The 55,401-nt window shown below is 41.6% G+C and overlaps 3 protein-coding genes across 4 annotated transcripts; 2 read left to right on the forward strand and 1 right to left on the reverse strand.

The window, feature by feature from the left end:
• Nucleotides 1–12,364: 12,364 nt before the first annotated feature.
• LOC122009724 (transcription factor MYB86-like) lies at nt 12,365–13,761 on the reverse strand. Its single transcript, XM_042566005.1, has 3 exons — nt 13,519–13,761; nt 13,293–13,422; nt 12,365–13,193 (listed from the first exon to the last, which is right to left on the reverse strand). The coding sequence occupies exons 1-3, from the start codon at nt 13,649–13,651 to the stop codon at nt 12,530–12,532; spliced, it is 927 nt and encodes a 308-aa protein (XP_042421939.1). The 5' UTR covers nt 13,652–13,761; the 3' UTR covers nt 12,365–12,529.
• Nucleotides 13,762–18,517: 4,756 nt separating this feature from the next.
• On the forward strand, nt 18,518–19,263 carry LOC122009733 (ubiquitin-40S ribosomal protein S27a-like). The gene has a single exon (XM_042566015.1). It carries the CDS (start codon nt 18,574–18,576, stop codon nt 19,045–19,047), a length of 474 nt encoding a protein of 157 aa, XP_042421949.1. The 5' UTR covers nt 18,518–18,573; the 3' UTR covers nt 19,048–19,263.
• A 3,799-nt stretch (nt 19,264–23,062) lies between these two features.
• LOC122031639 (nitrogen regulatory protein P-II homolog) lies at nt 23,063–27,022 on the forward strand. 2 transcript variants are annotated; one of them, XM_042590733.1, is made up of 9 exons: nt 23,063–23,381; nt 23,455–23,503; nt 23,639–23,666; nt 23,793–23,880; nt 25,107–25,174; nt 25,481–25,550; nt 26,009–26,044; nt 26,234–26,351; nt 26,787–27,022. In XM_042590733.1, the coding sequence occupies exons 1-8, from the start codon at nt 23,159–23,161 to the stop codon at nt 26,305–26,307; spliced, it is 636 nt and encodes a 211-aa protein (XP_042446667.1). In that variant the 5' UTR covers nt 23,063–23,158; the 3' UTR covers nt 26,308–26,351; nt 26,787–27,022. The 2 variants fall into 2 exon arrangements, with proteins under 2 accessions (XP_042446667.1, XP_042446675.1); XM_042590741.1 differs by having other exon boundaries at nt 23,458–23,503.
• Nucleotides 27,023–55,401: the final 28,379 nt, after the last annotated feature.

A 55,401-nucleotide genomic window follows, 5' to 3' on the forward strand; every position in this document is an offset into this window, starting at 1 on the left:
AAGGTTTCCAAACCTAACATCCAGTCAACCATGACTTGTTGGGACTTCTTCATGCCTAGCACCGGTCAACTTTGACCTGCTAGGACTTCTTCACTAAGTGTCCGGTCAATCCTTTAACTCACTTGGACTTTTCTCCTCGTACCAAGAGTCTGGTCAACCTTGACCCACTTGGACTTACCATCTTGTGCCAGGTGTCTGGTCCTCCATGACCTACTTGGACTTCTTTCCACCAGATGTCCGGTCACCCTTGACCCATCTAGATTTCCTTATGCCAAGTATCCAGCCACTCCTTTGACCTACTTAGACTTCCCAACACCAGGTGTCCGGTTAACCTTGATCCACCTGGATTTACACATGCTTGGCTTCACTTACTAGGTCTTTGAATCTGCCTAACTTTACTCACTAGGACTTTTCCATCTGCCTGGCTTCACTCACCAAGACTTTCACCTAGCTTTACTCACTAGGATTTTCCCACTGTCCAACTTCACTCACTGGGACTTTCACTTGTCTAGCTTCACTCACTAGGTCTTTCACCTGCCTAACTTCCAGTTGGGACTTTCCCAATCAAGTATTTGGTCAAACATTCGACCTACTTGACTATTCTTCACATCTAACTGGTCAAACCTTGACTAGAGGGGAATTCCACCAGCAATCTCCTCAAATGGGTGATTGCTCCTGCAATCTTTATATATTGTCAAACATTGAAACTCAAGAATTGAGACTCAAACTTGATCCAACTCAAGCTTAGTCAACCTAGTCAACCTTGACCCAGAGGATATTGCACTAACACTTATCGCCCCTATTTAGAGTCAAGTAATCTTCACTAGTCTTGAACCAACTTATCAGATCCTTATCTCCCCCGTTCGGGGTCGAGCGGTTTTCACTTGTCTTGGACCAGTTTATTGGATCTCTTATCTCCCTCATTCAGGGTCGAGCAGTCTTCACTGGTCTTAGACCAGCTTATCAGATTCTTTATCTCCCCCGTTTGGAGTCAAGAAGCCTTCACTGGTCTTGAACTAACTTATCAGATTCCTTATCTCCCCCATTCGAGGTCGAGTGGTCTTCACTAGTCTCGAACCAACTTATCAAATCTCTTATCTCTCCCATTCGGGGTTGAGCAGTTTTCATTGGTCTCGGACCAATTTATCGAATCCCTTATCTCCCCCGTTCGTGGTCAAACAGTTACCATTGGTCTCGGACCAGCTTATTGATTTATCTATCTCCCCCGTTCGGGGTCGAGCTTTCTCTACGGGTCTCGGACAAGAGTATCTCCACGGGTTTCTGACTAGAGTATCTCATGGGGTCTACGCCCCTTCGCTCATGACTTTCACTTTCATGTGCCTTTGATTTCACAGCTATTCTCCCGTTCAGTTCTCAAGCTCTACACCCCCTTGGCTCATGACTTTCGCTTTCGTATGCCTTCGATTTCACAAGTTATGCTCACGTTCAGATCTTGGGCTCTACGAGATCGACATTATACGATGAACCAAGCGATCTGACTTTGTACTCGGGAGCGATTCACCCTTTTCTATAGACTATCTAGTCGGTCAGACTCATGCCCCCTTCAACTTGACTCGAAGAGGAGGCTTGTGATGCAGATATAGCTTAGGGACCCAAGAGTAATTAAGGAAGAAAAGAGGGCATTTTGGTCTTTTCACGTGTTGAGGGTTTGGACTTTTATAGGAGCACTGTTCACAGAGGGAGAGGGGGCTTTATGTTTTTTTCTCTCCGCCGCCAAGGTCACACGCAAAGGGGGGCTGGCTTGGTGTTTTTCCAGCATCGCCCCCAGGGCTTCGACAGGGTTCTTCCGCAGCCGCCACCACAGCCATGCCCACGCATGTTCTACTCAGGTCATCTTGATCGTCGCCCTCCCTCTCCCTGTGGAGCCTCTTCGGCATCTTCAACCTCAACAATGACGGGAAGATCACCTAGCTCGAGCGAGAGGAATGCCTCCACCGCCTCATTCTCGATCCGCCCTCCATCGAAGAGGTCGCTCATCTAGTCACTGACATGGACCACAACGGTGATGACAGCATCAACCTCGACGAGTTCATCGTGCTCGAGGCTGCCGGTGACCTCCACCTCGATGATGGCAGATCCAAACTCAGCGACGCATTTGTCGTCTTTCACTCTGACGACGACGGGAAGATCTTAGGCAGAGGAGTTGCACGGCGTGCTATGGTCGCTCTGGGGCGATAGGCACCCAAGCTTCACAGTCCCCCTCGCCAGCAGGTGGCCCGCGCTGCATCCCCCCTCGCCGCAGCCCCCCTCGCCGACAGCTTCCACATGTCGGCAACCGACGGGTCGGCAGTCCACACGCCAACTCTGCCTCAATTCTGGATCAGTGTAGCTGCTGTGTTCGGGCCTTCACGCCAATATAGTGTTCCAGCTTGCAAGATGCTACCTTGTTCCAGCCTTTGAGTCGTTATTGTGTTTCGACCTTCATGTCGTTATTGTATTCTGGACTGTGTGTCGTAGTTATATTCTGGCTTGCTTGCAGCTGCTGTATTTCGTCTACGTGTGACCATCCGGATCCATGCCGCCTTCGTCTTCGTGACGTCGCCTCTAGACCCATCTCCCCAGCTGACTCACATGCATCTACTCTTCCAAATCATGACGACCCGATCAACATCATGACTAGCTCATCGATATACTAGAGGGTGCCCCCTGGGCCAGAGTATGTCATCGTACTCATTCTTTATTTATCTCATTATTCTACCATTTTTTCGGTATCTTATATATTCATGGGATCTGCCTCGAGCATCGGGGTGTCAGGGGGGGATTCCGGGCCTTGCCTGCAGGTAGCATTCACCATGGGACTTCCGACAACTTGGTCAACATAAAGGACAACTCACCCTCCGGGGCATGGTGACTTGGTCAGTATTCTAGCCACATCATCACTGGTAGTTCCGTGTTCTCAGATTCCCGATAGGATCAGGTCTATTTTGGATCCTTAAACTGAGACCTTGACTAGTTCCTGTTCCAGGGAGGACATGAGCTAATTATTATTTATTATTATTATGCTAAACACTTGTCTTACAGGTTATTATTTGGTTTATTGGACTAACACATTTTGCAGGACGAGAATAGCACAAAAAGTCTTAGGTGAACAATACCCGAGGCGCCTTCAAGCATTGGAAGGTGCCTTGGTACTATTCATGGAAGGCACCTTTCGTAGGATAAAATTCTGACCTCTTCGTCGATAAGGATCAGCTTTTTTCGAGATGAAGTTTTACACGCTGGAGGCGCCTTCAACCCCATAGAAGGCGCCTTCCACAACCTTTATAAGAGAATCTCGACCAAGCTTCGATATACAACTTATACACAAGCTTTTACGCATCCAATTGAGGTTCTAACTGCTCCGGCTTCCTGCAGTGACTCTGCTACAATGTTGCTACTCCAGTCTACTATTGAGAAGCTGCCTAAACACTGAGTTTGAGCCGGCCATTTTTGAAAAAGTGTTTGGTAACCTTAAATTTCTATACTTGATTATTGCAAAAGGATAAGTGTAGTATGTTGCACTTACTCCAACTTTCTTTGTACCTGATTTCCTCTTTCGATGGTTCCGGAAGAGGTATTTTAGTGGATTACCCATTAATAGGTCCGCAGGACCTGGGTCTTGGAGTAAGAGTCGCCAAAGGCTCAAAACCAAGTAAAACCGACCTTGTCTATTTCTGTCTTCTTACTTGTTTTTAATTTTTATATTTTTTCCACTGCATTTACTTTGATCTCAAAACAAAAAATTAAAGTTTTTCAAAATCACGTGATTAATCCCCCCTCATGTGCGACTCGATCCAACAAGTGATATCAGAGCAAGGTTATGCTATGAATTAGTGCAACCACCAATCAAGCTAGGGGAGTTGTTTTATGTTTTGGATTTTAATTTTTTGTATTCTATTTGAATTAGTAAAAGTTTACCTCTTCAAATAATTTTTTCTTATTCGATTTTTATTCGAAGTTGGTGCAACACCACTCGAGTTCCTCGATATTCTTTTTTTACTTGAATTCTGCTAACCCAAGACCAAGTCTTGATACATCCCTCTAGTTCTCTATTTCAATGATAAATGGCTCAAAATAAAGGTTACAACACTGTTCGTCCACCACTATTCAACGGGGGTGATTTCCCATATTGGAAGAAGCAGATGAAAGTCTACCTGAAGACTGATTTTGACCAGTGGTTCAGCATCACCAAAGGATATAAGGCGCCAGTCGACCACAACATCAAAATTCCAATCGACCTAAAAAAATTAGAATCCAGAGATGAAGAAAAAAGCCCAGATCGACTTCAAGGCCCTCAACATAATCAGTGTGGACTAGCGAAGGAGTAACTAAACCACGTCGACCCACATGAAAATGCAAAGGAACTATGTGACAAGCTCATAGAACTGCACGAAGAAACTAATGACGCAAAGGTAAAAAAAAGGAACTTATTCTTAAAATAAATTATTTAATATCAAAATGCAGGAAGGAGAATCCGCTAGTCAGTTGCATGTGAGAATAAAAGACATCCTCAATGGACTTTACACAATCGACCATCAGATGAATAACCGAGATCTGATAAGATAAGCTCTAAATGCACTCTCTCGAAATGCATTGTGGGCATCCATCGTGGATGCCTACAAAATCTCGAGAAATCTATCCAAATTAAAATTAAATGAACTCTTTTGTAAATTAGAGTTGCACGAACAAACTAATGCTAAACTCGAGAAAGGTATTGCTCTTGCTGCAGGAACACCAAAAGAAAAATACAGATCTAAACCAGAACCTGAAGATGAGTCTGATCCAGACTCAGATGATGAAAAATACCTGGTAAACCTAGTAAGAAATATTTTGACCAAGAGAAAGAAGAACTTCACTAAAAAGGACCTTCAAAAGATTAAGTCCACTTCCAATTGCAACAACAACAGGACAAATGTCACATGCTTTGGATGCAACAAGAAGTGACATTACAAGAACAACTGCCCAAATCTCAAGAAGAAGAAAGCCCTCAAGGCAACTTGGGATGAATCGTCCGCAGAGGAATCGGACAACGACGAACCAAAACACACCAACTATCTCGCGCTGATGACATACGAACCAGAATAGGAAAGTGAATCGAAAGATAGGCCTAAACCCAAATTGAGCCATGAGTCCGCACTTGTTTCCGAAGGTTTCAATGAGGTACAATTTATTTTAAATAAAAAGTTTTTTTTAATAATTGTATGTTTACACAGGAAATTAACTATATCTGAAGATCATATAAACGAACTACGAAAAGAAGATAAAACACTTAATGAACAACTAAAATCAATTCAGCAACTGAGCTGATTCATGCTAAAATCCCAACTCAAGTCGCAAAACTTAAGGAGGGTGATTCCAGATTGAAAAGCGACATACTTAAACTAAAACAACTACTAGAAAAATTCACAACTAGATCTAAGTATCTTGATATGATATTTAGATCACAAAAAGGTATGTACAATAAGTCTAGACTCGGATACAAGTCTAGCACAACTAACAAAATCTTTATATCTTTAGTCAATCAATATAAAAATCAAACCAAAACCTATGTTCCAAAAGTGTGTCTAACCACGCAAGTAAGAATCAATCAATATTACGTACCTAAAAATAGAATACATTATCTAAAACCATATAAATCAACCTTAATCTAAAAAATTAAACCCTTTAAGCTAAATTCAGTAAAGTCAACTAAAGTAATAACTAACCCTAAATTAAATAAAAACATAATTAGCTCAAACTATAAATAAGTCTATTATAACTATAAAGCAAATCGACACAAACCCAAAGCCCAAAACCTAAAACTCAAGTCCAATAATTTAAGGGAAGCTCCAAACTAGTTGACACCTCCAAAATAAATAACTTGTCTAGGTGGATAATTAGGACTAGTCTAAAAAGAGACAAAAGTTTAACTTGATAAAGGGTACTGGTGAAATTTTGGATGACAATATGTTAGAGAAACTCTACCTATGCATGTTTAAGAAGATATGACTTCGACCTGCTGCATTTGGCTTAGTAGAACTAACTGAAGGTATCCCTTACAAATCCTAACTAGTTAGACTAGAGTTTTATATTAAGTTCAGTGGATAGGACTATTTAGAAAATTTTGAAGGCGTTGTAATTCTAATGATGTCCAAGTGACTCACCATAATTTAGAAGTTTATCCAAAGAATACTTGTTTGTTAAATTCAAAGCTAAACTTGAATCTAACACAAAGTTAAACCAAACCCTAAATCTAACTTAACTTATCTCACAAAATTATTCGATTCCCTGATTGAAAATATAAATCGAGTGAGATAACTAAAGATTTAAATTAATTAAATTAAATTAAATTAAATTAAGCCAAGTTAAACTAAATTAAATTGAATTAAGTTAAGTTAAATTAAAATGAATTAAAGTAAATTAAATTTTAACTTTAACTTTAATTTAAATTAACTGTTAAAACTTTTAACTTCAATTCTTGAATAAGTAATATTTAAACTTTTAATTGATTTTTAAAAAAAAAATCTAGGAAAAAGTCTTTACTTTTATTCTCATTTCCTTAGACTTTTAAAATTGACTTTAGTCTTAATGTATATCAAATTTATAGAAAACATGATCTTGTAGAGATCTAGGACGTGAGCATCTCACAAATATACTAGATCTTTCTTGATTATGTATTCAAAAACCTAGAACAATATGAGATGAATAGACAAATTGTTTGGACTTAAGATGTTTATATCAGTACATCATCACAAGTTTGGGCAAGAAATATCAAATTACAGTGATCAAGTTAAGTAATCCATCTTAGTCAAATACTAATTGGATACATGTACTTAACTTAGCTAACAAAGTAAACACTGCTAACTTCTGATAGTTAGTTAGTAACTATCGGTTAGACATTTAAAGACAATTTCTAGATGACTATTTTCCTTAAATAATATTAGGTTAGGGGGAGAACACTTTCAAAAATATTTTTTTAACTTTCACTATTGAAAATAAAAATTCTGATTTTTTTTATTTTTTACTCAAAATAACTTAAAAGCATTTTGAATTTTTTTTCGAAAGGATCTTTTGCAAGGTTTTTTTTTTTTTGAATCTCTTATTTTAAAAATCTTTTTAGAAAATTTTTCTTTGCAAATATTTTTAAATTCAAAAATCTAGTTTAAAGTAGTTTGTAAAATATTTCTAAGTTCACAAATCTTGTTCAAAAGCATTCTTAGAAAATGTTTAAAGTACTTTACAAACCACTCTGACAATATTTTAAAAAGTTAGTATATTTAAAAATTACTTTGAAAATATCTTGTAAGCTACTTAAACTTTAAATCTTATAAGTTATTTTACAAAAGTTAATTTTCAAATATGTTATAAACTTTGAAAACTTCCTTCCTCTAATAATCCTAAAAGTTTTAGCAAACTTTTATTACTTTCCATACTTACTTTGCAAGACTTACTACATTCTTTCATTTCTCTGCGTATTCTTTGATAAATGTCAAAGGGAAAGTGTTTGGATTTAGGTTAGAAAATCAAAGAAAATCAGAAAAACCTAACTCTAAAAAATGATTAAGAGAACAAACTAACTGCCTTATTTTAGACTTCTCTTAAAATTATTTTTTTATATATTTTGCATATTTTTTTCTAACTTTAACACAGATTATCATTGCATCAAAAAGGCGAAGATTATTGGTGCAATTTGCACTAACGGTCTAAGTCATGTTTTGATGAATGATAAGTGAGTTAAGTTATACGTTGTTGTGATCTAATTGCTTAACCAAGTATGCAAGATTGACAGGTCTGGAGGAGCTGACACCATGCTGAAATTCAGTTAGGTTTGCAAGACCCGATAGTTGGTGCAAAGCCCAGATATATCAAATGGTTGACTTGATATCTGGCATGGAGTCCGGTTGCATCCTCGGGATCTGACAATTACATGAAGACCTAGTGGGTCAAGAGGCCAGTTAACCGACTGCAAGTTGGTAAGTAAAGGTAAGTCACTGGAGGTGAGTGACTTGATGAGGACACGTCCTGGTTGAGAGACAATAGGTGACAGTTCAATTTACGTCTATTTTGGATCCCTAAATTGAGACTTTGACTAGTTTCTGGTCCAGGAAGTACAGGAGTTAATTATTATTCATTATTGTTTTGCTAAACACTTGTCTTGCATGTTATTAGTTGGTTTATTGGACTACCACATTTTGCAAGACAAGAAGAACACAAAAAACCTCGGGTGAATAACACTCGAAGTGCCTTCAAACATTAGAAGACGCCTTGGCACTGTTCATGGAAGGTGCCTTCAGTGTATGGAAGGCGTCTTTGTTAGCTATAGCCCTAGAGCCAATCATTTGATGATTGTATTTTGGACTTGTTGTATCATATTCTATATAAATAAAGGCATTTGATTTTTGGTTATTATACTTACTTGTATTGGTGCCAAATAAACTAAGTATAATAACGTCCTTGAGTAGAAGGTTCTTACCTATATCAATCGATTGGTTGAATCGATAGTGAGATGATATAGGGAACACTACTCTTAATCATTCCTAGTCGAGTATTAATATTCAGGGACAATGTTAATGCAATAAGACTAGCATGTAGGTCAACTCGATGACTTGATCTCACAAGTCATGGATATAGAGATATCAAGTTGACACATGGGTATACATTAGAGAATGTATACTGAATGACCCGCCATGAAAAAGTATCATGGATCGTTATATAAGTGTCATATACTTTCTCATGTGGCTATTAGTATGACTACTAGTCCTTAGACCTGAAGTCACCATAGTTCCCTACATAAGGAGTTATGTACTTTGATTTCGTCAAACGTCACTCGTAACTGGGAGGACTATAAAGGCGATTACTGGGTATGTAACGAATTATGCAGAGGGATGTGAGTGATGTAGATGGGATCTATCCCTCCTATATGACGGGAGCAACATCGGTATTCTTGATAGAGTGGGACCACGAAGTGCATGACCATGCCCAAATGAGTCAATATGAGATATTGAGCTCATTTGATTTAGTGAGTCTACTTGGAGTTCAGGATTTATATTGATCAGAGGATGACACGGTCTATGCCACACATTGATCAATCTAGATGTCTAGGATAGAAGGACATTTGTCATATATTGTGAGGAGTCACAATTAGTAGTCACAAGGTGATGTTGGATCTCAACATTCTTGTAACATTGGGTAGTAATGATGTGTTGCTAGATACCACTCATTACTTATACTCCTAAATGAGTTTAGGGGCATTGCCAACGTTACAAGAACCTATAGGGTCACACACTAAGGACAATTAGATGGAGATTAGGTTCATATGATGAACCAAGAGGATTAGATTCATTTGATGAATCAAATTGGATTAAGAGTAATCCAAATTAGGCTAATTAAGTTGGACTCAAGTTGATTCATGTATTCAATGAGTCTAATTTAGATTATGACTCATTAAATCAACTTAATTTAATGAATTAGATTCATTATATTAAGTTGGCTTGAATCAAATGGTTAGATTAGATCAACCATGGAAGAGATTTGGTCAAGTTTGACTTGACTTGAGAGGAAGAGGAAGAGTCAAGTTTGACTTGACTAATTGCCACATCATAAGTGAGATGGCAAGATGTGGACCAATGATGATGCTCCACATCATCATGGTGTGCCACCTCATGGAGGTTACAAGCCTCCTTTCCCATTAATGTGGCCGGCCACATTAAATGAGTGGGAGTTACTCAAGTGGCCGGCCACACAAGAGGATGAATGGAAATTAATTTTCATTGAAGACTCATTCACTCCATCTTCTTCCTCTAGCTCTCCCTCTCCCTCTCCTCCTCAACTTGGTCGAACCACACAAGGTGCTAGCACACCCTTTGTGTGGTTTTTTTTTCTCTCCACCTATGTGTCCATGTGGATACTTCTAGAGGGGTATGTATTTTGATACTCTCGAGATCCGACACCGTTTGGACGAGCGGGAACGCGAAGGGTTTCGCTTCAAAGGTATAACCTTTTCTTTTGTAGATCTAAGTGTAGATCTAGGTAGAAACTCGTATTCGTGTGTTTTCAAACTCTTTCTTTGCACGGATCTGTTGACTAGGGGCTTTTGGGGTTTCCGCGACGCGGAAAAGCGATTTTCGCGGCCCGAAAAACCCAACAGTCTTCCATAAGATAAAATTCTAACCTCTTCAACGGTAAGGATCAGCTTTTTTTGGGATGAAGTTTTACACGCTGGAGGAGCTTTCAACTCTAAGAAAGGTGCCTTCCACAGCCTTTATAAGAGCATCTCGACCAAGCTTCAATATACAACTCAAACACAAGCTTCTATACATCGGATTGAGGTTCTGACTGCTCCGGCTTCTTGTTGTGACTCTGCTGCAATGCTGCTATGCCCGTCTATCACTGAGAAGTCATCTAAACATCGAACTCCAACCAACCATTTCCGAAAAAATGTTTGGTAACTTTAAATTTTTGTACTTGATTATTGCAAAAGGATAAGTGTATTGTACTTACTCTAACTTTCTTTGTACCTGATTTCCTCTTCCGGTCGTTTTGGAAAAGGTATTTTAGTGGATTACCCATCGATAGGTCGATGAGACCTAGGTCTTGGAGTAGAAGTCGCTTAAGGCTCTGAGCCAAGTAAAATTGACTGTGTATATTTCTGTCTTCTTACTTACTTTTAATTTTTATATTTTTTCGCTGCATTTACTTTGATCTCAAAACAAAAAATTAAAGTTTTTAAAAACTACTTGATTCATCTCCCTCTCACGTATGACTCGATCCAATAATTTATTCCCACTTGAATGTATTTTCTCTCTATATAAGTATTCTACAAGGTTATTAGTCTAAGTGTCTCACTCATGTAGTTGTTGAGTCATGAGTGTCACGAAACATCCTTCATAGTAAATCCCATAAAAGAAATTTTAGAATTTTGAACCGAACCTACTATTTTAGTAGCTTTCAATCCCCAATTTTATTTTATTTTTCATCATACTCTAAAAATTATTGTTTTAAAGTGGTAGATTTTATGATTAAAATAAATTGAATGTTTGTAAATAAGTTTGGTATTCGACTTGATAAAGATTTATATATGTTCGTTTAATTAAATAAAATATATGTATTCAACTTGTCAATATTTATAAAAAATATTTATAAATAATATTTACGTACGACTCTTATCTACATGATAAATAAATAAATTAAACTTTTAAATCAAATAAATTTAAAATATAAAAATTTTAATAATCAAATAAACTTAAAGAGTTCGACGGTATTTAAACTAAGCAAGCTTAAGCCAACCTCATGAAACAAATAAAATCTAGTTTAACCAATCATTTCGATAGTTTAGTTAATTTGACTGGATTGTGTTATCAGTTCATTTCAGCTAATTTAGCCCTATGTAGATTGCCATGTATGTTCATAGTCGTTCACAAGTCAATGCTAGCTTTCTTGTGCTCCTAAAAGAAATTCGATCATGTCAACTGATGCGGTGATAAAAAAAACTCCATTTGTCATGGGTCAAGTGGTATGGTATAGATCAAAATTAAGGCGGTCAACACTAGAACTTACGAAAAGAGTCTCGGTCAAAGATGGTCGTCTAGTTATCCCAGTAGAGTGGTCGAGCGGATCATTCGATTGGGCAGACAAATGGTCATCATGGACCAGTCGGTCGAAGGGACGAACTCGTAACCAGTCGTTTCGATCGGCAAGAAAATGAGTCGCTCGGACCATCCGTCCGGCATAAGGAATGACATTATACAGGAAGAGATGATAAAACAAAAGAAAACACTCTGTTTATCATTAATTATGAAGAAGTCAAGATAAAGAAGAACACTTCATCTATTATTAATGCATGGAAGATAATACAAAGAAGTTTTCCTCTGATAATTAATATCATTAAATAAGGATAGATGAACGATCACGAAGAAAAGTATAAAAAGATAAGACAGATATGAGGAAAAAAATCTATATATTTCTTGATTATTCATTTTTTCTTCCTGATTCTGATTTGAGCGCCGGAAGATTAACGTCAGATACTCCTTTCCTAATTTAATTTTATTTTATAAAATTAAAATCTTCATCCTATTAGTAGCCACCTTATTCCCAACTTTCCAACTTTCCTCGTTGGGACAAGATCACCAACTACTGAGAATGTCTGAATGAATCAGAGAGAGTTCAGAAACAAAAACACAAAAACAAAAACAACATACAAAAACAAAAAGAATTCCGCATGAAAAGAATAAAAAAAGGTGCCAACTGTTGCATTAAGGAGGTTCACCGTTCACATCCATGGAATTGGAAATCGCTCAGAGATTGTGGCTCAAAGCAGCTCGAGTTGAGATAGAACAGTTCACGGAGGCACCAAATGAGCAATCGCCGACACTAATTCCAATTAACAAACCCTAAAATTCGAGACAAACTTTATTCTGCAATCTTTTTTCGATGCCTATACACACCAGCAAAAATCATCGACAATTACAAACCTGTAAAAAAAATTTGGAAAATTACAGCAGTAGTCGTAGTAGCAGCAGCAGCTCTGCTCTGCTCTGTTCGTGTTTCTTCTTCAATCTGATCTGTTGTGCTGCAGAAGCTTACTGTAAATGTCAAAGGACTGCTGCTCTTGCTGCTGCTTCTGGCCATGGTGGCAAGGATGATCGAGAAGATCGCTGAAGGTGGGCTTGGTTTCGAGCTTGATGTCGGAATGCAGGGGTGGACTGCCGAGGAAGGAGGTCTCGAGGCACTCGAACCAGTACTTGAGTTCCTCTGCCTCGAGCTGCTGCGGCTGCGGCGGCGGTGGCGGAGGTAGTTGAGGCAAAGGGAGGAGGAGTCCATTCTCGAAGAAGGAGCTGCTGCTCTGGTCGCTGCTGTTGCTGGAGTGAACTGCGTCGGCACTGTGCTGAATTCCGGCGGAAAGCTGCTGATCGGGATTGATTTGGTTGAGCCAGAGAGAATTGCAGCAAAATGGCGGCGGCGGCGGAGGCGGCAGTTGCTGCTGCTGCCAATTCATTTGGTCGGCGATGAATTGGTCCAAGAAGGTGGCTTCCAACGGCGACGAAGAGGTCTCCGAGGCCGGTCTGAGCTCGGCGGCGGGCTCGCTCTGCGCGAGCGGCCGGTGGGTGCCGGAGTCGATGCCCCGCTGCCTCAGCTTCTTCTTGACGCAGGAGTTCCAGAAGTTCTTGATCTCGTTGTCCGTCCGCCCCGGCAGCCGCGACGCGATCTGCGACCACCTGCGCACCCACGCAATTTCCCCCCGATCATGAGTCGACCAAAAATCCGACCGGCAGCAATGCCCTTAACGGCGAGGCAAATTCTCATCGAAATCAAACCTGTTGCCCAGCGCCGCGTGCATCTCGACGATGAGCGCCTCCTCCTGCTCCGAGAAGGAGCCGCGCTTGAGGTCGGGCCTCAGGTAGTTGATCCACCGGAGCCGGCAGCTCTTCCCGCACCGCTGGAGGCCTGAAAGTCGGAACCTTTTGAGATAAACTCTCGCATTGGCACTGAAGGAAGGGAGTATCTAGCTAGCTAAGTTGGCCTGACCGTTATGCTATATACCTGCTTGTTTGGGGATGGAGCTCCAGCAGCCATGGCCGTAGTTGGCGATGTGCCTGAGTAGCTTTTCGTCCTCCTCCGGCGACCAGAGGCCCTTGCGCAGCTTCTGCTTGTGGCAGCAGGAGTGCCTGCCCATTTGCAATGGGGAATTGGAGAAGAAGAAAGGGGAGGAAGGCAAGTTGAAATAGGAGGAAGAGGAAGAGGAAGATGAAGAGGAAGTGGAAGGAAGGAGTCTCAATCCAAGTGGTTGGGATTGAGAGAAGGAGAATGAGGTTGAACCATGTGTATTTCATATTCGGGTCTGATCTCGAGTCAGGTCCAAAAGATAGACGCACGTGAATAAAATATAAAAAAACTTCTGGTAAAATAGAACATAAACGTTTCTTAAATTCTAGCTACTTAAAAATATTTTTAAATATTTATGAATATCTCCCATTTCTATTTCAGCTAAGCCGTAACTTTTACTATAAAATTAAAAGTAAAATTTTAATGATTTTTTCTTTTACGTTTTTCTAGGGTATAAAATTAAAAATTAATATTTATATCCTTATTAAATTTATCATTTTACATAATTATCATCATATTTTTTACCTTAATAAATTTATTATTTTACATAATTATCACCCTACTTTAATATTTATTTTTTAAATATTATTTTATACTTTTATATAAGTTGTATTTCTAAAAAATTTTATACCTATTTTAAATGTATTTATGGTAGTTTCATATGATCAATCTCATTATTATTTATAGGAAAATAAATCAGAAAGACCATTACGAAAAAGATATTTTTCTTCGTTTAAAAAAAAATATCTTTTTTTTCTTCGTTTAAAAAAAATAATAAAAAAGACATGAGTTGTCGCTATATTTTTCATGGGTAAATTTTGACGATGGAATTTTATTTTCATTACTAATTTAGGAAAAATAGTAACCGTGAATAATTTGACCCGTGAACCTAATACACTTTTACTTTCTATTTTAATATGTACAGACAATATATTAAATTCAAATAACATTTACAAAATACAACAGCACTCATAAAAAATCACACTACTTGTCCAAAAATATTATACAAAATATAATCTCATTACACAAACATTCATATATTCTAAAATACAAAATATAATCATATTACATTATTTAACAAGTTTGATCTCATCATACATGCAATATATATATATATAATGGTATTGCCCATCTTTGTAATTAATTAATCTCAAACGTTAATGATTTGTTTTGAGCACCCCTTTCTAAATGAGGACCTAATAAAATAATAAAACATACGGATGATAATTCAGAAACTGAATTAAACCATATAGTAGAAAATCAAATATTCCGATTTTCTATCTTTCTGTTTATCCTAAATAGTTTATAGCAAATTTATATATATATATATATATATATATATATATGTATGCGCATGAGACCAAAACTAGTTCACATGTAGCTAGTCTTTGTATAAATTAATATCAAGATATCTTATCCTTTCCCATCACCTTCATATTCAATATTCATCACATAAATAAAATAATGCCGCGTATTTATTAAAATCCCATACACAATTCAGGTAAACGAAGACCATAATTTTATTTTATTTTGTTTTAAATTTATCTTCACATGCGGCTTTTTTTTGGTTCTTCCTCCTCCATTTAGTTTTTTTTAATATTTGTAAAATATTAAAATAAATATTCTAATTAATTTAATAATTCGGAAGCCATGCTATATTTTAAAATGCGGCCGAAATGACAACTATTAATTGGTTCATAGCTGATTAATCATAATCTCGGTTGAAATCATAAAATTAATTTGTGGTTAATTAGCATCGTCGGCACATAATCTTTTAATTATTTCACAATTGGGCAGCCTTCACATGGTTTCAATAATGATATGTACAATTAATTAATTAAATCTTAATGATTGATGAGAAACTAAATTAAATTAACGACGAATAATGCGCATCTTGTAATATTTAATTATCACGTCCTTCATTATAATTAATCGATTAATTAATGTAATAATCACAATAAAACAAATTAAATTGCACATAGATAGATTAAAGAAAGTGGGAATGTCAAATTAATGGTTAGCTTATTTTTTTATAATTAAAATTTATAAATTAAGAGTTAGATTAAAAGTTTACTTTCGAAATGAGAAATTTGATATCTTTCACGTGCATTGTTGAAATGGTTTCGACTTGTAATGCCTTGTATCTTCATTGATTTCGATATTGTTGTATTATGACTTTGACTTCGATCTTCTAACCTCGTGTGCTAGTTGATTGTGATTAAAATGTGACGATTGAAGATGACTTTCACGCTAACATAGGCCTTCAAATAGAAATTAGCATAACTTTAAGCTCCATCGCGTCTACATCCCGATTAACTTTGTTTCTATTGTGATATATGTATTCTTAAAATGTTCAATTATTATATTTGAGTTGCTTGTGAAACGATAATATTGGCTCTAAGGGGTTGTTAATGTGTTGTGATTATGGCTTAAACAATTTGTAGTCGGTAAGTTAGCTTTTATTGTTGTTACTTGCAAACGAAGGATAAGAATTCTAGGGTTTTTACCTTTCCTTTTGTCTTCAAGTTAGAGGAACTTATTTGTCTAATGAGGTTTACTAAAATTATTATTATTATTAAAATTTTCTGTGATATATAAAATTGAACAAGGTTGTTTTTAAAAAATGTCACCATTGATAGCGTAGATAATATTAAGTAATAGAGTGTGATTTTTTTCGCAAAATAAAATATAAAATTAAAAAGAAATACGAGAAAAGGACCTTTTAACAACATGATTTCTCACATGTAATAATTGAAAGTAATCACCCACGATAAATGATCACTTAAACTTGCACCATTACTTTTCATTCCGAATAATAAATATCATATGTCATTTTTCACATTCAAGTGATTGAAATCCTATGAATTATATTTCAAGGGCATCGAGATGCATCGATTTTAATTTACTTATATGATATTTAAAAAAAAATAATACGAGGGGTGGTATGAAAATGTCCCCGCTCTGGGAATTTCCCACGTACGTTTTTACGTACCCGACGCGTGGAACCCACCGGGCCCCGCAAAGGGAGAGAGGACGAGAGAATTAGGTAGGTGGGGGCGGTTGCGCTACCGACGCTCCATCGCATCGGCGTCCGGCGGACGGCTGACTGCCTGAGTCCCCTCCGGCCGCCGTCGCCGCCGCGAGCCGGCAGCTTCGCCGTCGCGACAGCTGGATGCGGTCCACTCCGCGGACACTCGTGCGATCCGCGTAGCTGTGGGGCCCGCCATCCGTTCGTTCTTCGCCGCCACGCCACGTGTAAAATGGGAATACAGACTGCCTACCGTAGAATTTCAGCCGCAGCCGCAGTCACGATATAAGTAAAGGCCTATGTCACGACTTGGAACGCCACTTTAACAACTGGATATTCAAATACCTCCCATAAATTCCAAAAATCTCTAACTGGCCCTTCCCAGGCCATTGCAGCTTCTATATAAATACAAAAAAAAAATCCTAACCTCGCCATTTCACCCCTTTATAGGCACCAAAACCATATAACAAATTATTATTCTTTTTTTTTTAAACTTTAAGGGGACAAATGAAAAGGGCTAAAGTCTCATAATTGATTTAAAAATTTTATTTCATGGCAATTTGCAAGTGCCAATAAAGCATCTATTAATATAAAACTAATGTCCTTACTTTTCCTTGTTGCGAAAGATCTTGAGAAGATTTGTTTTTGACTATTTACACCTTCCATTTTCCAATAATTTTAATATTACTTTAAACCACAAGCTTAAAAATCATAACACCTTGCATGTTATTTGCATGAAAAACAACACACTTGTCCCTTTGCAAGACACAATATCTTCTAAAGGCAAGCATGCACAAGAGAATAAAGAAATCATAATCATCCAAGAATACTTTTCCTTTTTCAAAATAAAAAATAATTAAATAAATATATTAAACCTCACACTAGCTTATATCACTTTCAAGTATCACTATTGTGCAAGGCAAAATTGAAATATTGTATGATTTTGGGTCATGCCTTTGAGAAGCTTTTGGATGGACTTTCCTTTCGTGATAAAGATTGCAATTAATTTAATTATGTGTATGTTTCAATTGAGTGAGCTAGAGGAATAAGAAATAAAGTTGCTAACTTTGATGCATGATGGCAATGTTGTCTAATATTGACTCTTAATTAATATTTATGTGTGAGCAAAAGGGAAAAGGCTAAGTGAAAATGTTCCAACACTTACTTTTCTTCATCACCAAATGATTACATTCTCATCGACATAACGTGCAATTCAAATAATTTTTGAACTACTATCTATATATATGGTTAATTAATTAATATTAATGCAAAATTGGATTGAGAAAGAAGCAAGAAGAGTTTAGAGAGTTTTTTTTTTAAATTACATTTTTCTCATTTTTTTTTTGTTTTCTATTTTGTTTTCGGTCTTTAATTTGAATCAATGCATACAATTTTTATGATTTATGACAAAATGAAGTGGTGAGGGCAACTAGATGATCAATGCAATGGTGACTTTTGGTGTCTTAATTATGAATAATTCAAAACATTTCTCTTTCATTCATATGAATGGAACCTTTCTTTTGTGTGTGTTCTGTTAATTGATTAATTAATTAGTGCATGCGATTAATCATGAAAAATAATTAGATGTAACTTTATTAGAGAAAATTAAGGTCCAATTCAATCCCAAAATTAACAAATGTTTCAAGGGTTTTAAGTAGATGGATCAAGCCCATCAAATCTAGTTTTGGGCTGCAAAATTAATAAATGTTTGTGTTTATTTACAAAATTCCACTCTTAGATGCCGATCAAATAAAATATACCGCAGGAACACTTTACATTATGTCATTGATTGCCGTTAATTATATTTATACGGTCGTGATTTACGAGTTCAGTTTAGTGTACATGAATCCGGCGGAGTAGCAAACCGTGTACCAACGTATATAATCGTTCTTCTTCGCCTTTCTGAAGAAACCCTAGCCGTTACCCAAGCAGCGGCGGCGCCGGGTGCACACTCCGACGTGAAAATGCAGATCTTCGTGAAGACCCTCACGGGGAAGACGATCACTCTCGAGGTGGAGTCGTCGGACACCATCGACAACGTTAAGGCAAAGATCCAGGACAAGGAAGGGATTCCCCCGGACCAGCAGCGCCTTATCTTCGCTGGGAAGCAGCTCGAGGACGGCCGCACTCTCGCCGACTACAACATCCAGAAGGAGTCCACCCTTCACCTCGTCCTCCGGCTCCGCGGCGGCGCCAAGAAGCGCAAGAAGAAGACCTACACCAAGCCCAAGAAGATTAAGCACAAGAAGAAGAAAGTGAAGCTCGCTGTGCTGCAGTTCTACAAAGTCGACGATTCGACTGGAAAGGTCACCAGGCTCCGCAAGGAGTGCCCCAACGCCGAGTGCGGCGCCGGCACCTTCATGGCCAACCACTTTGACCGCCACTACTGCGGCAAGTGCGGCCTCACCTACGTCTACCAGAAGGCCCAAGGTGAGTAAGCAGTAACGGTTCCGGTGCTCGCTAGAAATTCTAAGTATCAAGCGGAAAAAATTCATCTTTTTTACTCCATTATGCTCTTATGTTTAGTTGATTTTCTACAGACCAATAACCAGGACATCCTTGTTTTCAGGATCATTTTGTTATTTGTGAATTCAATGTTGGATGATTAATTTGTAACTTTACTTCTCAAAGTTTGCATTTTTTTTGCCTGTTCATCTGATCGATACTACAAGATCGTGTTTGTTCTTGTGATTTTTGATTATTCAAATTATTGTTTCTGCTAAAGTTGATTGCTTTGATCGATTTGTCATTGTAAATTGCTTTTCCCCCCTCCCCTGACACGCGCACCTCCCCTCCCCCCTCTCTCTCTCCCCTTTAAATGTCTATTCTGCCCCTCTGTCTTTTTTGATTTTTTTTTAATTTTTTTAGTTTTATTTTTAAATTTAATTTAATTTATTAATTTTTTCATTCATACTTATATATTTTTAAATTTCTATTTAATTTTAATTTTTTAATCAATTTTATTTATTATTTTTCATTAATACTTATATATATTTATTAATTTATTTAGTTTTATTTTTTAATTAATTTTGTTTATTATTTTTCATTAATACTTATATTTTTTAAATTTTATTTAAGTTTTATTTATTATTTTTTAATATTTATTTAGTTTTATTTCTTTAATTAATTTTGTTTATTATTATTATTATCAAATTTTTTAAAATTTTTTATTTTATATAATTTTTAAATTACTCTTTTCCTGTAAATTATCTTTCTAATTTGATACTTAAATTATCCCTCATCCAACTATTGACACATGTCATAATCTTCTCTTCCTTTAAATTATCCCTCCCTCCAACCATTGACACATAACACATGTCAGAATCTCTCATCCTATTTAAATTACCCATCCTCCAACCATGTCAATGATTGGAGGGAGGGATGGATGAGGATAATTTAAGTGTCAAATTAGGAAGGTAATTTTAAGGAAAGGAGTAATTTAAAAATTATATAAAATTAAAAAAATTTGATAACAATAATAATAAATAAAATTGATTAAAGAAATAAATATTAAAAAAATAATAAATAAAATTAATTAAAAATAAAACTTAAATAAAATTTTAAAAATATAAGTATTAATGAAAAATAATAAACAAAATTAATTAAAAAATAAAACTAAATAAATTAATAAATTAAATTAATTAAAAAATAAAAACTAAATAAAATTTATATAAAACTGAAAAAATAAGTATTGATAAAAAATAATAAATTAAATTAATTAAAAAAGAAAATTTAAAATATACTGAGAGTTATTTTAAAACAAAATTAATTAAAAATTAAAACTAAATAAAAATTAAATGAAATTAAAAAAAAAAGGAAAAAAAAGAGGAGGGGGTACATGCGTCATTTGGCAGGGAGAGAGGGAGAAGAAGAGGGGGTGTGTATCAGATCGGGAGGGGGGAAAACAGCTCTCTTTATCATTATTTAGTCAGAACAGGTGTGGCTGATGTGCCCTTGTTCATAGATTCAACCATTTTGCCTACTATTTGCTCTATGTCTAGTGTTTCAACTGAATTTACATTTGTTCCACTTAGAAAAATAGAGAATGCATGTGCTTTTTTACATCTCTAGAACATGACAACTCTGTTTGTATTTTGTTCTGAAAGAAAATTAAATTGGCATATAGAAAAGAATTGGTCAGGTGTGAAATGAGAACTGTGATGTTGCTCCTGTCACTCTATTGAACTTATCATAAACCTAAAATACAAGTTGCAGTCTCTGTTATCTCTTCAGAGTTTGTCTTTTCAATTTTTAGGTTATTAGTGTATAAGGTCAGCAGTAGGTCAATAATCAAAGTGACTCTTTGAGCAAATCTTGTAGGGAAAGTGTGTCGATCAATCTAATCATGTCGTGAGACCAAGCAAGTCGTGTGCAACTGGTTGGACAGTTTCGATCAAGAGTGATCGCATCCGATAAGCCAAATGAACCATGCCTATGGTTGGGTGCATATGGCTAGTATGAATTGTTGTAGGGAAAGTGCATATGGTTAGGATGATTAGTGTATAAGGTCAGGAGTAGGTCAATCAAAGCGACTCTTTGAGCAAGTCTTGTAGGGAAAGTGTGTCTATCAATCTGATTATATTGTGAGACCGAGCAAGTCGCGCCCGATTGTTTGGGCAGATTCGATCAAGAGTGATTGCATCTTATAAGCCAAATGAACCATACCTATGGTTGGGTGCATATGGTTAGGATGAATTGTTCTGGCCGGAAGACAACTGACCGGTGGGCTAGTGGGCTAGAAGTGTTTGATGGCAAAGGCAATCAATGAGGTGAAGGAGGCTTCTTTACCTCTTTGGCTCCCAAGCTAACTTGCTATCGATCGACAGAAGGCAGGCATCCCTACCCTTTCTTCGCCATGGCACCTAATATTAAAAAAATACAATTAAAATTCATATGTTGTTAGTAGGGTTGTATATGAATTGAACGTGGATTTGGTGTTGAGTTTGTTTATGTTAAATTAATTAAATAATTAACTAAATGGATAAATTTAAATATATATGAATTTACTTTGGGAATATTAGTAAACAATAGAATAATATTCAACAATAATTTTTTTATTAATTTGTTAAATAAATAAAGAAAGAAATTTTATAAATATATTTATTTTAACTATTAATTAATTTAAAATATAAAATCTTTAAATAAATTTAAACTGAAAGCCCGATAACATTTCAACAAATTAAATTCGTGTGAACAATCGTTTTAACATAGTAGTTCAATTTAGACCCCATCACTTGGATTGACTTGTATACACATCTACAATTTAAACATGATTTTAAATATTAAAATTTATATAAATGTACTCTCTTTAGATATATAATATTTTAATTAAATCGAATTGATTTAGTAAGAATATTTTCAGAATAAAAATATATTAAAGCGTTATTTTGACTTTTAAAAGAAAAGAATATTCTTTTGATTTTTGTACTTTTTATTTTTTTTATCAGTTAAGAAAAGTGTTTTTAATTCTAAAAATATTAAAATAATATTTCGTTTTATTTTTTATTTTTAATATTTTATTTAATAATTTTTGGAAAAAAAGTGAAATTGAATTAATGCTATAAATATTCTTTTTTTTAAAAAAAAACTTAATTAAAATTTATTTTAATATAATTAAATTTACTTTAATAATATTATAATAAAATTATTAAAGTAATTTTAATTAAAATTATTTATATCAGTTTTAAATAGAGTTGCCATACCATACCTTTGGTAGCCTGTAATCTACATTGTAATGTAATCCAGATTACATTACAAAGTCGATTATTTTGTTTGGTTTGATTTAAAAGTTGTAATGTAATGTAATCTGGATTACAAAAGGTAGTGAAGATTTGTAATTTGGATTACAAAGCAAATGCTATGTAATCCGATTACATTACGAGGTCATTGTTTCACCAAAGTTTAAATGCCGAATATACCCCTAGTCTGTTGTCGATCGCCGCCCGCCACCGGTAGCCGACCTTCGTCGTCGGCCGCCGCCGGTCGTCGCCGGTCGCCGGCCGCCGCCTGCCACAAATTCTAGCAGAGGTGTGGCGACCGCCGATAGAGGTCACAGGATATTTTTATCATTTTATAATAATATGAATTACATTCCTTATAAAAAATAATGAACACCAAACAAAAGAATGTAATCACCTTTGTAATCAAAGATTACATACATTACATTACCAAACGTAGTAATGTAATCAAGATTATATTACATTACATTACAAATTTGATTACATTACAAGTTAGATTACATTACACCCAACCAAACGTAGCCTAAGTAGTTTTGAATAAATCTGTGATATTTTTGGTCAAAATTAATATAATATATAATAGTTTTAAATGTTAAACTAACAGTCTGTTTAAATAAAAAAATGAGATAATGTTTTATTAATTAAAAAATAAAAAATAATGGCTCTCTTTTTTTTTTTCATCTTTTGCCGTTAATATTAATTGCAGACAGTAATATATACTTGGAATTTCCACAAAGTACCAAATTGGTCGTATTGCTATCGATTAATAAGCTTCATCGCCCAGAAACGAGAGAGATCTTTGGATCCAAAAATGGCGTCTTCGGCAGCGGCGGTAATGGCGATCGTTCCCTCGCGTGCAAGATCGGCACTTCTCAACCCCCAGAAAACAGATGGGGCGGACTCCTTTGTGTTGGTTCCTAACCGCAGGAATCCCATTTCCACTTCGAAGGCTTCGCCGCTGCGCGCTACGTTTAGGAGTAATAGATTTCATTCGGTTATCCCGAAGATTAAAGCCCAGAGCTCCCCAGGCGCAGGTAAAAATAAAAATATCAAATTTTTTCTTTTTCACAATGACAAAAGTTGCATCTTTTCTTTGAGTGCTTGCAGCAGAGTATATTCCGCAGGCAGAATTTTACAAAATCGAAGCAATCCTAAGGTGAACCTTTCCTTATGGTTTCTTGTCAAAAGAATTATCTTTCTGTTTCTGATGAGACATCGAATTTAGTCTCATTAGCCTTTTGTTTTCTGTCAAAAATTTTTTGATTCCTTTGATCGTTAAATTGGAGTCCAGGCCGTGGCGAGTTCCCCATGTATCGTCGGTGAGATAACAATGACTCCTGTTGTAGTTGCAGTGATATATAATGGCAAAAGTGCCGATCTCCTAGTTTCACCGGAACTAGGGGCTTTTGTCCTACGTAAATCAAGCCTGTGTGTTTATGATCTAGGGTTTGCTGCAAATGGGCATTCGGGGGGTTACAATTTCGGACGTTCGAGGTTTTGGATCACAAGGTGGCTCAACAGAGAGGGACGGAGGTATGCTCATGCTTTTTGGCTGTTCAATATGTCAACGTGGGAGGCATTCTTTTGGTTCATCCCCTTTGTTTATGCAGTTAGAATCTTGGAATAAATGAGTATATTTTACTTCTTGCCTTTGGTTATGAATTATGATGCCTTAACCTTTGGTTATAACTTTACAAATATATTTCCGTTGCAATCTCCATAAGATAGTGTATCATGTATGATTATTTTAAACACAGTCAATGAAGAATTATTCCCAATCATCTTATTTACAATATGATAGTGTAGTTGGTCACCAGGAAAGAAAATCTTGCTGATTTGTTCAAACATAAAATTCTTAGAACTGCTATTGACTACTTCCCTTCAAGAGTTAAGTTAGACTTCTAATTTCTAATATGTGTCTATCATGAGAAAAGGAAAATGCTTTGCAATCATACATTCAGCAGTATGATGAAAAACAAGATTGTATTTGTCTTTGCACCTTTTATTTTGCAATAGAAAAGAAGATATAATCGGCCATTTGGTTTCATTTTTTTGTTCTCTTCTCTCTTGTCTCCATCCAAGTAAGCACAACGAGGGATTAACTTGCAATTCGATCCATTAATTTTTCATTTCTACATATATCAACTGTGTAATGAATAAATAAACATAGTCCTATTTTTTTCTTTTTTTTTCCATGGTTTGACTAGTCTTGGTTGTTTAAGCATATAACATTTCAACCCGCTCTCCCTCCTCGCCACGGTGAATGCTGCCATAATTGTTTAAATCTTGACATGTCCAATATCGTATTACATAATTGTTTAATGTTGGGGAAATTATCGGCTGATTTGTAAGGCTTTACTTTTCGCTATATCAAATATAGCCATTTAGGTATATTGGACCATTGACTTTTCTTTTCCTTGCTTAGAAGTTATGGATATTAGATATTGATAATGAAACTTGGAAGAAATTGTATGAGCATGTAACTTGAAATGTAGAAGAGACCTTTATTTCCATGATTAACTTTCCTCTTAGGTAATTGCTTCTACATTCAAACTTGCTATTTATCTCTTCATCATAGACGCTTTTACTATTTGATAAGGCTTTGGTTATTCCACTAGAGGTGCTTTCCATTGAATGTAGATATCTTCTTATAACTTCATTTTTTATCCATGCACTTACTCATGCGAAACCTTAATAATACCTCTTTTTTTTGGATATCCCACTTCAAAGCAATAAAAATCTTTGATTTGTGTTTTCAGGATCTGAGTTTTCAGAAGACAAGTTCATAGCAAAAATCAAGATGGAGGTAGTGGTATGCAGAGATCAGGTAAAGATGTAGGTTAGATATACTATTTTTCTATTTCCAAGGATAAAGTCATTCATATTGCACCCTTTAAATTTGAGATGGAAAATCTACCGTTTAGATCACCCCTCCCTAGACGAATATCATAGGTCTGCTATTGATTGATGTCTTAGGCATTCTGTTCAATTTTCTCATCCTTGTTGTGCCAAACCACACAAATTAGTGTTTTTAGGCTATCCTATCTTATTATGTGCTTGTTCCTTGAGAAGAGAACAGACAATCAGTGATGTGTCTAACTTTTGTTTTACATTAATTCATTTTACTCCATAGGTGGAAGCTGTAATCGACAAAATAATCAAGGAAGCAAGAACAGGAGAAATTGGCGATGGAAAAATTTTCAGTAAGATTGGATTTTAACTACCATTTACTAGAATATACTCTTCTCTGTTTACAAGGCGGCATGCTCCAGTTAGCAAACTGAGAAAAATCAATTTGTGATAATTATTACTCAATGAGAATTTCTTATCTCAGGAATTAGTGGAAGTAAACATAGAATTAATTAAGTAGAAGGGTGTGTGAAAATATGTTGCTTTCTTATGTTTGTTTCTCTATTTGAGAAACGTGAGTTCCTAGGGATTCTTCAGATAATTTAATTATTACTTCCCTCAACATCATTTCTACCGTTAGACTCGAACTGGTATTCAGCTTTTCATTTTTCATGCAATAAGTCTCTTTCCTTCATCCCGCTAAGCGAATAAATTTGCACCAAATTGTGTCATATGAAGTTATGATTGTTTAATGTGACTAGAGTTGTTATATCTGTCGGCAACTAAGTAACAAGGTTTTTATCTTTTGCAGTGATACCTGTTTCAGATGTAATAAGAGTTCGTACAGGTACAACAGCAATGTTTTAAGAAAAAGACTACTACATTCTCGCTGATGATGCTTATTTTTCTTTCCTAATTCCTCAGTTGTTTTTTGATTTTCCATATATTTTGTCATTTACAACTCCGTTATCTTTGAATTATTCTTCGTTCAACATAAATACTTATTCTGAGTTATCTGTGATTCATGAATCGTCAGGTGAACGTGGCGCGAAGGCTGAGAGAATGAGTGGTGGACTAGCAGATATGATTTCAACCTCTATATCTACTTGAAAAGTTTCATACTGTTATAACTTACCAACAGAAAATAAAGAAAGGTGAGAATGTGATTTCTGGTTGGTCTGGTTGCTGTTCCATGTTAAATCTTTGTTAGAATATTGTCCAACGCATTATAATTTCCTACCGTTCCACACCTTGCCCGAGCAAGCAACCTAATATCGTAAAGGACTTGCTACATTCTTTACTGCTTTCTTGTTTTGAAAATATTTTACAGCTGCTTATACTTTGATATCACCTCAAGTTTGAGAGTCAGTAATATCGAGGGCTTGTAGATGATGTTGGGTTAAGATAAGTTGATCCTTGCAACTGTTTTTAAAGTGAAGAATCTTTTTGCCCTTGAATGGACTCTTTATATTTGCTCCCCTTCGTTAGTGACTGAAATGCCAGTGTTCTTTGTTAGTTTAACTTTCGACGAGTAGCCATATTTCCCAAATTTGTCAATGACTGTGGTTATGGTTGTTCTCATCTATCAGGGTTGGCCGGCGGGGAAAATGTGTGTCTGGACGAAGGAATGACTTCACCGTTCATGCCACTGCGTGAGGTATTTCGCAAGCCGTTCAAAATGACTCATCTTGTCTCTAACTTTTAGCCAATGCTGGAACAATTAAATCAATGTTGTCCTCGTTTTGATTACTGTCTCTCAGTTTGTGTGTTTCTTCCGACGATATTCTGTTTATGTCGTGAAGAATTCCTTGAACAAGTTTCCTTAGTTTGTGTGTTTCTTCCGACGATGATTCTGTTTATGTCGTGAAGAGAATTCCTTGAACAAGTTTGCTTATTGCCGCCTTGAATCATATGTTTGGGATTTGATACTAGTTCTCTAGCTCAACGTACCAACAGGGTACCCTTCGAGCCAACATGCATTTGACCAACAGGGTACCCTTCGAGCCAACATGCATTTGAACAAAAATGATAATAAAAATAAAAATTTTGGGGCAAAAAAAAAAAAAAAAGTGCATCTTAGAGCATTGATATGCTGCACTCCCCCTTGCACTTAAACCTTCTATTTGGATGGGATGTGGGGAGGTTCATTAATAAAAAAAGGAGGGAGGGCAACAAAAGTAAGGGAGGGTAACTTATATCCCGTTTTTGGGCATAAAGAAATAGGTCATTTGAGAGGTAAGGGAGAGTAAAAGTTTCCCTTCTCTCCCCTCATCTTTTTCCCTCACCTTCTTTCCAAACAAAGGTAAAAGTTATCTTTCCCTCACCTCCTTCCCAAAAGACCATAACGACAACCACAATGGGAGCTCCTTTAGAGTTCCCATTGTGAATGTGGCAACACGAAGCGAACTCCCTCCCATAGTGGGTGGGAGCTCCTTCATTTTCTTAAAGGCACAACTTCATATTTATGAAGTCGCTCCTTATTTTTTTTAAAATTTTTTTATTAAAATGATTTTTAAAATATTTATTTAAAAAAAATATGCTGTTGAACACTTGCTAATTTTTAGCATTATTCAACGGTAAAAATTTAATTTTTTTAATTTAAAAAATCTATAAATACATCTTCAATATTTCATTTTTCCATTCATTTTGTCATTCTCTCCACTCTATTTATTCTCTCTTTCCTTCATTCTCCATTTGTATCCGAGATAGATGAAAATTTTAATAATTCTTTTACAAATTTTTTGAATTATTCAAATACAGAAGAAAAATATACTCACAATTAGTTGCTCATTACTCTAGCAAGAAGATAAGGACATCCGAATCGGGGGAACACTTCAACATCAAAATTAGATATTAGTGTTGATGTGGACGATTCTAAAGTCCGCATTCATCCGATAGGGCAAAAGGCAATGAAGAGAAAGAGCAAATCCAAAGTTAGAGAGGACAACAGAATGAAACAAGACATCGACAAACAATGATAAGATATTAAAAAATATCAAATATAAAAAATGACTTTGCGGGAAGTCGAGATTTTTCATAAGGATTTTGAAATTCTTATGAAAGATGTTAGTGATATAACACTAGAACAATTTCATATACATGAGAAAATGATTGAAAATTTAATAGAGATGTGACCTAGTGTAGATGTGTTTAAGTTTATTTTTATATATTATTATAATTTATGTCTTTGTATTTAATGTAATGTAATGTTTATATATTTTTTAATTATTAATGTTATTCCATATTAGTAATTTATGGGTTTAAATTTTATAAATATTTAATTATATATAATATAAAATAGGAAGGAGAGATGAGAAATATATATAATAGAAAATTGTGGGACATGAAGGAGTTGAGAGGTTTTTTGAAAATGGAAAGATATGTATGATTTTTTTATTTTTGGCGTGGCATGAATGTGGCCAACGAAGGAGCTGTTCAAAAGCTCCCATGACTGTGGATGCTCTAAGGGCACCCACAATAGGAGTGTTAAATGGATATTATAATGCTTATTTAGTACCCTTCTCCATTGTGAATGAGCATTATAATGCTCACTCACAAGAGAGAGAGGGGGACATTTAGAGGGATGAACGTCGTTCATCCCTCCCCCATCTTTTTTTTTCTTTTTTTTTTTAAATGGTAATAATTTGATTTTAAAATTATTTTTTTTAAAAAGTAAGATTATTATTAAAAATAATAATAATAATTTAAATATTTTAAAATATATTTAAAACATATTTATTTAATATGATATAATTTTAAGATAATTGAGTGGATAGTGGGACCCATAAATAATGAGTGTTAATGTTAAAAGAAATGTGGATAAAAAAGATATATTGTTATAATAAGTATGTGACAGTGAACCTCATGCTTTTTGATAAGGTGGTGGGTGTTATAATAGGAGTGGATTGTGGATGCTCTAAGGGAGCGTGTAGATGTGACAATAGTGTTAGTGTAATTTGCACTAATGATCTAACTTAGGTTTTAATTAATGACAAGTGGTTTAAAGTTAGAGTGATTTGTGGTATAATTGCTTTACTAAGTATGCAGGAGTTGATGGGTTTGAAGGACCTGACACCAGACTGAAGTCCAACTAGGTCCGCGGGACCCGATTGCTGGTGTGAAATCCAGATAGGTCCACGGGGCCCGATATCTAGCGAGAAGTCCGATTGGGTCCACGGGACCTGACAATCGGCCGAAGTCTAATTGGGTTCGTGGGACTTGACAACTGGCAGGAAGACCTGGTGAGTCAAAGATAAAGTCAAGCGACTGCAATTGGTAAATGGAGGTAAGCAACTGGAAGAGAGATCTAATGAGAACGTGTTCCTGGTTAAGGGAACTGTAAGCGTCGATCCAACTTAAATCCATTTAGAAAACGTAAGTTGAGACCTTGACTAGATCCTCCAATTTTATAATTAAAATTCAAAAACATAATTATTAATTATTTTCAAAAACATAGTTATTTTTTAAACTTAATTAAAATTCAAAAACATAATTAATAGTTATTTTCAAAAACTTAATTATTTTCAAAAATAAAATTATTTTTAAAACTTTTAAATTCAAAATAAAAATTATTTTTAAAATTTTAATTAATTTCAAAATCTTAATTAATTTTCAAATCTTAATAAAATTTTAAATTTTAATTAATTTCAAAATCTTACTTAATTTCAAAATCTTGATTATTTTTAAAATCTTAATGAATTTTAAAATCTTAATTATTTTTTAAACTCAAATTTAAATTATTCAAACTTAAATATTTTTCAAAATTCAAATTTAATCTAATCAAACTTAACCCAACCTTAAGTTAAAATTTAAATTAAATTTCAAAACTAACTTAAATATTTTTTTATAAATTCAAACTTAAGTATGTTTCAAAATCCAAACTTAAATATTTTAAATTTTAAACTTAAATATTTTTTTAAATTTAGAGATAATATTCTCAAACTTAAAATCAACTTCAAAATTAAGATTAACTTAACTACATCTCACACAAACTCATAAGCTTAACATGTTTGATAACTTAGAAAAAGTGAGATGAAAATCAAGAAAATAGATGATTATTTTTTTAAAAAAATTAATCTATTGGACTCTAGGGCCCCTCAAATTTAAACACTTTACTTTAAGATTTTTTTTTTTAAGACATTAATTAAGGAGGGAAGAAAAAAAAGGTTAAAATTTAAGTATTTTCAGTATTGGCAAAATCTAAGTATTTTTTTTTTTAATTTATGTCAATTTTTTTTAAAGACTAAATTATGCAAAAACTTAAGTATTTTTTTTTCATAAAGCTAAGTATTTTTTTCAAAAGTATGACTAAAGCTAACTACCTTTTTAAAGAAATCTTCTAAGAAAAATAAATTCTGAGTAATAGGAGTTACATTAAGTATCTTCGAAAAGTAGTTTTTCAAAAGGATAAAATACATATTTTCCATAAAGCTAAGTATCTGTTTAAAAATATAACTAAAGTTAAGTATTTAGTTAAAATATTTTTTAAAGAGATTCTTTTTAGTTAAGTATTCTTCAAGAAAATTCTTTTAAAGCTAAGTAAAAGGTTCTTTTCAAAACTAAATATTTAGCTAAATTTTTTTAAAAGGGGAAAAGAAAAGCAGAAAAACTAAGTTTTTCAAAAGAAAGTTAAGTGACACTTTTCGAGGGATCTTAAAGTTAATTTCTTTTTGAAATAAGATTAAAAGTTAGCTTTTCAAAATTAAGTACTATCTTTACAATTTAGTAACTTTTTTCTCTACTTAGTATTCTTTTTAATATATGTCAAAGTGGAAAAGAAAGGTTAAATGTTAAGTCAAAACATAAATAAGTTTTTTTAAAAAAAAATTAAGGGGGAACAATTTTACTTTATTAAATTATCAAATTATTTTACTTATTCTCAAATTTCTTACATATATTATGATGCGACGATAAGGAGAGGCCCACCCGGTAGGGGTCGGTTGCCACGATGGAGGTCAGAGTCAAGACGGTCAACGTTCAGATATCGTATGGCCAAACAGATCTAATCGCATTGGTCGGTCGGGCGATCATGCCCTCGACTGGGAGGAGAAGGCTCCAGTCCGACCCAATCTTTGACTCGGGGAGGTGTCAAACGACCGACGCTCAATGGAGTGTTGTTAGACGCCAGGATGAGGAGATGATATGCAGAATCTTGGCTGATCAACTATCCCGCTTGACCAGGCAACATGACTCGGCATAAACTCAGCGGAACTCCGGCCGAGCGGACGCGACACAGGTGTAGTGAAGTTCCAGCTGAGCGGTTAACCCGCTCGACCCAACAACAGACCCACTCTATTATACCTCAATATCCATTTGGGAGTTAGTGCCATTGACACCAAGCATAGTCGACAGGAAGATCATACGACAGAAGTTTCCACTATCACATCATAGATATGCTCGACTTGTTAAGGTATTGTATCATGGACACTTTATTGACAAGTATTTTTAGGAAAAACTTCAAGAAGCGTGTTCTCCTAGGGAAGCATGCGCGTGCTATAGGAACTTTATATAAAGGGAGGTCTAAGCATCGGCGGAGGTACGCGATATACACTATTTATGCTATAGTCTTCATATTTGTTGCTCTGCCTTCTACATCATCGTCGGTGACTAACTTGAGCATCGGAGGGTCAACGTCAGGGACTCCTTCCCTGGTTCGGCACTGACATTATCTGTCTTACAGGGCGGAGTCAAGTCTATGAGCGGTCAGCGGGACATCCACATCCCCAGCTTTCCATCTCATTGACTTTCGGACAGGATTATATTGGCGCAGTCTGTGGGAACTTAACTTGCATCCAAGTTGAGAAGATGAAGGACGTTGGATGACTCACTACCGTGACGCTAAAAAAGGAGGAGCTTGACATGTTTGTGCAAGCTCGTGCGGCGAAGATGGTCGAGCAGCAGCAACAACAGGCGTTAACCGATTGATAAGCACCACAGCCTGCGACATCTGCAGCCGAAAGACGAGCGGGGCTAGAAGACCAAGCGGAACAAGTTTTCATATGGGGGCAGAATAGGACGCCAACCGGCACACAGAGGGAAGCGCCACCCGCACCCATTCCCTTCCATCGTGCCTTATTTCAATCCCCCTCAGAAATAGTCCAAGCGAACCAGGAATGAGGATCATTTTCAGATGATGCTCCCGTTTAGGATGCATGAAAAGGCAAGGCGCTCGGAAGCTACGCTTCACCCGAACAAATCAATCTGCAGTTCTCTCAGGAAATCTTGAGTGGTCCTCTGCCTAGGCACTATACCCCACTGGCGACCGGGGAATATAACGGAGCGACTAATCCAGATGATCATCTAGATAAGTTTGATAACGCAGCCACATTGCACCAGTACACAGATGGGGTAAAGTGCCGAGTCTTTCTCACTATGCTCTTCGGATCGGCATAGCGCTGGTTCAGAAGCTTGCTGGATGGATCGATACGCAACTTCAAGGACTTTCGAGCTGCATTCCTACACCATTTTGCTAGCAACCTCTTTGCCCTAAAGCAGGGGTCCAATGAAGTGCTCAGAGCATACATCAGGTGTTTTAACCAAGTAGCCATGGATATTCTATCGGTCTCTTCCGAGATGCTGATGAATGTCTTCACCCAGGGGCTCGCCGAAGGAGAGTTCTTCCGGTCACTCATCAGGAAGCTGTCCAGGGACTTCGACCACCTGCTCAAGAAGGTCACTGAATATATAAATGTGGAAGAAGCCCAAGCGGCAAGGAAAAAGGAAACATCGATCGAACCCTCGGCGACGTCCGAGAGTCGACCGTCGAGCAACCACCAACCACCCAAAGGGAAAGGGCAGAGGGAGCGCGACCACACCAAAAGGTCAAGACACATGCCGTGCAGCATGTGGCCTCCGTTCGTCACAAGGCTGCAAAAGGCAAGGTATGAACGCCTATGTTTTACTCTTTTCATCAATCGGCGACACACAACATGCGTGACTGCTATGATCTGACACCAATCGTTAGTCGACCGGTGCTGGGAGGATACCGCCGCTGATCTCCATCGCTTGATCGATGCCATAGACACATATCCATGAGGCGGTGGGAGGACGAAAGAAGGGCGCTCGAACGACTCGATCCACAACACCAGCGGAGGGATAACGTGGGTCCCTCTCGACTCCCCACCGAGTAGAATAGACCCTCAGCTCTGTAAAAGAAAACAGAAGCAATGCTGCCCGAGGAGAAATATGCATGATCACCGGGGGCAGACCGACGACAACTCCAACAGAGCCAGGAAAGCGCACGCTCGTCGGCTGGAAATCCACGCCTTGGAGTGTAGCAGGGAGAGGGCCGAAGGGCCCGAGATAAGCTTCGGTCCCAGAGATTTAGAGGGAGTGGAGATTCCTCACAACGAAGCGATGATTATACGAGCGATAATTGCTAATTATACTATTCACCAAACTTTTGTTGACACAAGGAGTTCGGTGAACATCATGTTCAAGAATGCATTCGATCAATTGCAAATCGATCGAAGCGAGTTGCTGCCTATGATAACCTCGCTCTATGATTTCATATACAATGAGGTATTACCGCTCGGACAGGCTAGGCTAGCCATCTCGCTCGGAGAAGAGTCGCTGAGGAGAACTAGGACCTCAAACTTTATCATGGTGGATGCACCGTCGGCCTACAACGTCATCGTGGGTCGACCGACCCTCAACGAATTCCGAGTAGTGGTGTCTACATACTGCCAAAAGATCAAATCCGGTGGACAACCGGGTGGGAGAGGTCAAAAGCGACTAGCTTGCCGCTCGGTGATGCTACGTCAAAATGGTCGAGTCGGAAGCTAAGAACGCTCGGAAGAATCCATGCTTGGAGGTAAATGCAATCACTGAAAAATCTCCTACATTGGTATACGAAGAAAAGAAAGAAGTCCAGATCCACCCAAGCCGGACAAAAACAACCACTTTTATCGCTGCCGACTCGGAGGAGGAGAGGAAGGCAGAGTTGGTCACCTACCTCAGACAAAATCACGATGTGTTCATATGGACGATACACAAGCTTCCTGGAATCTCACCGAGAGTCGCCCAACATGAGCTTCAGTCTGACCGGATGCTCAACCCGTAAAGCAAAGGAAAAGAGATTTCAGCACAGAGCAAAACTTGATCATCCGGGCGGAAATAGAAAAACTGCTGGAGACCGGCCATATAAGAGAAGTCCAATTGCCGAGATGGCTCGCTAACGTAGTGTTAGTCTCCAAGCTAGGAAATAAATAGCGGGTCTGCATCGACTTCCGTGACCTGAATAAGGCATGCCCAAAGGATTTCTATCCACTGTCTCAGATAGACCAAATGGTGGACTCTACTAGGGGCAGTGTGCTGATTTGCATGCTTGATGCTTATTAGGGCTATCATCAAGTGTCGCTCGCCCGAGAAGACCAGGAGAAAGTCAGCTTTATCACTGTCGACGGAATGTTCTGCTACAACGTCATGCCGTTCGGACTCAAGAACGTGGGCGCCACTTACCAGTGACTCATGAACAAGGTGTTATGAAGGCAGATCGGTCATAACATGGAGGTCTCTGTGGACGACATATTGATAAAATCTCTCTGTGCTATTGACCTATGCGTAGATATTGAAAAGACATGCCAAACTCTGAGAGCTTACGGGATAAAATTGAACCCGAATAAATGTCTGTTTGGCGTGAAGAGTGGTCGTTTCCTGGGTTACATCATCATCGAGTGGGGCATCGAAGCCAATCCAAGCAAGGTTAAGGCGCTACAAGACATGTCACCGCTCCGGAGCTTGAAGGAAGCCCAATGGTTGATTGGTCAGATCACAACACTATCCAGATTCATATCCAGGTCATCCGACCAGAGCTTGCCATTCTTTAAGGTGCTTCGCCGAGATACAAAATTCGAGTAGGACGTCAAGTGTGATCGGGCATTAAAAGAGCTCAAGGAGTATCTTAATTCCTTACTTGTATTAGCCAAGCCGATAGTTGGTGAGCTGCTCTAGATCTATCTATCATCCAGGAAACACACGGTCGGATCGACTTTAGTAAGGCAGAATGGCCAGGAACAACAACTTGTATACTTTTTAAGCCATATATTGAAGGATGCAGAGTCTCGCTACACCGATCTGGAAAAATTAGTTTATGCATTGATACTCGTCGCTCGGAGGCTTCGTCCATACTTTCTAGCACACTCAATCATAATGCTGACTAACAACGCCTTGGGACGGGTCCTTCTCAACCCTGAGGCATCTGGGAGGCTAATCAAATAGACGACCGAGCTAAGTGAATTTGACATAGAATATCAACCTCGAACGACAATCAAGGCCCAAGACTTGGCTAATTTCGTCACAGAGGTCCAGAATGTCGAGCAAGAGGCAACCTAGAAGATATATATGGATGGTTTGTCCACTCGACAAGGTAGCGAGATTGGCATAATGTTAAGCTCACCACAGGAAGACCGTACACACCTGTCCATACGACTGGACTACAGAGCCACCAATAAAGAAGCTGAGTATGAAGCATTGATAGTCGGCTTACAGGCGGCCTGTTATGTGGGAGCAGAAGTCCTCATCCATTCTGACTCTTAGTTGGCTGCTCAGCAACTCTCAGGGATGTTCGAGATAAACAATGTCCGACTCAAGCTCTACGCAGAAGCCTTTGAGAAGCTGAATGCCAACTTTAAGGAGGTCATCATACATAAGATCTCCCGATCTGAGAACCAAGCAGCAGATGAGTTGTCAAGATTAGCTAGCTCTTTGACGTCGATCGCCATAAAGCATCCGATTGAGCAAGTCATATTAGTGGTGCATATCGATAGGACAGAAGGGATAACCCTCTCGAGTGACTGGAGGGTGACACTGATAGAGTTCCTCCGATCAAGAGTCACACCGGGCGATCATGAGGAAGTCCGTCTACTGAAAAAGAGAGTCGGACGATTCACCCTTGTCGGAGATCAGTTGTATAAAAGAGCCTTCTCCAGATCCCTACTCAAATGCGTCGGGTCGAAAGATGTTGAGTACATCTTGAAGGAAGTGTTGGGATCGTTGGGCCGACTAGAAGGAGGGTTGAATAACTCTGCACAATATAAAAACAAATACCCTTTTCGGACTTTTAAAATAACACTTGCATAAATTGAAATAAAGAAATAAGCTAAAAGAAGAGGCTCACAACTTTTATTTGGTTACAACTGTTGGAACCCCAAGGTTATTTTGGTGTGATCAACAAGTTAAGTCAGGTCACGTCGGTTTTTAACCTTGTGTCTAAGTATGCAGGAGCTTAGGAGCACAGGTAGTCGAGCGGAAGACGCAGTTAGCAAGAAGGACGGCACGCGGTGTGTCCGAGGGACAAGGCGCTGCAGAAGAGTACATCGACGGACGAGAAGGAAGCGTGCGATGGTTCCAAGGGATGAGAAGCCGGAGCGAAAGACTGCTCGGGGAGCAAGAGACGCAGCTAGCGAGAAGGTCGGCACGGGGTGCGACCGAGGAACGAATACGAGTACGCTGGTTGACTAGAAGGAAGCACGCGATAATTCCGAGGGACGAGAAGTTGGAGCGGAAGCCTGCTCGAGAAAACCGGAAGTTGGGTTCGGGTGAGCCCTATTCCGGATGGCAGAGATCACCCAAGCGAGCGGAAGACTCGGACTAAGGCGAACGGAGCCGGAGCAGAAGACTCGGGTTGAAAAAGTCAACAAGGTTGAGTTTCCCAATCGAGGCGCCCGGAACTGCCCAGGGCGCCCGGAATTGCCCGGGGTGCCCGGACTAGTCCGGGGCGCCCGAAACCCTTCCGGGCGTCCGGACCGAAAGTTTATCCAGGTCTCGGTCAAACCGAGATCTATACATTGGGGATAAAGTTTTATCCCCCAGGGCGCCCGGAACACTTCAGGGCGCCCCGACCAAGGCTATAAATACAACCTTGGTCCAGAAGCTTCACAACAACTCAAGAATTGTAATTCCAACACTTGTGTGCTTCTTTTAGAGTTTAGCTTCTTTTTTTTTTGCGCTTTCATCATTGTAAGAGGCTTCTCCGTCTGAAGGAGATACTAGTACGACATCTTCCTTGGATTAACAACCTCCCCGGTTGTAACCAAGTAAATCCCTGTGTGCCTCTTCTTTTCTGTATTAATTTACTGCTTTTATATTTTGCTAGTCTTAGTTTAAGAAAAGTCAAGAAGGGTTTATTGTTATTATTTTTCAAGCTATTCAACCCTCCTTCTAGTCGACCGCCGCGATCTAACAAGTGGTATCAGAGCCAAGACACTTCAGGAGGACTAACCGCCGAACAAAGCAACACAATAATGGCCAGACCAAGCATCTACCCTCCGAAGTTCGAAGGGGAACTCGCTAGCTAGAAAAAGCGAATGCAGGTTGATCCGACGGATAGAACAGAGATCTCCATTTTGAGGGGTCAACGCCACGTGGAAGTCAAAAGGCCAGGTGGCTAACTGGAGAGGGGCAGACCGGGCGGCCGACCGGAGAAGGATGAGCCGACCTCCCGGCCGGCCGACCGATGAATAATCGATGGCAAAAGGCGCCCCGACAGGAGCCGGGGTTCCGGTGCTCGATTGACCAGTAAGTAAGGGCCGAGCAGAAGTCATGCTTGGCCAAAGACGCAAGGTAACATACTGCTAGCAATCCTTACATAGCATCTTACCGGAGGTTTCCCCAGCATACCGATTCATACGGAGGGTCGGACGTGATGTGAATGCCGTCCGGCCGGCGCGTAAGATGAGGGTCGGCCGGACGGACTCCCCGTCCAGCCGGCCGGACGGACGCCCCGGCCTGTGGTAGGTAGAGAAGGACAAGAATATCTTATGACAGCTGTCAAGTCCTATGGCTAGGCCATACTCCAAGTCTGACAACGAGGTGTTCTGTTGTCCCATCGAAGACGTGCGTGGACTGTAGCAGTATGGCGTCAGGTAAGCTTTCTGACAGACACATACCGAGGTAGGGGCTGTGGACACGTATGCACCTCGATAGATGTGCGTGAGCTCTTTCACCGCTCTATATAAAGAGCCTTATACTTCGCCGGAGGTACGCGTTAAGCAACTTTGGAGCCACTTTTTTCACTGCTAGCTTGCCTGACTTGAGCGTCGGAGGGTCGCCGCCAGGAACCCCTTCCCGGCCTGACTTCTGTGCAGGTTCGACGGAGGTTCGTGCAACTAGTCGACGACCCACGTCCGCAACCGGAGAGCGCCACGTGTCCAGCGTCCGTTGATTCAGCATTCGGACACGATCAATTTGGCGCCGTCTGTGGGAACGCTCCTGCATCCGAATGGAAGCAATGGACGAGGCTGGACGACAGCACACGGTGACGCTTTCCACGGAAGAACTTGATGCTCTGACCGAGTTGAGGGCCGCCAAGCTTGTGGAGCAAAAACAGAAGGCACTAGCCGAGCGGCCTGAGCAGCAAGCCACATCGGCCTCAGGTGGCCGAGCGGAAGCCCCACCGGCCACGGTTCCATTCCATCGAGCTCTATTCCGCACCCCTGAAGCCGCAGCAACTAATCGAGATCGAGGATCATCTTCGGATGAAATGCCAAGACGAGATAGCAGAAAAGGAAAAGCCCCCCGAGTGGACGCATCACCCGAGCGGATCAACCGCCAATTTTTAAAGGCTATTCTAAGAGACCCTCTGCCCAAGCACTATGTGCCTCCGACGATCGGCGAGTACAATGGAACCAGCGACTTGGATGATCATTTAGGTAAATTCGATAACACTGCAACTCTGCATCAATACACAGATGGGGTGAAGTGTCGAGTTTTCTTCACCACCCTTTCCGGATCGGCTCAACGATGGTTTCGGAGGCTACCGGATGGATCCATCACAAGCTTCAAGGACTTCCGAACGGCCTTCCTCCATCATTTTGCAAGCAGTCGGTGCTATCAAAAAACCAGCGTAAGTCTGTTTGCCATCAAACAGGAAGCCCGCGAATCACTCCGAGCTTACATCCAGCGGTTCAACAGAGTAGCCATGGACATTCCAACGGCCACCTTGGAGACCATGATGAATGCCTTCACACAAGGCCTCGTGGATGGGGATTTCTTCCGGTCACTCATTCGGAAGCCAGCCCGAGACTACGACCACATGCTCCACCGGGCCAACGAATACATCAACGTGGAAGAAGCGCAAGCGGCCCGGAAAAAAGAAGCTCCAGCCGAGCGGGCTCCTCCTGCCGAACCGAAGCCGCACGCTGCTCATCAGCCACCCAGAGGACCAAGGGCCGAAGCAAGAGGTAGCTGCCGCGCGGCCCAGGCCAAAGAAGAGATGGACCCCGATGTTCTGCTCCTTCCACCGGACGGACACACATAACACCAGGGATTGTCGTAGTCTTCCATTAATCGCCCACCCCGTTCCCAGAGGTGGCGGTCGGCGGTCGCCATCAGCCGACAGACGACCGAAGCTTAGTGAAGCCGAGCGGACGGCAGCCGACAGACGACAACAACAAACTCCCGAGCGGCATCGCTCTCCGAGGCGGGAGAATCTCCGGATGTCTAGGGAGCGGCCTAGACCGTCCGCCCAGGAGGAAGAGAATAGGAACAACACTTCCCGGGGCGAGATCAACATCATAGCAGGTGGGCCGACCGGAGGAGATTCTAACCGAGCAAAAAAGGCGAGCGTCCGGCAGCTCCAGATCCATGCAGTCAGTTGCAGTCGAGAACGGGCGAGCGGACCCGAAATCAGTTTCGGGCCCGGGGACTTGGAAGGAGTTGAAGTGCCCCACGACGATGCTCTGCTCATCAAAGCGGTAATAGCCAACTACACTATTCACCACGTTTTTATTGACACAGGAAGCTCGGTCAACATCATATTCAAAAAAGCGTTCGATCAACTACAAATTGACCGAGCCGAGCTGTTGCCCATGACAACCCCCCTCTACGGGTTCACGGGCAATAAAGTCCAGCCGGTCGGATAAATACGGCTGGCTATCTCACTGGGAGAAGAGCCGCTCAGGAGGACGCGGACAGCAAACTTCGTGGTAGTGGACTCTCCCTCATCATACAACGTCATTTTGGGACGACCGGCGCTCAGCGAGTTCCGGGCGGCCGTCTCTACTTTCCACCAGAAGATCAAGTTCCCCGTCGAAGACAAAGTGGGAGAAGTACGGGGAGATCAACTGGAAGCTCGGTGATGTTACGTTGAAATGGTCCGAGCAAAAGCAAATTCCGCTCGGAAGTCTCCACGGATCGAGGTGAATGCTATAGCTAAAAAGCCTCCCTCTTTAGTTTATGAAGAAAAAAAGGAAGTGCAGATACACCCGACCCAATCGGAGGCCACGACATTCATCGCGTCCGACCTGGAGGCGAATCAGAAAGAGGACGTGATCCAATGCCTCCGGAGAAACCATGATGTCTTCGTCTAGTCAACGCATGAGCTGCCCGGAATTTCACCAAGTATAATGCAGCATGAGCTCCACATCCGACCGGACGCTCGGCCAGTAAAGCAGAGAAAAAGGGACTTCAGCGCCGAGCAGAATGCCATCATCCGAGCGGAGGTGGAGAAACTCTTGGAGGCCGACCATATACGCGAGGTCCAGTTCCCGAGCTGGCTGGCGAACGTGGTGCTAGTCTCCAAGCACGGCAACAAGTGGAGAGTGTGTATCGATTTCCGGGACCTTAATAAGGCGTGCCCAAAGGACTTTTACCCCTTGCCCCGAATCGATCAGCTGGTGGATTCTACGGCCGGCTGCGAGTTGATATGCATGCTCGACGCCTATCAGGGATATCATCAAGTGCCGCTCGCCCGGCAAGATCAAGAAAAAGTTAGCTTCGTGACGGCCGACGGCACCTACTGCTATAATGTGATGCCGTTCGGATTGAAGAACGCGGGAGCCACTTATCAACGGTTGATGAACAAAGTGTTCAAGGAGCAGATCGGGCGGAATCTGGAAGTTTATGTGGACGACATTCTGATCAAGTCCGTCCGAGCGGCCGATCTCTTCAAAGACATGGAGGAAACCTTCCGAACGCTGCGGAAATATGGAGTCAAGCTAAATCCTCAGAAGTGCCTGTTCGGAGCAAAAGGAGGGCGTTTCTTAGGTTACATAGTGACCGAGCGGGGTATCGAAGCAAATCCCAGCAAGGTGAAAGCTCTACAAGACATGCCGCCTCCGCGAAATACGAGGGAAGTGCAGCGTTTGACCGGTCGGATAACTGCCTTGTCCAGATTCATATCCAAAACTGCCAACCAGAGCCTTCCTTTTTTCAAAATCTTGCGCAAGGCCACTAAGTTTCACTGGGACGAAGAATGCGATCGGGCATTCGAGGATTTGAAGGCATATCTGAACTCTCTCCCGGTATTAGCCAAGCCGGCTGCGGGTGAGCCGCTTTATATCTACTTGTCTTCAACCGAACACGCAATCGGCTCGGCACTGGTGAGGGCGAGCGTAGAAGAGCCTGTGTATTTTCTTAGTCATATTTTAAGCTCGAGAAGCTGGCTTTCGCTCTGGTCCTCGCCGCTCGGCGCCTTCGTTCATACTTCCTGGCGCATACCATCATTGTCAAAACCAATAGCCCGCTCGGGCGTGTATTACTAAATCCAGAAGCGTCCGGGCGGCTCATCAAATGGACGACGGAGTTAAGTGAATTTGACATCCAGTACCAGCCCCGCTCGGCAATCAAAGCGCAGTCATTGGCAGATTTTGTGACTGAGGTGCAGAATTCAGAGCCGGAAGATATGTGGAAAATATTTGTGGACGGATCATCCACTCGGCTCGGAAGCGGGATTGGAATACTGTTGCTCTCCCCTCAAGAAGAAAAGATGCACTTATCCATCCGGCTGGATTATAAAGCCACAAACAATGAAGCAGAGTATGAAGCCCTCATAGTCGGCTTGCAGGCAGCTCGGCATGTTGGCGCCGGTCGAGTAACGCTTTATTCGGATTCGCAGTTGGCCTCGCAGCAGCTCTTTGACACATTTGAAATTAACAACACTCGGCTCAAGCTCTACGTTGAAGCCTTTGAGAAGCTTAAAGCCAATTTTAAAGAGGTCATTATCCAGAAGATACCCAGAGCGGAAAATCAAGCGGCCGATGAATTAGCCAAACTCGCGAGCTCGATAACGCCGGTCGCCATTCAGCAGCCGATTGAACAGGTGTTGTTAGTGGCGCACGTCGACCGTATGGAGGACCTCTCGTTTCCGAGCGACTGGCGGACACCCATCATGGAGTTCCTCCGCTCGGGTGCTACACCGTCCGATCGGGATGAAGCTCAACTGCTAAGGAGGTGAGCCGGTCGGTTCACGCTAATCGGAGATCAACTATACAAGAAGGCTTTCTCCCGCCCGCTTCTGAAATGCGTGAGTTCAGAAGATGCAGCATACATCCTCCAAGAAGTGCATCAAGGGTCGTGCGGTGGACATCCGGGCGGGCGATCACTAGCTAAAAAAATACTGCTGGCCGGATACTTTTGGCCAACTTTACAAGTAGACGCCGCTCGGACCGTCGCGACATGCCTTTCTTGTCAAAGGTATCATAATATCTCCCACCGTCCGATAAAAGAAATGAAGGCCGCTACTGTGTCTTGTCCGTTCGACCAATGGGGAATGGATACTGTGGGTCTGTTTCCTATGGCGACCTGATAGCGGAAATTTTTATTGGTGGCGGTTGATTATTTTTCCAAGTGGGTGGAGGCCGAGTCGTTAGCCAAGATCACCGAGCAGATGGTCAAGAAATTTATTTGGCAGAACATCATCTGTCGGTTCGGCATCCCCCGTCGACTTATCTCCGATAATGGACGGCAATTCACAGGAAAGTTGCTCGAAGATTGGTGCAAAAGCTATGGCATCGAGCAACATTTCACGTCCGTGGCATATCCCCAAAGCAATGGTCAAGCCGAAGTAGCCAATCGGGAAATTCTTCGTATTTTGCGCGCTCGGCTCGACCATATGGGAGGAAGCTGGGTGGATGAGGTGCCCGGTGTCTTATGGGCCATCCGAACGACCCTGAAGGAAGGAACTGGAGTCACGCCCTTCCATCTGGTGTATGGCGGCGAAGCAGTTATTCCTGTCGAAGTTGGCGTCGAGTCCGCTCGGATCCAGAATTATGATGACAACAACGTCGAGCGGAGGAACATGGAGCTGGATTTGGTCGAAGAAGAGAGAGCCAAGGCATCCGTCCGGCTGATGGCGTACCGTCAAAGAATGAAGCAGAATTACAACCGTCGCGTAATCCCAAGATCATTCCAGGTCGGTGATCTTGTCTGGAAGAAAGTGAAGTCGGTCGGCGACGTCGGCAAGCTAGAAGCTCCATGGGTGGGTCCTTTCAAAATCATCGAAAAGCTCCGCTCGGGCGCTTACTATTTGGAGGATGAAGACGGACGGCAGTTGGACCGACCTTGGAGCGCGAATCATCTCCAGTCTTATCGAGCTGGGTGAAAGGTGCACTGATGTAACTCTTTTTTGTGTATATTCTAGTCGCCCATGTCCTCGTAATGCAGGAAGCAGAAATAAATTAAAGGATGGCTAATGTGTCCGCCGAGCGGCTGTGTTAAAGTTAGCCTATAAGGCCGTCGAGCTCCGACATTAAATATCGAGAGACGAGCCGGCGTCTATAAACCCTCCGAGCGGAAGACCGTCGAACTCTGACGTTAAAAATCGAGAGACGGGCTGACGTCTATAAACCCCCGGGCGGAAGACCGTCGAGCTCCGACGTTAAATATCGAGAGACGAGCCGGCGTCTATAAACCCTCCGAGCGAAAGACCATCGAGCTCCGACGTTAAATATCGAGAGACGAGCCGACGTCTATAAACCCTCTGAGCGGAAGACCGTCGAGCTCCGACGTTAAAAATCGAGAGACGGGCCGGCGTCTATAAACTCCCGAGCGGAAGACCGTCGAACTCCGACGTTAAATATCTAGAGACGAGCCGGCGTCTATAAACCCTCCGAGCGGAAGACCGTCGAGCTCCGACGTTAAAAATCGAGAGACGGATCGGCGTCTATAAACCTTCCGACCGGAAGGTAGTCGAGTTCCGATGATAAAATTCGATGTTAAAAGATGGGCAACCGGAGCCGGTAAGGCCGTTGGACGAATGGCTCTATGCGTGGTCCTTGGTTGAAAGGGTCGAACGGTGATCGGGTCGGCTGTGATAGCGAGAATGAAGCCATCGTATGGCCGGGCGGCTCCTTTGCCAAATGTACTTTGACGCGGAAAAATTATGACCAAGACGAAAGTTAGAGATTGGACGCTGGTCAAGCAAACGAATAACAAAAGAAAAAAATCCATTCAAGCCAAGCGACGGACAGACAAAATTTATAAACATCTGCCCCGAGCGGCAAGCGTACAGAAGAGCGTAGATACTTAAAAGAAACTTAACAGACTCTCATTCAGTCATCGAAATTAAAAAGAGAGTCGGGGATGGAGCCCATCATGGTCGCTAGATCTTCGGGAGGGACGGACAGCTCGGCGGGTATGTGGCCCTTGGTCTTCATATAGTCCACAGCTACTTTGATCGCCTCTTCAAAAGTTAAGGACAGCTTGTCGCCGAACTTTTCGCCAAATTCATCCGAGCGGACGTATGCTTTGCACGCTTCCGCCGCCCGGCCTGGCTCCCCATCTTGATACTCTTTGAGAGTAACCTTGGAAGCGTCAAGGGCATCTTGAAGGTCCTTCAAAGCCTCCTCTGCTTTAGCCTGGTCGGCGGAGCGGCCTTCCCGTTCGACAGTCAACGAGGCGTCCAGCTCCTTAACGTGCTGCTCTAGTCCCCGATTCTCCACCTTCATTCGGTCCATGTCCTCGATGGCTTTAAGCTTCCGGGTGGTCACGGTCTTTACTTCCTTGTCCCGCTGCTTGACCAAGGCTTCTAGGCGGGCCACTTCGCTCGTCAAGCCAGAGGATTTACCCCGTTCGGCTTCCAACAACCTTTTGGCCTTCTCCAGAGCGGTCGTCGATTGTCTGCTGTCCCCCGCGGCCTTGAGCTTCTTCAGCTCGTCCTCCAGTTCGGCTAGGCGATTGCTGATGGCAATCTGCTCCACCCAGTTCTGCGAACGGATATGAGCAAGTTAGAAGCTCGATCCAAAATAACCAACAAAGCAAAGCAACATACCCCGGTCGCCTGTTGTAGATTGCTGTCGCCGAGCTGACCAGGAGTCATCATGGCGATTCGGAGACGAGCATCCTCCCAAGCTTTGGCGAGGGGACCCGTGAGTGTGATTTGTTGTTTGGGGACCACCGGCCGATCAGCGGCCGCCATGTATTCTTCAGACGGGAGGCGCAGGACGGTTTTTATCAGTTTTGGGCCGCTCGGATCATCCTTCGAAGCAGCGGCCTTACCGGACGGCTCACCAGTGGAGGAAGAAGGACGGTCGCCCAATCGCTTGAGACGCCGCAGGGTTCGGGGAGGACTGGAGGGCGGCACCTCAGAGGTAGCCCTTGGAGAGCTGAGTGGCGTAGGGGTACTCTCTATAGAGACCGTCCCGGATAACACCGGAGCTTCATCGCCCCGCTCGGATTGCGGTTCATCAGATGGAGTTGGTTGAGAGGTTGCGTCCGGCTGTTTGCGCTTCCGAGTGGCCAGAGGAACGTCGTCGGCCGAATGACCCTCTACCTCGACTTGAGCAGAGGGTTCTATGTCGCCCGCGACCTCGTCGTGAGAGGCAGGAGCGTCTAAGGCTTCGAGGGCACCCTGAGTCCCCTCATCTTCTTCGCCGGCCAGCTCAGCTGAAGCCGAGCCCCGCTCGACGACCTCCCTATTCTTTGCCGCCTCGATCTCGGCAGCTCGCAGTTTCAGCCGCTCGGTAGCCTTGGCGTGCCACATGACTTCAGCTGCATAAACAAAAAATAAATCAGTTAGAACAAAACAAACGGGAAGATAAGGGAACTTACTCATGCTGCAGGGCAGATCGGCTGGGGTAGAAGACAAGCCGAATATATACATTACTCCCGGAAGGAGCAGTTTGTCGATGTGATAGCTCTGGCCGACCAGCCGATCGGCTGCATGAAGATAGGCCGCATCGCCTCTAAATTTGCCGAGCTCTGGTTGCGCTGGCATCGCCGTCTGCCATTTGATACGGAAGGTCGGTGGCTCGGGGAAACGAAAGTAAAAAAAGTGCTCCTTCCAATGTTTGTTGGAGCTCGGCATGTTATCAAAAAGGACGAAACCTATTCTAGATTGGAAAACAAAAGTACCCCACTCGGCTTGTTTGGGGTAGTAGAAGTAGTGGAAAACTTTGGGGTCTAGGGGAATGCCGTTCAGCTTGAATAGAATTATCACCCCGCTTAGCAGCCTTATGGAATTCGGAACTATCTGGCCGAGCGGGATGCGGAAGTAATTACAGACTTGCACGAAAAACTTATGGGGTGGAAAGCGTAGCCCGACCAAAAATTGGTCTCGGAAGAAGTGAACGGTGCCGGACGGCGGTTCATGGGGCCGATTGACCGGTGCGCTAATACTATGTGGTGGTCGGAAGGGATGTCGTAAGTCTGAATGAGACGCAGCGCATCCTCCTCGTCAAACCGGCTCTCCATGGTCGAGTACCATAGACCAGGAGCACCGCCGGTCGATTGCGAGGTGCTAGTCATGGTCGAAAGACAAGAATGCGGGACCAAAAGGGAAGGTTCGAACAAGGAATGAAGGGAAACCGACTGAATGAAAGGATTAACAGAAAGAAGAAAACGTAGGGAGCGAGGAAAAGGGTCTTACGAGCAAAAGGGATGATCGACTGGGGCCTGGGGGTTGCCGAAGAGTTGAGGAGCGAGGTCGCCGGAGAAGAAAGAGAGCAGAGGGGCGCTGGAGGAGGATGAAGCAACAATGCGGCGAAAAAGGAATCGCGGGCTTTATATCGCCGCCCGAGAGCAGCCTCCACCGCCCGATTCAGGTCGTAAAAAACGAGGCCATCATCCGGCCGTTCGTTTCAAACGGCGGATGTCCCATCGGAGGTGATGCCACCGTCATACGCTGCCAAAAGCAGGATCTCCACGTGTCAGCAGGATACGGGTCACATTTAATGAACACCCCTTACCGTGCGCAGCGCACGTGATTGGCAGTAAAGGAAAGGATCTGGTAGAGATTTCAAGGGAATACAAGGCACGAGCAAGGCACCGCCGACCGGATGAGCATCTCTATGCCCGGCCGAACGGTCTAGTGTAACGGCCGTTAATCAGTCAGATCGGCAGTCCAGTCAATCGGACTTCGCCTCCTTCGACTAGACTTGAGGGGTAGGCAAGTGATCCGACGGATAGAACAGGGGATCCCCATTTTGAGGGGTCAACGCCACGTGGAAGTCAAAAGGCTAGGTGGCTGACCGGAGAGGGGCAGACCGGGCGGCCGACCAGAGAAGGATGAGCCGACCTCCCGGCCGGCCGACCGATGAATAATCGATGGCAAAAGGTGCCCCGACAGGAGCCGGGGTTCCGGCGCTCGATTGACCAGTAAGTAAGGGCCGAGCAGAAGTCATGCTTGGCCAAAGACGCAAGGTAACATACTGCTAGCAATCCTTACATAGCATCTTACCGGAGGTTTCCCCAGCATACCGATTCATACGGAGGGCCGGACGTGATGCGAATGCCGTCCGGCCGGCGCGTAAGATGAGAGCCGGCCGGACGGACTCCCCGTCCAGCCGGCCGGACGGACGCCCCGGCCTGTGGTAGGTAGAGAAGGACAAGAACATCTTATGACAGCTGTTAAGTCCTATGGCTAGGCCATACTCCAAGTCTGACAACGAGGTGTTCTGTTGTCCCATCGAAGACGTGCGTGGATTGTAGCAGTATGGCGTCAGGTAAGCTTTCTGACAGACACATACCGAGGTAGGGGCTGCGGACACGTATGCGCCTCGGTGGATGTGCGTGAGCTCTTTCACCGCTCTATATAAAGAGCCTTATACTTCGCCGGAGGTACGCGTTAAGCAACTTTGGAGCCACTTTTTTCACTGCTAGCTTGCCTGACTTGAGCGTCGGAGGGTCGCCGCCGGGAACCCCTTCCCGGCCCGACTTCTGTGCAGGTTCGACAGAGGTTCGTGCAACTAGTCGACGACCCACGTCCGCAACCGGAGAGCGCCACGTGCCCAGCTTCCGTTGATTCAGCATTCGGACAGGATCACAGGTATTTTTTTTAAAACTGATTTTGATACTTATGGAATTCGATTTTACAGCACCGGAAGGTAAGGAGAAATACCACTGGACGAAAAAGGAGCAGACCGACTACGTGGCAAATGACAAATCAGAGTACCATCTACTAATCATTCTTCCGCCACAAGAAGTCAACCGGATCGACAACTACGACTCCGCGAAGGAACTTTGGGAGAAGTTCCTTGAGCTGCACGAAGGAACGTCCGAAGCCAAGCTCGTAAAACGAGATTTACTCTGCAACCAGCTCACCAGCCTGCGATTTGGGGAAGACGAGATAGTTGCGCATTTGCACTCGAGAATTAAAGAAATCATAACTGGAATTTCGAATATCGGAGAAAAGGTAAGTAACCGAGATTCGCTTAGGTACGCACTAAACTCTTTTCCTAGAAATACAAAATGGACATCACTAGTAGATGCCTTTTACATTTCGAAAGATTTAGAAAAATTTACATTGGAAAAATTATTCTCGACATTTGAAGTGCACGAATCAAGATGTGCAGGTACGAAGGAACCCAAGAACAACGTCACCCTCAAAGCATCGAGAGACGAACCTGAGTTAGAGTCTTCTCTTGACGATGAGAAAATGGTAATGATGGTAAGACGATTGAAGAATTTTTGTAAGTCTAGAAAAACTAACCATCCGTGGGGTAGAAAGAAAAAGACCATCCGCTGCTACCACTGTGACGAAGAAGGGAACGTCAAAGACAACTGCCCCAAGCTAAAGAACAAGGACAAAGATAAAGGTAAGAAGCCTGTCCAAAAACACAAGGCATTAAAAGTGACGTGGGACGATACGTCGTCCGAATCGGAAGTTGAAGCCTTCTCCAGATTTGCACTAATGGCAAGTCATCAAGACGACGACTGTGAGTCAAGCTCTTCTGAAATGAGCATCGAGAGCATCGATGAAAGGGGAGCTACGTCGGAAGAAAGCAGCAGTTTACGGGGAGAAATGGACAATGAGATCGACAAGGTAAGTCAGGTACGATCTCTTCCTCCCGACAAACTATCTAAGTTTATTAAATTGTTAACTAAGGATTGCTGTAAATTAGAAAAAGAAATTAAGAATTTAAAAATAATATTAGCTAAATCTTGCCCAATAGAAGAATTCGATAGAATTAAATTAGAAAATGGAAAATTAAAAGTAGAAAATGATAATTTAAAAGTACAAGTAAATAATTTGAAAAATCATACATACTCATCTAATACCAATGCTAGAAAATTTAACAATTTAAATTGGTATTTTAGATATTATAAGGGACAAATTAGAAACATTTCAAAAAATATCTCTAAGAAATTCTTAGTTAATCCAGTTGGGTGGAACTTATATTGGGTTTCTAAGTCTTGCTTAATCTAAATTTTAATCGGATTTTACGTTCTCAGCGAGAAAATTAAACAGTGAGTTTCTTTATGAGGCTTTGTCTAACGAAGTGTTGTTACTCCAATAACCAAGAAGGCCTAGTGCCTCACCACGACTTGGAAGTCAAAATATTGAAATAAAATATTTAATTAACTTTCTGATAAAGCATTAAGGTTGAATTTTAATAATGCTTTAAAAAGTCTTTTAAACATTTTTTTCTTAGAAATTTTTGCTTAATTTTTTTTTCTTCAAAAATATTTTTGTAAAATTTCCTAAGTTAGAATTTTTTTAAAAAAAATTTCTTACTTAAAGTTTTACTTAGAAATCTTTTAACTTAGAACATTTTTTCGTTGAATATTATTGCAAATTTTTTTAAAAGTTACAAATTTTTTCCCTTAGAATTTTTCTTTGAACCCTATTTTTTTATGTGATCAAAATGGGAGAAGAAAAAGTATAAGTTTAGGGGGAGGTAGACCAAAATTTAAATTTTCTATCTTTTTGCACTTTATTACAAAATTAGTTAGTTTATTTTTTTATGTCTATTTACCCTATCTTAACTTGGGTTGCTCATATCAAAAAGGGAGAGTTTGTTGGAACCCCAAGGTTGTTTCGGTATGATCAACAAGTTAAGTTAGGTTATGTCAGTTTTTAACCTTGTGTGTAAGTGTGCAGGAGCTTAGGAGCACAGGTAGTCCAGCGGAAGACGCAGCTAGCGAGAAGGACGGCACATGGTGCGCCCGAGGGACAAGGCGCTGCAGAAAAGTACATCGACGGACGAGAAGAAAGCGTGTGGTGGTTCCGAGGGACGAGAAGCCGGAGCGGAAGACTGCTCGGGGAGCAAGAGACACAACTAGCGAGAAGGTCGGCATGGGGTGTGACTGAGGGATGAAGACTACGGATGAGTACGCTGGCGGACGAGAAGGAAGCACGCGACGATTCCGAATGATGAGAAGCCGGAGTGGAAACATGCTCGAGAAGACTGGAAGTTGGGTTTGGGTGAGCCCTATTCCGGATGACAGAGATCACCCAAACGAGCGGAAGACTCGGACTGAGGCGAACGGAGCCAGAGCAAAAGACCTGGGCTAAAAAAGTCAACCAGGTTGACTTTCCTAGCCAGGGTGCCCGGAACAGTCCGGGGCGTCCGGACCAAAAGTTTATCCAGATCTCGGTCAAATCGAGATCTGTGCGTCGGGGATAAAGTTTTATCCCCCCCAGGCACCCAGAACACTTCGGGGCGCATTGTAATTCCAACACTTGTGTGCTTCTTTTAGAGTTTAGCTTCTTTCTTTTTGCGCTTTCATCGTTGTAAGAGGCTTCTTCGCCTGAAGGAGATATTAGCGTGACATCTTTCTTGGATTAACAACCTCCCCGGTTGTAACCAAGTAAATCCCTATGTGCCTCTTCTTTTCTGTGTTAATTTACTGTTTTTATATTTTGTAAGTGTTAGTTTAAGAAAAGTCGAGAAGGGTTTCTTATTATTTTTCAGGCTATTCAACCCCCTTCTAGCCGGCCGTCGCGATCCAATAACAACCGGGGAGGTTGTTAATCCAAGGAAGTAAACACACTAAGTATCTCCTTTAGACGGAGAAACCTCTTACAGCAGTGAAAATATAAAATGAGAAGCTAAACTAACAATGAAGAGTGTACAAGTGTTGTATTACAATTATTTGTTGATTTAAAAGCTTCTGGACCAATGCTATATTTATAGACTTGGTCGGGACGTCTGGAAGGGTTCTAGAAGCCTGGAGGGGGATAAAGTTTTATCCCCTTCACAATGGATCGCGGTTAAACGTGATCCGGTCAAAGTCACATTACGGGCACCCAGACCTCAAAGTCAACATCATTGACCTTTTCGGTCCGGGCCTTCTGTTCCGATTCAGTTAGCCTTGGTCCGGGTCTTCCACTCCGGCTCCGCTCACTTGGGTGATTTCGCCCAACCGAAATAAGACTCACCTGAACCCAATTTCAACCTTCTCGAGCAACCTTCCGCTTCGGCTTCTCATTCCTCGGAAACGCCGCGCACTTTCTTCTCGTCCACCCGCATACTCTTCCGCAGCACCTCATCCCTCGGATGCACCGAGCGCGTCAGCTCTCTCCCGTGTCGTCCTTCTCGCTAGTTGTGTCTTTTTCTCGACTTCTTGTGTTCCTAAACTCTTGCACACTTAGACACAAAGTTAAAACACCACAGGGTCTACCCTAACTTGGTTGATCACATCAAAATAACCTTGGGGGTTCCAACCGGAAGTACATAAAGGCTCTTGTGGAGGTCATCTGAGCGGTTGCTCGCTGGCCCGAAAGATACTCCTGGTCGGATATTTTTGGCCCACACTTCAAGAAGATTCCATTTGGACAGTAGGCACTTGCCTATCCTACTAAAAATATCAAAATATTCCGCATCGTTCGACCGAGGAGATAAAGACGTCCACGATGTCTTGCCCGTTCGACTAATGGGGCATGAACATTGTTGGGTCATTCTCCATGGCGACAAGTCAGTGGAAATTCTTGATTATCGCAGTGGACTACTTCTCGAAGTGGGTGGAAACTGAGCCACTCGCGAGAATAACTGAGCATATGATCATTAAGTTTGTTTGTCAAAACATCATATGTCGGTTTGGCATCCAACACCGGCTCGTATCAAATAATGGGAGACAATTCGCCGGTCAGAAGCTTAGAGAGTGGTGTGAGGGCTATGACATCCAGTAGGCCTTCACCTCTATGGTCTACCCCCAGAGCAACAGGCAAGCAGAAGTCACTAATAGAGAAATCCTTAGAGGTCTACAGGCTCGGATCGACCACACCAGAGGCAGCTGGGTTGACGAGCTCCCCAGTGTGTTATGGGCCCTCTGTACGACCCCAAAGGAGGGGATCGACATAACTCCTTTTCATTTAGTATACGGCGGTGAAGTAGTCGTCCCTGTAGAGGTTGGAATGGAATCCGATCGGGTGTGGTTCTACAATGAAGGAAATGTCGGACGGAGATTCATGGAGCTCGACTTGGTAGACGAGACGCGAGCTAAAGTAGCCATTCGGCTAATGACATACCGGCAGTGGATAAAGCAGAACTATAACCAGAGGGTGATCTTGAGGTCTTTCCAGGTCGGCGATCTCGTTAGAAGAAAGTAAAGCCGATCGGCGACGTCACCAAGCTCAAAGCCCCATGGGTGGGACCTTTTAAGATCGTGCAAAGGTTCCGCTCAGGCGCCTACTACTTGGAGGATGAGAGCGGAAGATAGCTTGAGCAGCTGTGGAGCGTGAATCATCTCCAACCCTACATGGTCGGGTGAGAGGTGCACAAGTGAACACGGATGTATTTGTATATTGCTTCATGGATGCAGGACAAATATGAATAAAAGCGAAGTACGCCACTTTTGAGCTGAGCCAACGGTTGAACGACAACCTTAAACCCTACTTTTCACCAACGGTCGAGCGACAACCTTAAACTCTTGTCTTCACCAACAGTCGAGCGGTGACCTTAAACCCTAGTCTTCACCAATGGTCAAGCAGAGACCTTAAACCCTCGTCTTCACCAACGGTCGAGTGACGACCTTAAACCCTAGTCTTCACCAACGGTCGAGCGGCGACCTTAAACCCTCATCTTCACCAACGGTCGAGTGGCGACCTTAAATCATAGTCTTCACCAACGGTCGAGCGGCAACCTTAAACCCCTGTCATCATCAGCTGTTGAGCGGCGACTTTAAACCCTAGTCTTCACCAATGGTCGAGCGGCGACTTTAAACTCTAGTTTTCACCATAGGTCGAGCGGCGACCTTAAACCCTCATCTTCACCAACTGTTGAGCAGCGACCTTAAACCCTAGTCTTAACCAACGGTCGAGCGGTGACGTTAAACCCTAATTTTCGCAAATGGCCGAGTGACAACCTTAAACCCCTGTCGTCATGAGCGGTTGAGCGGCGACCTTAAACCCTTGTCTCGATAAGTGGTCAAGCGCTGATCTTATAACTCAAGAACGATGAACGATTGACCGTGAATACACACTACTCAAAAGCTCCAAGTCTTCAAAATACGGTGATCGTTTGGGAGTATTCTGCTATGACTTCTTATCACTAATCGGAAGGTGACAAAGCCACAATAAGCAACTCGTAATCTCACTCAGGGTTTTACATGGCAACATGAGCAACAAAAATACGAGTCAAATCGAAAGATGCCGAATGGTGGCAAGGGAACGAATGAATAAGAAAAGATTGTCGGACGGACGATCATTCATTAAGACTTGCATGAGGATTACGAACAAGGGTGAATACAAAATCACTCCAAATAATCAAGCACATCGTCAGGAAGCAACTCGGTGAGTTTATCCCAACTAATGATGTTGCTGGTTAGAGCAGCTGACAGATAGCCTCCCTCTCTAAGCTGGTCGATCGTCCCGTCGATGTCCAAGTTGAAGAGGTGGAGCGCCCGATCGGAAAGCTGATCATTGAATGCATCCAAGCGGAGGTAGTTTTTATTTATAGTCTCAAACTGGTCAGCCTCGGCATCTTGATAAATTTTCATAGGGAACGGTCACATAGCTGACCGTCGGGTTACGTCGGTCCATTCAGAAGCTAAGGAGTGTCATAAGCCGATCGGGGTGAAAAGCGTCTTTGACAATTTGTCTAGTCAGTCGGACTTGCAGCCTCATTCGACTATACTTGAGGGGGAGGTATGTGATGCGACGATAAGGAGGGGCCCACCCGACAGGGGTTGATTGTCATGATGGAGGTCAGAATCAAGGCGGTCAACGTTCAGGTATCATATGGCCAAATGGAGGATAATCGCATTGGCTGGTCGGGCGATCAGGCCCACGACTGGGAGGAGAAGGCTCCGGTCTGACCCCACCTTTGACTCGGGGAGGTGTCAAACGACCGACACTCAATGGAGTGTTATCAGACGCTAGGAGGAGGAGATGATATGCAGAATCTTGACAGATCAGCTACCCCACTCGGACAGACAACAGGACTCGGCACAAGCTTAGCGGAACTCTGGCCGAGCGAATGCGGCATAGGGGCAGTGAAGTTCCAACCGAGCGGCTAACCCACTCAGCTCAGCAACAGACACATTATGTTATACCTTGATATCCTTTTTGGAGTTAGTGTCGCTGACATCAGGCATGGTCGACAAGAAGATCGTACGACGAAAGCTTCCACTATCACATCAGAGATATGCTCGACTTGTTAAGGTATTGTGTCAAGGACACTTTACTAACAAGTCTTTTCAGGATAAACTTCGAGAAGCGTGCTCGCCATATGATGCGGCAATAAGGAGGGGCCCACCCGACAGGGGTCGATTGCTACGGTGGAGGTCAAAATCAAGGCGGTCAACGTTCAGGTATCATATGACCAAACGGAGGATAATCTTATTGGCCAGTCGGGCGATCAGGCCCCCGAATGGGAGGAGAAGACTCTGGTCTGACCCCACCTTTAACTCGGGGAGGTGTCAAATGATCGACGCTCAATGGAGTGTTGTTGGACGCCAAGAGGAGGAGACGATAATGCAGAATCTTGGCCGATCAACTACCCCACTCGGCTAGGCAACAAGACTTAGCACAGGCTCAGCGGAACTCTGGCTGAGCGGACGTGGCACGGGCGGAGTGAAGTTCCGACCGAGTGGCTAACCCACTCAGCCCAGCAACAGACCCACTTTGTTATACCTCAATATCCTTTGGAAGTTAGTGTCACTGACACTAGGCATGGTCGACAGGAAGATCGTACGACGGAAGCTTCCACTGTCACATCAGAGATATGCTCGGCTTGTTAAGGTATTGCGTCAGACACTTTACTTACAAGTCTTTTCAGGAAAAACTTCGAGAAGCGTGCTTGTATAAGGAAGCGTGTGTGCATGCTA

This window comes from Zingiber officinale, chromosome 1A (genome assembly GCF_018446385.1).
Source record: "Zingiber officinale cultivar Zhangliang chromosome 1A, Zo_v1.1, whole genome shotgun sequence".
In the NCBI taxonomy this organism is placed as follows: domain Eukaryota; kingdom Viridiplantae; phylum Streptophyta; class Magnoliopsida; order Zingiberales; family Zingiberaceae; genus Zingiber; species Zingiber officinale.

Bases quoted from the DNA above. Each gene is read 5' to 3' on its own strand.
- LOC122009724 (XM_042566005.1), bottom strand. From the start codon at position 13,651: ATGGGCAGGCACTCCTGCTGCCACAAGCAGAAGCTGCGCAAGGGCCTC. The intron at 13,423-13,518 runs GTATATAGCATA...TCCGACTTTCAG, and splicing joins CTCCATCCCCAAACAAGCAG to GCCTCCAGCGGTGCGGGAAG. The intron at 13,194-13,292 runs GTTTGATTTCGA...GTGGGTGCGCAG, and splicing joins CACGCGGCGCTGGGCAACAG to GTGGTCGCAGATCGCGTCGC.
- LOC122009733 (XM_042566015.1), top strand. From the start codon at position 18,574: ATGCAGATCTTCGTGAAGACCCTCACGGGGAAGACGATCACTCTCGAG.
- LOC122031639 (XM_042590733.1), top strand. From the start codon at position 23,159: ATGGCGTCTTCGGCAGCGGCGGTAATGGCGATCGTTCCCTCGCGTGCA. The intron at 23,382-23,454 runs GTAAAAATAAAA...GAGTGCTTGCAG, and splicing joins CCAGAGCTCCCCAGGCGCAG to CAGAGTATATTCCGCAGGCA. The intron at 23,504-23,638 runs GTGAACCTTTCC...ATTGGAGTCCAG, and splicing joins AAAATCGAAGCAATCCTAAG to GCCGTGGCGAGTTCCCCATG.